Source organism: Impatiens glandulifera, chromosome 4 (genome assembly GCF_907164915.1).
Source record: "Impatiens glandulifera chromosome 4, dImpGla2.1, whole genome shotgun sequence".
NCBI classification, from domain to species: domain Eukaryota; kingdom Viridiplantae; phylum Streptophyta; class Magnoliopsida; order Ericales; family Balsaminaceae; genus Impatiens; species Impatiens glandulifera.
In genome coordinates, this window is record NC_061865.1 from 59,825,374 (window position 1) to 59,890,517 (window position 65,144).

The window sequence follows — 65,144 nt, forward strand, 5'->3', positions numbered from 1 at the left end:
AAATGAGCTCGACCACTTCAGGTATATGTTCATGTCCTTAGGCCTCTCAATTAGGGGTTTCAAAGCCTCTTGTCGTCCTGTATTGTGCGTTGATGTCAGTTTTCTTGAGCACAATGTGGGAGGTCAACCATTGGTGGTTATTGCATTGGATGCAAATGAGCAACTATATCATGTCGCATTCGGCGTTGTTGATTTAAAGAATAATAACTCCTGGACTTATTTCATGCAAAAACTAATTTTGAATAAAAATCTCAAACAAAAATAATATCAAACATGTTTTTATCGTCGATTATGACTAGCTTTTATTATTCCCATCTTAAAAAAATATTATATATTTATAGAATGATATTGTCCGAATTTTCATGCATTATATGTTCAACACCATTTGAATTTATCCGATTTATGACAAACTCGGAAAAAAATTGGTATCGATTGATTCAAATTGGATTGACTTGGTCATTATTATGGTGTTTTTAAATTGTGCTCGTTGATTTGATATTGAGCTTTAAAGAAAAAAAATATAAATAATATATTTCTTTATCAAATAATTAATGTACAAAAAGATCCCAATAAAAGTGTTTTGTATATTATTTTTTTTAACGATCATTTCTTTCTAAATGAATTTTCTTTTATATGGAAAGGCTGATTTCTAAAAATAAACATCGATCAATCTAAATTAATTTTAGGATGATGAATTATGCAAGAGAAGGGCTTGTTTGATATAGGATTATTTGGCTCAAATTAAATTATTTAACTTTATTTTAAAACGATCCATATATTGAAAATTAATCATTTCTTTAATTAATAATTTGATTTTGTAGGTAAGTCACCAAGACAGTTGTCATGTCTCCTCCAACAATACAATATATCTCCAAGCATATTTCCTAGGAACATATGATATTATGAATTCGACGAAACAAATAGCAGGCTTGTGGTGTACTTGACTTCGCCTTGTGAGGTGAAATTTAGTGACTCGTCTAATGTAAGATATGCAACGGGTAAAGACAACCTTGTTGAGAGGCAAGCTTAGTAATGTTGAAAGAACATAGACAAAGATTCTATTTTGGCTCTCAAAGTAACGTGCGTAAATTTTGATTGCTATAAATCAAATAAAGTATTATTCACTATGCACTGGATAAAGATCTCAAGACCCAAGATGTTTATGACATGCCTTGGTATGGCATGAGGGTTGATAAATTTTAATGTTCATGTTTGCATAAGCAAATCTAAGTGTATTGAATTTTAATTATCATGTTCTTTAATGAAATATTTTTCCTCTTTTACTTTTTAATCCATACTTTCTATCTTTTCTTCTTATTAATTTTATTTGCCACATTTCAATCTAAAAAAGAAGAAGTTAATATATAATGTCTTATACCTTGTTAAAAATGGAATAATTATATTCCAATTTACATTTCTAAGAATAATTTTAACAAAAAGAAAATGCAACTAATTATTTGGGGATATAATTGTGATATTCACATGAATATAAATGACTTTAATTATATAATTTTATTTTTTCAAGATGAATTATAAAAAGTTTAATTAATATATATGAGTGCTTCCTAACTGTCAAAAAAAAAAAATTGACTAATATTTTAGTTTTAGTGTAGCGTCAGAAAACATTATTTAACCAAATGTAAAAAAATAAATATTTTAAAGTAAAATTTCTTGTTAATAGTACTGATTCCCGATTCCCGTGAAACTCAAACATAAAAAATAAATAAGAAAAGATAAGGATTAGTATAATTTTTGTCATTTTAATTTGAACTTTTATTTTTAGAACGCTGGGTTTTTCCGACTAAATCTTGTGTGTTAAACACATCACCCACAAACACACTTAATCATTTAATCAGACGCAAAATTTGTCGCCTGACAGGTTCGAACTCAGAACCTCAGAGATGCTGAGGATATCCACTTTAAATCGTGTCATTTTATAAATTAAATTTTAACAATTTAAAACTTTTTTCTAATAAAAATCTGTCCACATACTTCACTATTTTTTTCACTTGGCATATATTTGATTAATTTTAAAAATAAATATAAATTCTTTATTTTTTTTCATCATTTGTGAACAGTCTATTTAAAGAAAATTTGTCTGTGATTAAAAAATTAAAAGTCAAGTCTCAAATAACGCAATATAATGTTTTGAGTCATGCTATGAAATTATATGTCTCAAATTCAAGTATAAAATAATAATTATCTTTTTTTCTTTTCAAAAGTTATTACTCAATAATTTACCTGGAAAAAAATTAAAGCTATTGATGATAAATTATTATAATGATGAGTGATGGCCATTTGCACGATGCTTAATGTTGAGCAAGAGCTACAAGCAATAATATCCAATAGATCCATGTTTTCATTCATTAATGCTATAATTAAATTACTTATTATTTTGTTTGAAAAAAGTTTTATCCAATCTAATATAAATGATAATTTAAACACAATGATAAAATAAATAAATAAATTAGAAGTGTTGAACTCGTCACCGAATACTATATAAACAGCACAAGATTAACCAATTAAAATAACAATAAATACATTAATATATATATATATATATATATATATATATATATATATATATATATATATATATATATATATATATATATATATTCACTAACCAATATAACACAATTAAGGTTAATATGCTCAAAAATTCCCAAAAAAGATTAATGAATTTACCAACTAAAATAAATTAGTTATTAAGTTGTAAATTCCCCTTTTGAAGCTTTTTATTCCATATAATCTAACCTAAGCAATATGTGTAACTTGTAAAGTCAGTGAAAAACTGATCATTTTGGCCAATACTTGCTGGCAAGTTACCGAGGTAGATAATACTACGAGAAGGAGGAGGAGTCCTCCAATTATTGAGTAACATCTTAAGCTGATTCTTGCTGCGATTTGTATGAAAAGTTTCAACTTAGCAAAGTTGTTCCACGATTGATTGGACAATTCACTTAAGCCTTCTCCTTTATTGCTTTTGTTTTAACTTAGTGTCCACTGAACAATTAATTTCTTACCAGATACTTAAAAAAGCAGAATCATGATGTGGGTTTTGGTATAAAATTCAATCCCACTTCCATTTCTTGTATTGGGTTTAAATCTCGATATGCTTTTTGGAAATCTCAGTACTTCCCGCCGGCGCCGGTGAAAACTCTTCATTTCTGACTTATTCAATAGAAAAGCTCAAAAAGTTAGGTTGTTAGCGACGATAACTCCTTTTCAAGTTCATGAGGAAGACACGGATCTGGAGATGCAGATTTATGTAATTGGAATATAATGCGATCGAGAAATCATTAGAAACATGCGTGATTTGGCAGTACAGAGAAATTTAGCCGATACAAGGAGAGAGCGATATACGTTAAGGACGGTAAGACGGTCCACGTTTGAGGATAAACGGAGGAAACAGCGTAGAATCATTCGCAGGCTCCGCGCAACAGTTCGGGAAATAATCAAGTCATACCAGTAGTCCACGTCGGCACCAGTGGAAGTTCTTCATTTCCGACTTGTTCAATAGAAAAGCTCAAAAAGTTAGGTTGTTAGCGACGATGTCTCCTTTTAAAATTCATGAGGAAGACACGGATTTAGAGATGCAGATTTATGCAAATAGGATAGAAGGCGATCGAGAAATCATTAGAAACATGCGTGATTTGACAGTATAGAAAAATTTAGCCGATACATGGAGAGAGCGGTATACGTTAAGGACGGTAAGACAGTCCACGTTTGAGGATAAACGGAGGAAACAACGCAAAATCATTCGCAGGCTCTGTGCAACAGTTCGAGAAATAATCAAGTCATATCAGTAGTCCCCGCCGGCGCCGGTGGAAGCTCTTCATTTCCGACTTGTTCAATAGAAAAGCTCAAAAAGTTAGGTTGTTAGCGACGATGGCTCCTTTTCAAGTTCATGAGGAAGACACGGATCTGGAGATGCAGATTTATGCAATTGGAATAAAAGGCGATCGAGAAATCATTAGAAACATGCGTGATTTAGCAGTACAGAGAAATTTAGCCGATACATGGAGAGAGCGGTATACGTTAAGGACGGTAAGACGGTCCACGTTTGAGGTAAACGGAGGAAACAACGCAGAATCATTCGTAGGCTCCGCACAACAATTCGGGAAATAATCAAGTCATATCAGTAGTCCCCGCCGGCGCCGGTGGAAGCTCTTCATTTCCGACTTGTTCAATAGAAAAGCTCAAAAAGTTAGGTTGTTAGCGACGATGGCTCCTTTTTAAGTTAATGAGAAAGACACGGATCTGGAGATGCAGATTTATGCAATTGGAATAAAAGGCGATCGAGAAATCATTAGAAACATGCGTGATTTAATAGTACAGAGAAATTTAGCCGATACATGGAGAGAGCGGTATACGTTAAGGACGGTAAAACGGTCCACGTTTGAGAATAAACGGAGGAAACAGCGCAAAATCATTCGCAGGCTCCGCGCAATAGTTCAAAAAATAATCAAGTCATATCAGTAGTTCCCGCCGGCGCCGGTGGAAACTCTTCATTTCTGACTTGTTCAATAAAAAACTCAAAAAGTTAGGTTGTTAGCGACGATGGCTCCTTTTCAAGTTCATGAAGAAGACACAGATCTGGAGATGCAGATTTATGCAATTGGAATAGAAGGCGATCGAGAAATCATTAGAAACATGCGTGATTTGGCAGTACAGAGAAATTTAGCCGATACAAGGAGAGAGCGATATACGTTAAGGACGGTAAGACGGTCCACGTTTGAGGATAAACGGAGGAAACAGCGTAGAATCATTCGCAGGCTCCGCGCAACAGTTTGGGAAATAATCAAGTCATACCAGTAGTCCACGTCGGCACCAGTGGAAGTTCTTCATTTCCGACTTGTTCAATAGAAAAGCTCAAAAAGTTAGGTTGTTAGCGACGATGTCTCCTTTTAAAATTCATGAGGAAGACACGGATTTAGAGATGCAGATTTATGCAAATAGGATAGAAGGCGATCGAGAAATCATTAGAAACATGCGTGATTTGGTAGTACAGAGAAATTTAGCCGATACATGGAGAGAGCGGTATACGTTAAGGACGGTAAGACGGTCCACGTTTGAGGATAAACGGAGGAAACAACGCAGAATCATTCGCAGACTCTGCGCAATAGTTCGGGAAATAATCAAGTCATATCAGTAGTCCCCGCCGGCGCTGGTGGAAGCTCTTCATTTCCGACTTGTTCAATAGAAAAACTCAAAAAGTTAGGTTGTTAGCGATGATGGCTCCTTTTCAAGTTCATGAGGAAGACACGGATCTGGAGATGCAGATTTATGCACTTAGAATAGAAGGCGATCGAGAAATCATTAGAAACATGCGTGATTTGGCAGTACATAAAAATTTAGCCGATAAATGGAGAGAGCGGTATACGTTAAGGAAGGTAAGACGGTCCACGTTTGAGGATAAACGGAGGAAACAACGCAGAATCATTCGTAGGCTCCGCGCAACAGTTCGAGAAATAATCAAGTCATATCAGTAGTTCCCGCCGGCGCCGGTGGAAGCTCTTCATTTCCGACTTGTTCAATAGAAAAGCTCAAAAAGTTAGGTTGTTAGCGACGATGACTCCTTTTCAAGTCATTGAGGAAGACACATATCTGGAGATGCAGATTTATACAATTGGAATAGAAGGCGATCGAGAAATCACTAGAAACATGTGTGATTTGGTAGTACAGAGAAAATTAGCCTATATAAGGAGAGAACGATATACGTTAAGGACGGTAAGACGGTCCACGTTTGAGGATAAACAAAGAAAACAACGCAGAATCATTCGTAGGCTTCGCGCAATAGTTCGGGAAATAATCAAGTCATATCAGTAGTCCCCGCTGGCGCCGGTGAAAGCTCTTCATTTCCGACTTGTTCAACAGAAAAGTTCAAAAAGTTAGGTTGTTAGCGACGATGGCTCCTTTTAAGTTCATGAGGAAGACACGGATCTGGAGATGCAGATTTATGCAATTAGAATAGAAGGCGATCGAGAAATCATTAGAAACATGCGTGATTTGGTAGTACAGAGAAATTTATCCGATACATGGAGAGCGGTATACGTTAGGACGGTAAGACGGTCCACGTTTGAGGATAAACGGAGGAAACAACGCAGAATCATTTGCAGGCTCCGCGCAACAGTTCAGGAAATAATCAAGTCATATCAGTAGTCCCCGCCGGCGCCGGTGGAAGCTCTTCATTTCCGACTTGTTCAATAGAAAAGCTCAAAAAGTTAGGTTGTTGGCGACGATGGCTCCTTTTCAAGTTCATGAGGAAGACACGGATCTGGAGATGCAGATTTATACAATTGGAATAGAAGGCGATCGAGTAATCACTAGAAACATGCGTGATTTGGCAGTACAGAGAAATTTAGTCGATACATGGAGAGAGCGGTATACGTTAAGGATGGTAACACGGTCCACATTTGAGGATAAACAGAGAAAACAACGCAGAATCATTTGTAGGCTTCACGCAGTAGTTCGGGAAATAATCAAGTCATATTAGTAGTCCCCGCTAGCGCCGGTGGAAGCTCTTCATTTCCGACTTCTTCATTAGAAAATCTCAAAAAGTTAGGTTGTTAGCGACGATGGCTCCTTTTAAAGTTCATGATAAAAACGCGGATCTGGAGATGCAGATTTATGCAATTAGATTAGAAGGTGATCGAGAAATCATTAGAAACATGCCGATTTAGCAGTACAGAGAAATTTAGCCGATACATGGAGAGAGCGGTATACGTTAAGGACGGTAAAACGGTCCACGTTTGAGGATAAATGGAGGAAACAACGCATAATCATTCGTAGGCTCCGCGCAACATTTCGGGAAATAATCAAGTCATATCAGTAGTCCCTGCCGGCGCCGGTGGAAACTCTTCATTTCCGACTTGTTCAATAGAAAAGTCAAAAAGTTAAGTTGTTAGCGACAATGGCTCCTTTTCAAGTTCATGGGGAAGACACGGATCTAGAGATGCAAATTTATACAATTGGAGTAGAAGGCGATCGAGAAATCATTAGAAACATGCGTGATTTGGTAGTATAGAGAAATTTAGCTGATACATGGAGAGAGCGGTATACGTTAAGGACGGTAAGATGGTCCACGTTTGAGGATAAATGGAGGAAACATCGCAGAATCATTCGTAGGCTCCGCGCAACAGTTCGGGAAATAATCAAATCATATCAGTAGTCCCCGTCGGTGCTGGTGGAAGCTCTTCATTACCGACTTTTTCAATAGAAAAGCTCAAAAAGCTAGGTTGTTAGCGACGATGGCTCCTTTTCAGGTTCATGAGGAAGACACAGATCTGAATATGCAGATTTATTCAATTAGAATAGAAGGAGGTCGAGAAATCATTAAAAACATGCATGATTTGGCAATACAGAGAAATTTAACCGATACATGGAGAGAGCGGTATACGTTAAGGACGGTAAGATGGTCCACGTTTGAGGATAAACGGAGAAAACATCGCAGAATTATTCACAGGCTCCGCGAAACAGTTTGGAAAATAATTAAGTCATACCAGTAGTCCACGTCGGCACCGGTGGAAGTTCTTCATTTCCGACTTGTTCAATAGAAAAGCTCAAAAAGTTAGTTTGTTAGCGACGATGTCTCCTTTTCAAGTTCATGAGAAAGATACGGATCTGGAGATGCAGATTTATGCAATTGGGATAGAAGGCGATCGAGAAATCATTAAAAACATGCGTGATTTAGCAGTATAGAGAAATTTAGCCGATACATGGAGAGAGCGGTATACGTTAAGGACGGTAAGACGGTCCACGTTTGAGGATAAACGGAGGAAACAACTCAGAATCATTCGCAGACTCTGCGCAATAGTTCGGGAAATAATCAAGTCATATCAGTAGTCCCCGCCGGCGCCGGTGGAAGCTCTTCATTTCCGACTTGTTCAATAGAAAACCTTAAAAAGTTAGGTTGTTAGCGACGCTGGCTCCTTTTCAAGTTCATAAGGAAGACACGGATCTAGAGATGCAGATTTATACAATTGGAATAGAAGGCGGTCGAGAAATCACTAGAAACATGCGTGATTTTGCAGTCCAGAGAAATTTAGTCGATACATGGAGAGAGCGGTATACGTTAAGGACGGTAAGACGGTCCACGTTTGAGGATAAACGGAGAAAACAACGCAGAATTATTCGTAGGCTTCGCGCAACAGTTCGGGAAATAATTAAGTCATATCAGTAGTCCTCGCCGGCGCCGGTGGAAGCTCTTCATTTCCGACTTGTTCAATAGAAAAGCTCAAAAAGTTAGATTGTTAGCGACGATGGCTCCTTTTCAAGTTCATGAGGAAGACACGGATCTGGAGATGCAGATTTATGCAATTAGAATAGAAGGCTACCGAGAAATCATTAGAAACATGCGTGATTTGGCAATACAGAGAAATTTAGCCGATACATGAAGAGAGCGGTATACGTTAAGGACGGTAAGACGGTCCACGTTTGAGGATAAACGGAGGAAATAACGCATAATCATTCGCAGGCTCCGCGCAATAGTTCGGGAAATAATCAAGTCATATCAGTAGTCCCCGCCGGCGCCGGTGGAAGCTCTTCATTTCCGACTTGTTCAATAGAAAAGCTCAAAAAGTTAGGTTGTTAGCGACGATGGCTCCTTTTCAAGTTCATGAGGAAGATACGGATCTGGAGATGCAGATTTATGCAATTAGAATAGAAGGCTACCAAGAAATCATTAGAAACATGCGTGATTTGGCAATACAGAGAAATTTAGCCGAGACATGAAGAGAGCGGTATACGTTAAGGACGGTAAGACGGTCCACGTTTGAGGATAAACAGAGAAAACAACGCAGAATCATTTGTAGGCTTCGCGCAATAGTTCGGGAAATAATCAAGTCATATCAGTAGTCTCCGCCGGCGCCGGTGGAAGCTCTTCATTTCCGACTTGTTCAACAGAAAAGCTCAAAAAGTTAGGTTGTTAGCGACGATGGCTCTTTTTTAAGTAATGAGGAAGACGCGGATCTGGAGATGCAGATTTATGCAAATAATATAGAAGGCGATCGAGAAATCATTAGAAACATGCGTGATTTGGCAGTATAGAGAAATTTAGCCGATACATGGAGAGAGCGGTATACGTTAAGGACGGTAAAACGGTCCACGTTTGAGGATAAACGGAGGAAACAACGCATAATCATTCGCAGGCTCCGCGCAATAGTTCGGGAAATAATCAAGTCATATCAATAGTCCCCGCCGGCGCCGGTGGATGCTCTTCATTTCCGACTTGTTCAATAGAAAAGCTCAAAAAGTTAGGTTGTTAGCGACGATGGCTCCTTTTCAAGTTCATGGGAAGACACGGATCTGGAGATGCAAATTTATACAATTGGAGTAGAAGGCGATCGATAAATCATTAGAAACATGCGTGATTTGGTAGTATAGAGAAATTTAGCCAATACATGGAGAGAGCGGTATACGTTAAAGACGGTAAGACGGTCCACGTTTGAGGATAAACGGAGGAAAACATCGCAGAATTATTCGTATGCTCCGTGCAACAGTTCGGGAAATAATCAAATCATATCAGTAGTCCCCGCCGGTGCCGGTGGAAGCTCTTCATTACCGACTTGTTCAATAGAAAAGCTCAAAAAGCTAGGTTGTTAGCGACGATGGCTCCTTTTCAAGTTCATGAGGAAGACACGGATCTAGAGATGCAGATTTATGCAATTAGAATAGAAGGCGATCGAGAAATCATTAGAAACATGTGTGATTTGGCAATACAGAGAAATTTAGCCGATACATGGAGAGAGCGGTATACGTTAAGGACGGTAAGACGGTCCACGTTTGAGGATAAACAGAGAAAACAACGCAGAATCATTCGTAGGCTTCGCGCAATAGTTCGGGAAATAATCAAGTCATATCAGTAGTCTCCGCCGGCGCCGGTGGAAGCTCTTCATTTCCGATTTGTTCAACAGAAAAGCTCAAAAAGTTAGGTTGTTAGCGACGATGGCTCCTTTTTAAGTTCATGAGGAAGACGCGGATCTGGAGATGCAGATTTATGCAATTAGAATAGAAGGCGATCGAAAAATCATTAGAAACATGCGTGATTTGGCAGTACAGAGAAATTTAGCCGATAAATGGAGAGAGAGGTATACGTTAAGGACGGTAAGACGGTCCACATTTGAGGATAAACGGAGGAAACAACGCAGAATCATTCGTAGGCTCTGCGCAACAGTTCGGGAAATAATCAAGTCATATCAGTAGTCCCCGTCGGCGCCAGTGGAAGCTTTTCATTTACGACTTGTTCAATAGAAAAGCTCAAAAAGTTAGGTTGTAAGCGACGATGGCTCCTTTTCAAGTTCATGAGGAAGACACGGATCTAGAGATGCAGATTTATACAATTGGAATAGAAGGCGATCGAGAAATCACTAAGAATATGCGTGATTTGGCAGTACAGAGAAATTTAGCCAATACACGGAGAGAGAGAGATATACGTTAAGGACGGTAAGACGGTCCACGTTTGAGGATAAACGGAGGAAACAACGCAGAATCATTCGCAGGCTCTGCGCAACAGTTCGGGAAATAATCAAGTCTTATCAGTAGTCCCCGTCGGCGCCGGTGGAAGCTATTCATTTCCGACTTGTTCAATAGAAAAGCTCAAAAATTTAGGTTGTTAGCGACGATGGCTCCTTTTCAAGTTCATGATGAAGACACGGATCTGGAGATGCATATTTATGCAATTAGAATAGAAGGCGATCGAGAAATCATTAGAAACATGCGTGATTTAGCAATACAGAGAAATTTAGCCGATACATGGAGAGAGCGGTATACGTTAAGGACGGTAAGACGGTCCACGTTTGAGGATAAATAGAGAAAACAACGCAGAATCATTCGTAGGCTCCACGCAATAGTTCGGGAAATAATCAAAACATATCAGTAATCCCCGCCGACGCCGGTGGAAGCTCTTCATTTCTGACTTGTTCAACTAAAAAGCTCAAAAAGTTAGGTTGTAGCGACGATGGCTCCATTTCAAGTTCATGAGGAAGACACGGATCTGGAGATGCAGATTTATTCAATTAGAATAGAAGGCGATCGAGAAATCATTAGAAACATGCGTGATTTGGTAGTACAGAGAAATTTAGCCGATACATGGAGAGAGAGGTATACGTTAAGGACGGTAAAACGGTCCACGTTTGAGCATAAATGGAGGAAACAGCGCAGAATCATTCGTAGGCTCCGCACAACAGTTCAGAAAATAATCAAGTCATATCAGTAGTCCCCGTCGGCGCTGGTGGAAGCTCTTCATTTCCGACTTTTCAATAGAAAAACTCAAAAAGTTAAGTTGTTAGCGACGATGACTCCTTTTCAAGTTCATGAGGAAGACGCGGATCTGGAGATGCAGATTTATGCAATTAGAATAGAATGCGATCGAGAAATCATTAGAAACATGCGTGATTTGGCAGTATAGAGAAATTTAGCCGATAAATGAAGAGAGCGGTATACGTTAAGGACGGTAAGACGGTCCACGTTTGAGGATAAACGGAGGAAACATCGTAGAATCATTCGCAGGCTCCGCGCAACAGTTCGGGAAATAATCAAGTCATATCAGTAGTCCCCGCCGGCGCTGGTGAAAGCTCTTCATTTTCGACTTGTTTAATAGAAAAGCTCAAAAAGTTAGGTTGTTAGCGACGATGGCTCCTTTTCAAGTTCATGAGAAGACACAGATCTGGAGATACAGATTTATGCAATTAGAATAGAAGGCGATCGAGAAATTATTAGAAACATGCGTGATTTGACAGTAAAGAGAAATTTAGTCGATACATGGAGAGAGCGGTATACGTTAAGGACGGTAAGATGGTCCACGTTTGAGGATAAATGGAGGAAACAACGCAGAATCATTCGCAGGCTCTGCGCAACAGTTCGGGAAATAATCAAGTCATATCAGTAGTCCTCGCCGGCGCCGGTGGAAGCTCTTCATTTCCGACTTGTTCAATAGAAAAGCTCAAAAAGTTAGATTGTTAGCGACGATGGCTCCTTTTCAAGTCATTGAGGAAGACACATATCTGGAGATGCATATTTATACAATTGGAATAGAAGGCGATTGAGAAATCACTAGAAACATGCGTGATTTGGCAGTATAGAGAAATTTAGCCGATACATGGAGAGAGCGGTATACGTTAAGGAAGGTAAGACGGTCCACGTTTGAGGATAAACGGAGAAAACAACGCAGAATCATTCGTAGACTTCGCGCAATAGTTCGGGAAATAATCAAGTCATATCAGTAGTCCCCGCCGGCGCCGGAGGAAGCTCTTCATTTCCGACTTGTTCAACAGAAAAGCTCAAAAAGTTAGGTTGTTAGCGACGATGGCTCCTTTTTAAGTTCATGAGGAAGACACGGATCAGGAGATGCAGATTTATGCAATTAGAATAGAAGGCGATCGAGAAATCATTAAAACATGCGTGATTTGGCAGTACACAGAAATTTAGCCGATACATGGAGAGAGCGGTATACGTTAAAGAAGGTAAAACGGTCCACGTTTGAGGATAAACATAGGAAATAGCGCATAATCATTCGCAGGCTCCGCGCAACAGTTAGGGAAATATTAAAGTCATATCAGTAGTCCCCGCCGGCGCCGGTGGAAGTTCTTCATTTCCGACTTGTTCAATAGAAAAGTTCAAAAAGTGAGGTTGTTAGCGACGATGGCTCATTTTCAAGTTCATGGGAAGACACGGATCTGGAGATGGAAATTTATACAATTGGAGTAGAAGGCGATCGAGAAATCATTAGAAACATGCGTGATTTGGTAGTATAGAGAAATTTAGCCGATACATGGAGAGAGAGGTATACGTTAAGGACGGTAAGACGGTCCACGTTTGAGGATAAACGGAGGAAACATCGCAGAATCATTCGTAGGCTCCGCGCAACAGTTCGGGAAATAATCAAATCATATCAGTAGTCCTCGCTGGTGCCGGTGGAAGCTCTTCATTACCGATTTGTTCAATAGAAAAGCTCAAAAAGCTAGGTTGTTAGCGACGATGGCTCCTTTTCAAGTTCATGAGGAAGACACGGATCTGGAGATGCAGATTTATGCAATTAGAATAGAAGGCGATCGAGAAATTATTAGAAACATGCGTGATTTGGCAATTTAGAGAAATTTAGCCGATACATGGAGAGAGCGGTATACGTGAAGGACGGTAAGACGGTCCACATTTGAGGATAAACGAAGAAAACAACGCAGAATCATTCGTAGGCTCTGCACAACAGTTTGGGAAATAATCAAGTCATATCAGTAGTCCCCGCCGGCGCCGGTGGAAGCTCTTCATTTCCGACTTGTTCAATAGAATAGTTCAAAAAGTTAGGTTGTTAGCGACGATGGCTCCTTTTCAAGTTCATGAGGAAGACACGGATCTGGAGATGCAGATTTATGCAATTGGAATAGAAGGCGATCGAGAAATCATTAGAAACATGCGTGATTTGGTAGTAAAGAGAAATTTAGCCGATACATGGAGAGAGCAGTATACGTTAAGGACGGTAAGATGGTCCACGTTTGTGGATAAACGGAGGAAATAGCGCAAAATCATTCGCAGGCTCCGCGCAACAGTTCGGGAAATAATCATGTCATATCAGTAGTCCCCGCTGGCGTTGGTGGAAGCTCTTCATTTCCGACTTGTTCATAGGTCGTTCGGTGTTCGGTGAGTTTACTTTTTTAACTTGGCCTTCAATTCGTACATACTAATTACTTTTGGTGATCAACTGATCATCTAGTTCTTTTCCTCCCACATACATAGTAACTGCCCTTTCCTTTCGTATGTTTCATGCAATTAGTTTCACTTTTAGTTTGTTAAGATACATTCTTAACATTGTTCTGTTAGTATATGTTTGGTGATGCCTTGAATTTGGAAATCTAAGCGATATTTTGTCTTAATAAATAAATAAAATATCTATATCACTAATTATCGAATTTCAACCAATCGTAGGTTTTGACTATCGGTTTTCAAATTAAATAGTTAAATTGGTAATATGAATTTTTAATTAATTTATTTATGTATAAATGTAACGTCGATGATAAGTTAACAGAATTTGAAATCGTTAAGACGTAATATCGTTAGGCATAATTTTAATAATAAAAACTTCAAAATTGTGAGGTTTAAAAGAAATTGTCCGAAATTTCAATTGACCCAAGTTAGGTTTATTACCCATTTCATTTATTGACTAATTCGCGGGGTTTTCCATTCGTAACAAAGGGTGCTTTTTGAGTTAACGAGCATCAACCCACTAATCAACAACATCTGAAGGATTTTAGACCCTCTTAACTTAGACAAAAGATGTCAAATACAACCAGGTTCTCGATCTCTTGTGAAAAACAAGGCGACTCATCCCACTTGCTTACTACTCTATCATTCCTAGTAAAACGCGGCGTGCTTGAATTCTGATCGTTTTTACGCGAGAAGGGGGACCACCCGAGCCTCAATTGTTTAATGGAAAAAAAAGTTGATAGGATCGGTTTTATCGATAGAGACGGGTGTCTGGCTATTGTTGAAGGCTTATGAAAAACGGTTTGAAAGAAATCTTTTTAGGGATTTAATTCGCTTTCTATTCTATGCAAACCTTTGTAAACACTTGAAACAAATTCAAGACGGAATTGTTTACTTGGGTTTGAAGCTCAAGACGAAGAATGAAAAGATGACAGAAATGAAAGAACACAGCAGTTTGTTTATGGATGTTCGGAGAAACTCTCCTACGTCACCCTTTTTTTATTGTCATTAGAATTTGAAAAGTTTGAGTAAGAGTTAGAGTTGATCTTCTTCATGAAGTCGTCAAACTTCTTCACAAAGAGAGACATGGCGTCGCTGCTCAGCTGCTGAGCTGCCATCTTCACATCCGGAGCGGTTGGTGGCTCTTCAGCAGTCACCAGCGCCTTGGCAATGATGACGGATGTGGGTTGATCTTCTTCCATCCTACAGTTCAGCTCGAACTCATAGGCCTTGAGATCATCAAAGAGATCAAAGAGAGAGATCTTGTTAAGATCTTTGGATTCTCTCATCGCAATCGTCTTTATGTCCCATTCCCTTGGAAGAGCACGCATGACCTTGATAGCAAGCTCCCGGTTGCTATAGGTCTTACCTAGGATGAAGAGCACGCATGACCTTGATAGGATCGGCTTTATCGATAGAGACGGGGGTCTGGCTATTGATGAGGGCTTATGAAAAACGGTTTGAAAGAAATCTTGTTAGGGATTTAATTCGTTTTCTATTCTACGCAAACCTTTATAAACACTTGAAACAAATTCAAGGCGGAATTGTTTACTTGGGTTTGAAGTTCAAGATGAAGAATGAAAAGATGATAGAAATGAAAGAACACAGTAGTTTGTTTATGGATGTTCGGAGAAACTCTCCTACGTCACCCCTTCTTCCAACCACCGGAAGGATTCACTATAATATGATTATAATCAAATACAGTTTGCACACACTTAACTCACTATTGAACAGAACACACTCTGTTCAATTTACAAGATGAAGAATATCACTCAGTTAAAGGTGTTTTTGATTCTAGTTCTCTCTTGATTCACACACAGTACAATTAGGAAAGTAGCTTCACAGTATCAGTATTCAAAGGCTATATTTCTCTCTCTGAAATATCAGAAAGCAAGATTGTGGATTTTTTCTAAGTAAAATCTGGCAGTTCGTCCGTTGTCCTTAGGATTTGATAAATACTGGGCAGAGACTAACGGTCGAATCTTTTAGAATGATACGTGACACTCTTCCATTGGAAAGCCTCCATTGTACACAGCAGGTTCTGAGCACAAGGATCGTGGGTGTACACCATTGGTAGTGCGCCGAATATTCCATCAGGGATGTACCTGCAAAACAAGTAATATGAGGAAAATTCTCTTACATGGAATTCGTTGGTTGGTTGCATTTAGCTGTTGTACTAATCTTCACTAGAAAGTGGAGTAGGAGTAGGGTGCAGCTATAACACGTGGGTAGGCGGGTGCTAGCTTCAAGCATACTGCTTAAGCTTAGCATTAGACGTATTTCAGTTAGACGACCTCGTCTAATGAAATCAAACATCCCCGTCTAAGAGCAGAATCCATTAGACCGCCTGGTCTAATGGGATTAGACTTACGTCTAATTACAATCACTTCAGATTAATCTGAAAGAGTTAGACTTACATCTAACTTTCACCAATTAGACTACACGTCTAATTGATACAAACCATTAGACTACATGTCTAACTCCACTGAGTTAGACTGCACGTCTAATTCCGGTTCTACTTCAGACTAATCTGAAGGAGTTAGACTTACGTCTAACTTTCACCAATTAGACTACACGTCTAATTATTACAAACCATTAGACTGCACGTCTAATTCCGATTCTACCTTAGACTAATCTGAAGGAGTTACACTTACGTCTAACTCTCACCAATTAGACTACACGTCTAATTGTTACAAACCATTAGACTGCATGTCTAACTCTGTTGAGTTAGACTGCACGTCTAATTCCGGTTGTACCTCAGACTTGTCTAAAGGAGTTAGACTTACGTCTAACTTTCACCATCTATTAGACTGTACGTCTAACTCCACTGAGTTAGACTGTACGTCTAATTCCGTATACATTAGACTGTACGTCTAACTCCGCTGAGTTAGACTGCACGTCTAATTTCATATACATTAGACTGCACGTCTAACTCCGCTGAGTTAGACTGCACATCTAATTCCGAGATCTATTAGACTACACGTCTAACTCCATTGAGTTAAACTACACGTCTAATTCTGTGCATTCATTAGACTGCACGTCTGACTCCGCTGAATTAGACTGCACGTCTAATTATGTGCATCTAATGCCAAAATCGGTCTAATGAGCTTCATTAGAGCCAAATCTCATTGAAATATGATTTCGATACACATGCATCAAAACGCATAAATCATTTCATCATCAAAATCCCAATGGTTAAATTATTTCAACACTTAGTCAAAATAATTTGACCCAACAAAAGTATATATTACTTGCTTCTTTACAAGGTTGAGGGACTTATTTGAGCCTTACACAGAATTTCAAAGGCCTCTTAAGACATTTTTCAAAAATGAAAAATCCCACCAATATTACTTCAAAGTTTGAAAGGTAAAAGTAGTCGTAAAATAAGAGAGGGGTGAAATCACGACGACGACAAAGCGATACAGAGAAGTGTAAAGACACATCAATGGAATCGCCGTTTATAAAATAAACACATCAATCACAAGTGGTTCAATGGTAAAATGATTAACATTTCAAACTCGAGACTAGGTTTCGAGTCTCATTTGATGCAAATTTATATTAAAATGATAATGATATTGGTGTATATGCTGGTGCATATTTGAGAGGTGGTGTTAATAATGAGAATTCAAATTAGAAGGATTGAAGGAATGTTAGTGCAAATTTGAGAATAAAAGAATGGTGATTCGAATGCTAATTTGAGGATGAAAAAAGATAATAGAATCTTTGAGGGTGGTGTTAATAATGAGAATTCAAATTATAAAGATTGAGAGAGAATGATGGTGTGAATTTGAGAATAAAAACACCAAATCTTTGAGGGTGTGTTAATAATTCAAATTCAAATTCAAATTAGAAAGATTGAGGTAGGGGTGTTCATCGGTTCGGTTTTCGGGTTATTCGAGTTTTCGGTTCGAGTTTTTCGAATTTTTATTTTTTTTAAGCAAATTCGAAAACCGAACCGATTTGAATAAATTTGAATTCGGTGAATTCAAATTCGGTTCGATTTCGGTCGGATATTCGGTTTAGACCAAATATACATCACCTACCCATAAAGTTTTTTTTTAAAAGTGTTAAAAAAAAAATAAGTTGTTAAAGAGATCTTATCTACTTAAATTATAAAAAATATAAATAACGCAAACTTAGCTTAGTGACTAATGTCAATATATATTCGACAATTGAACGAAAAAAGTAAAATAGTGTCGACGACGACAATATATGGCGGTTGAGAGGTGTGAACAGCTAGAGAAATGAGAAAATGAATGAGGGATTATGGATTTAATGTAGGGATCTAGTAGGAGTCTCATGATAATTTATTATATAATATGTAATCAGTTATATAATATATAATAAAAATAAATTCGGTTTTTGGTTTGGTTTTCGAGTTGAAATTTAAACTCGAAAACCAACCCGAAAACCATATTTGAATTCGAATCGGTTTAAAATTCGATTCGATAACCGAAAATGTAATTCGAATTCGGTTTATTCGAATTCGGTGAATTCGAATTCGGTGAATTCGAATTCGGTCGGATATTCGATTCAGACCAAATATTGAATACCCCTAGATTGAGGGATGGAATGGTGGTGCGAATTTAAAAAAGAAAGATCATAATAGAATCTTTGAAGGATAAGGTATGATGTAATATGTGAATTCGAATTTAGATGAGATGGATTGAGAAAATGTACCGCGAATTTGAGAATGAAAGAATGGTAGATAATGAGATTAGTGATTCGAGTGCCATTAATAATAGAAATCTTTAAAGGATAAGATATGTTAGGAAAAATTCATATTAAATTTATTTAAAGGATGGTAGATAATGGGATTAGTGGTTGGAAAAATTCGTCTTAAATTTTAACTACATTTTATAATATGTCATTTTATTTATTAGTTTGACAAATGTGTATAATAATTTTAAAAAATATAATTAAAAGATTTAATAAAAAAATGATAAAACATTTAAAATAAATGTTTATCAATTTTAAAATTTGACATCTTAATTTGTTTAAAAGAACAATATTATATAAGTTTAATGTGACTATTTTTTAATGTTCATTTAATTTATTATTTTTTGTTTTTTTTTTATTATTTTTGTATGTTAATTTTAAATGATTAATTAAAATATTAAAATTTAATATTATAAATTCTTCCAAAATGAAAAAATATTTATTTATATACTATAATTGAATAATAATGTGTTTATTTTTGTATTTTATTTATTATCATTTTTTATCATATAATATATACACGTAATTTTGATTATTAATTTTAAATCGAAGAAATATGTTTTAAATTATAATACAATGTATCAATGTTTTTATAATTTATTTGATAAATTTTAGCAACGCAAAATGTATATATAATGTTGCTTAATTTTTAAAGTATTCAGATTGACGGGTCGAGAGATTTTGTTAATTTGGATATATATTTAAGAGTAATGGATATTTGGATCGAATGGTAGGATGACCGTTCATAAATTTAACACGATTAAAAATAAAATAAAAAATGCATTTTATTAAAATAAATTAAATATTAAATACTTAAAACTGAAATGTAAAAAATATGAAGAAATAAGTATATTCCATTATTAACCCACCAACCAAAAATACCCAATATGTCAAAATATCTAAATATAGTTATAGACTAAGAGTTGGTTTGATATAGGATTTTTAGATCATTTTTTAAAAAAAATATCAATTGTTTTTAAAGTCATTTTACTAAAAATACTCATAATTTTAAATAAACTAACTTACTAGTTAAAAAAACTTATGAGTTTATTTTTTAAAAATCTAAAAATTCAATTTGATGTTATATTTTTTTTAATATTATTACTAAAATCTCCCTAATATATTTTTATTTATTATTTAAAATTATTTAATTTATTAGTTAAATTATTAAAATTATTTTAGTTTTATAAAATTTAAATTTAAATTATTAATAATTTATTTTTTATCACCAAACAAATTGTTTTTTCAAAAAAAACAATAAAAATTTCAAACAAGCTCTTAGAGAGTTGGTTTAGACCAAATTTCAGGGACAACAATAGCATTGCTTAATGTTATTAGGCTCGCCTCTGTTTCCAGTTAATCGGAATCGGAAAAGTTGCCGGGATCTGAACTGAGGATTGCTTCAAGAATTTGGTACTTCATCTCTCTCTCTCTTTTCTCGATTCAAAGTCTCTTTCTTTAGCCTGTGTAGTTTGAGATTTTCATTTTTCGATTTGTCATGAAAGGAGAAATCTAAAGTTTTCTTAGGTTTCTGCTCGATGCAATGCTTGACGCTTGAGAAATGACCCATTCTTGATTTCGATCTGCACTTATACAATTTGGGTCATTTTCTAAAAGGGTGTTTGCTTTTCCATCACTATTTTGTTGGTGCAGATAGATAGTTTATTGATGGAATCACTGATGAATTCAAAGTTGATCTCACCTCATTTCTTCACTGTGAAGAATCAACATAGTTATTTCATTCCTAGATTCTCTTCACAGCTCGTCAATCAAAATAGAATTAGTCTTCCTGGTTTGAAAAAACACCCAAAACATTTCAGCAGTCTGGTTTACGCTTCAACTCACCCTATTCAAACCTCGTCTATGGAACACCTCAACAACGCAGTACCATCCAAAGGTTATTACAATTTTTTCACTTCATTTTTATCGTTCTTATTTGAAAATGTTGCTTTGTTTGAAATCAGAGGTGCTGGAGCTTTGGAAAAGTGCAGAAGCTGTATGCTTTGATGTTGATAGTACAGTTTGTATAGATGAGGGTATTGATGAGTTAGCAGAATATTGTGGAGCTGGAAAGGCTGTTGCAGAATGGACTGCTAGGTTTTTCACAATTTTATCTCTTCTTTTGTAGTTTGGTTTTACAATGTTTCGTGTTTTTATCTTTTCTTTTACTTACTCGTAGGGCTATGGGTGGTTCAGTTCCATTTGAAGAAGCCTTGGCTGCCAGACTATCTCTGTTTAAACCTTCCCTCTCCCAGGTCCAAGATTTTCTCCACCAGAAACCGCCAAGGTATATATATTTATATATAATATGAAAACACCAATTCCACTAGTATCTGGAAAAAGAGCAGTAGTTCATAGTATCTCCTTTTATTTCATGTTTAGACTTTCTCCGGGCATAGATGAAATGATCAAGAGCTTGAAGGCCAAGAATATTGCTGTTTATCTGATTTCTGGTGGCTTTCGTCAAATGATTAATGTAGGTTGCTCTTACTACCCAGCAGGAATTGCTATTTCTTGCTAGAATTATTATTATTATCATCTAGAATCTGCTGGTGAATTTATTTGTTGGTTTTGTTTGATTTATTAGCCTGTTGCAAGTATTCTTGGTATTCCAACTGAGAATATATTTGCCAACCAACTACTATTCAGCAATTCGGGTGAGTTTGTTGGGTTTGATGTGAATGAACCCACATCGAGAAGTGGTGGAAAAGCCAAAGCAGTTCAACAGTTAAAGGAAGTAAGGACAATAGGCTTCATTTTTTTTTTTGTTATGTTTGTTATTACTGGCATGTTAAAAAATGGTTTTTTCAGGCTCATGGTTACAAGAAACTAGTCATGATTGGTGATGGTGCAACTGACCTTGAGGTTTGTACAAGGAAATCTTTCAACCCTTCAGTTTCCTTATCTCTTATTACTTGTTATATATCTTTTTTTTTACCTTTCTTATCATAGGCTCGGAAACCTGGTGGTGCTGATCTATTTATCTGCTATGGTGGAGTTGTACTTAGAGAGACTGTTGCAGCCAAAGCCGATTGGCTAGTTCTCAATTTTACTGATTTGATCAACAATTTGAATTAACTAAGTTTATTCTTCTATTGTTGGTCCCATTCTATTGTTGGTCCCATGCTAGTATTTTGATCGTTCTTCATAATGATTTATGATTTGTGTAAAACACCAAATTCAATTTTTATTGTTTTTCAGTTAAATGAAGAATGAGTTTTCTTTGTTTTTGCTCATATTCAGGCATATTTATCTGTCTTGTCTTATCAGTTGAGGGTTTTAATTTAGATAGGTTTAAGACTATGCTGAATATTATGAACAAATATTGTATCTTCAACTCTATTAATCTTTTTTCTACTATTATTTAGTCTCAGTCTGTAAGTGTAAATCTCAATCGATTTGAAATTAATTTCAAATAAACTCATTTTCAAATTAAGAATCTATAACTTATAGTAAGTTTATTTGAAAATAACAAGACTTTGTAAATTGCTAAAAAAAACAATTGTCACATTGAACCAAATTTTAAGATAATCCAACAATTGAATCATCATCCACTTAAACCAGTGAAAAAGATACAACATAAACAAGTGTATTATTAATCACCTTAAACAGTTACCTTTCTAGGCAAACTTAGAACATCAAAAGATGCAAAGAACATTGAACAACGAAAACTTCCAACAAAAACCGAGTCAGAAGGTAAAACAAAACACCTAACATTACAGACACGGGTAAAGCAGGCAAAGCTTTCTGATAAACCGCAAGCAACATAAGTGTAACACCAAGACCAGCCACAATCGCAAGATAACAAGCATAAACCGTCATATAATCATACATAGCAGCTCTCCCAACCAAAACGCTGTAAAAGATAAAATCACCCAATCCCAGCTTAATAGCACCAGAAGAACCCAACCCAATTCCTTCTATACCCAATTCATCTGTTCTTTCTTCCATTAAAGCAACAGACAGCTCTGGCGAAGAATTTGAACTATCCACAGTTGCTGTATCTCTCCAAACTCTCCTCCTAACCGCAATTTCTTCTTCTGGAATCCTATCATCGCGAGTAACAGGCCTGGCCTCGTAAACTAATGCAGGGATTTCTTCATCTCTTGAAATGGCTAACTCAACTAACAGCCTTAAAGGACCAACAGGGAGTAAAACAGCAGCTAGATCATATAATGACATGGCAATCAAAAGAACCCATGTTGTCCATTCAGGTAACATAGTAAACATATAAGCAACCACCATTCCAATTACTACTAAATAAGCTTGTGTCAAAAAGATTGCCATTTTTGACATGTAAACAGCTAGAACACCGACAATAGTGAAATTAAACAGAATGATCAGAAAAGTAAAGGAATCGATTGGAATGCTGAAATCCTCGATTAGTAATAGAGCGATTTCTCCACCCATGAATCCTAAAACGAGGAAAGAAGAGAAACCCATGTAGTATTTTAAGAAATTAGTGAATCCAAGGTAGAAAAGGAAGACTAAGGCGAAAGTAACAATTGTTACTACTGCGATGAATACCAGAGAGTTTAGAACTGCGCCCTGAAATTTGTCCCAAATGGAATCTGAGATGTTTTCTGTATAAGCTATAGTGGCTATGGTGTTGATTGATGTTGAAGACGAACCGTTGTTGAGGATGGAGACGAGGAGGACTACTAAGAGCATACAAATCGAGACTGGTGTGATGATTCTTACTATTTCTTCTCCGATTGAATCGATAATGCTTATGGGTTTTTGTCTTTGGTCCATTTTGGGTTTCAAAAACCTCAATTTAAGATGGAAATTTGCGAAATTTAGGGTGAATTGACTGAAGTGAATAGGATCAGATCTTGAAGACGAGATGGGTATTGGAGAATTTGGGTTTTGAGATTGATAGAGCAATCGAAACAACTGTATGAACTCTGATGAAGACGAGAATGGTGTCTTCTTATGAAGCTTCACGTTTTCAATCTCACACTTATTGTCTTGAAATTAAAGCTATTTGTTCTTGATCTCTTATTATCTTCCATTTTTTTTTAATATCTTTTTAAAACAAAATTGAAATATAATACAATGTTCAAATTATTAAAAATTAGTAAAAAAATCATTTTTGTAAGAATAGAAATAATTTGTTTTCTTTAAACTTGAAATAAAATTTGTCAAAAATCATTTCTTTCCTCTAGTTTTCACCTACAAATTTTTTATTTAATTCAATCAAATTCATTATTCTAATCAAGAATGGTAACAAAATACTAGTTTTCAAATAACTTCATTTAAAAAAAAAATCTAAAATAAAATTGTGTCTTTATTGCATCACCTAATCAAACTCAACCTACCATACCTTATAATTTTATTCAAATCATAATTTTAATAAAAAAAATCAATCAAAATTTGCCCAAACATTTTCTTTATTGGTGACATTCAAGTTATATTTGAGATTTCCCGCATAACGAGAAGAGAGTATTGAATTGTAAACGCAATACCAACGCATTTTTTTCAAAAGTTACAAGAATATGCACATATAACAACAACAAAATATTTATGTTGTTGAGTCAAATAGGAAATGAAGAGTTTGCTTGCACATAAATAATTGATGACAAAGCTAACAAATGAAATAAAGAAATGATCTTCTTTTCTCTCATTTCCTTGTGTAATTGGCAATCATAATAGCAATTTTATGCAGTAATTCTGAAGCATCATTTTTTTGGGAAGAAGATTGGGAAGTCATCTCCTGAAATTTATGAAGGCTGCCAGTGAAATCTGTGAAGAGACCATCCACTCCAATTGTGTTTATCCAGAAATCATATTCTTGATATGGATCTTGATGGAAGTTATAGTGCAGATAATGATTCTCATTCCTGTATGTGTATGGATGAACCTGAATCACATCAATCAAAAAAGGATAAATGATTTAACCCAAGTGCACTGACATTTTCTGAGTGAAAATCGCTCTTACGAAAAAAACTCTTTCGAATGTTAACTTCGTCGGGTGTTCTAAGTAAAATTCGAACTTAAGACATTTGGTCAATTATATAATGGAGTGTAGAAACAATTATATAATCGGGGATGAACCTGAAGATTGTGGGCATGAGCTCTAGCAACAAGATCTGTTGATGGTTCCAAATAATTATTATTTGAGACAGGAACAATAGTATCCTTCCAAGGTCCAATCCCCACTACATAATCCTTTATATAATCCAAATAACTGTCTGAAGTGATTTCCTCATATGTCTGCACAGTAAAAAAAGAAAAAAACTAAGAATGTCGATTTCAAACCAAATCTAAATCTAGTTCAATGATAAAAGACAAACCTGATTTGTGTCTTGTGTCGGTATGGTTACATCGTCGATTAAGAACAGTTTAGGAAGATCCGTATGGTTTGATATATGGATAAGAGAAGTTGGAGCAAATGATTGGATGAATGCAGGTTGCTTCTTCCAATCATCCGATAAATAAGAACCTTTATAACCGTATTTCTTTAGTGTCTCTACAAATTTGTCCTCGAATATCTTACCTCCATGCCATTTGACCTGTTGAATAAATTATTTGGAAACAGCCAATAAATTAATTTTTTACAAGAGGATGTTGTCAACAAAATCTTCTTAAAATTTTATCGAAAGTGATTGTGATTCACTCACATGCTGGTTAATAAGAACTGGGTTTTTAATCTCGGGATATATTCCCACGATTCTCGACGCATCTAAAGCAATGGAAATAAACTCTTCGAATGTAATTATCTGAAACACTCCTGAAATTTACCAACAAACAAATTAATCGATAAATGGTTATTGTTGTTTAATCGAATCTAAAGACACTAACCATTATATTTCTGATCTCGAAAAGGAAACCTCTGTTTTACCCGCAATGACTTGAGTTCTTCGAGTGTAAAATCAACTACATACAACACATAAGTAATGGTTATTATTATAAATTCTGCCATACTTTTTCTTTGTATAGAACAAAAAACTTGCAAAAAATGAACCTGTGAAGAATCCAGTTACGTTTAATCCTTGAACTTCATAAGTCCTTTTACGTTTAGCAAACTTCTTATGTTTTGTTACATCGGTTGTTTCGTCGAGTGTTACATCGTGGAAACAAATAAGAACACCATCCTTAGATGACAATATGTCTGTTTCTATGAAATCAGCACCTTCCTCAATAGCTCTCTGCAAGAACAAGGAAACATAAAAAAAAACAATTTTACCAAAACTAATAAAAGGAAAGATTATGAATTCATTGAATCCCTTATCATAGCATCATCTATCATTTCAACAATCAAGTCAATCAAAGATTATGAATTCACAATCTTGATATCAGAGATTATTGATAAACTTGACAGAATTCAAAAAGGTCAAATCTTTGATGATCCCATCATCTATGATTGAGTTGCCAAAACTTCTGTTGGAAAACCAGTTAATAACAATTGCGGAATAATTATTCTAAATTTGTATGACACAATGAGATAATAAAAAAATCAAACAAAAAAGCAAGCAATAAAAACAAAAAAAAAATACGGACCTTAGGGGCATCTTAAGACACCTTCACTCTATTGGATTGAATTACACCAAAATCTTCTATAGCACACTAAGATTCATTAATACAAAGTTTTCACCTTTTAACGGTGGATTACAAGAATAAGAACAATACCAAAACAAATCTCACCAAAGTGGAATATTCAAACGAGTATATGAGATTAGTCCAACCAAAGATCTAGACTGGTCAAATTATAGAGAACACCTCGAGGATTCACCAACGTGATTCAAAGCAAAACCGAAACTGATCATCTAGCCAAAACTCTGAATATCTCACTCTACTTTTATTCATTTTCTCTATAACTTTCTCCTTTTTCTTATTATATTTATAACTGTCCTACTTTTGGTTACTTTTGCTTAAGAATTTAATAGATTTAACCAAAAATTGGCAGAATGAAAGCAATTTGAACTAAATACATGCTTAGGAATCAATCTAAGTTCCAATATAGTTCCAGCTAAGAACAAGTAAAAAAGAAAAATCCAGATTTTGCTTACCAAATAAGCTTCAGCAGTTTCTTCAGGAATCTCCCCATTTGAACCTCTATGTGCAATATTGTAAGGACGAAATGTCTGAAGAGGTTTACGATTCCTATTGCCGGCACGGCTAGGAAGAGGATACAATGGCCTAGCAGAAGATTCAAGAACAAAAAATAGAACCAGAATGAAAGTGACAACACCACCTGAAATCAAAATGAAACCCAAAAACCTAATTACTCAAATTTTCAAGGGTTTTACTGAATCAAATCAGTCCTAAACATCATAATCATCGTGAATCTCAAAATCTATTAATGGGTAATCAACAAAAACGGCCAAAGACCATAAGAAACAAAACCCATAAAAAACATGAATAGATCGAGTAAGGGAATGATGGGTTTTTGGAATTACCAGATGAAAGCATGGTGTGTTATTGGCTCTATCTTTTTTCTCTCTTTGAATAATAAAATCAATCTTAATAATTTATTCAGTAACAAACAGTAAGTAATCTTGGAAGAGAGAGAAGTGATTCCTGACCTGTCTATTTATTAATTATTATAGATGATGAGGTCCCGTTATACTAGCCGTGGATAATGATGATAATTCTAAGCATATTCTTTTTTATTTTTTATTAATTTTCTTTTCCTATAATTGTTCATGGATATATCCGTTGACTTGGATATATACATTGAAGCGTGTTTGATCTTGGACTTAAATTAAAAATAAAATTTTGAGTTGTTTTTATTTTATTTTATTTAAAAATATATATATATATATATTTATATTAAATTTTAATATAATATTTTAATAATTTTAACTTAAAAAATTGTATTATTTGAGATTATAAAAATGTGATATTTAAAATTATTTTAATAAAAAGATTTTATATATTAATAATTTATAATCGTAACGTTTTTTTCTCGTTACTTTTTTTAATATTTTTATTTTTTCGCTTTCATTACTTTGTTTAATATTTTATTTATTATTTTTTCCACTTTTAACTAACAAAAACATTTATCTAAAAACACAAATTTAAACGTATATATCTATTCATTTTAATTATATTTATTATTTAAAATATTATAATATTATTTTTCTAAATAATTAATTATAATTTTTAATATGAAATATCAGAAAATATTAACAATAAAAATAAAATATATAAATGAGTTTAGAGTTTCACATATAACAAAAAAAAATATATATATATATATATATACATTGTAGCATGTTTGATCTTGGACTTAAATTAACAATAAAATTTGAGTTGTTTTTATTTTATTTTTAAAAAATATACATATATTAAATTTTAATATAATATTTTAATAATTTTAACTTAAATAATTGTATTATTTGAGATTATAAAAATGTGATATTAAAATTATTTTAATAAAAGATTTTATATATTAATAATTTATAATCGTAACGTTTTTTCTCTCGTTACTTTTTATTTTATGTATTATTTTTTTCCACTTTTTATTATTTATTTTCTTCTTATTTTATTTAATTATTATAATAATAAAATATAAATTTAAACATTTTTTAGCCAACAAAAACATTTATCTAAAAACACAAATTTAAATGTATATATTTATTCACTTTAATTATATTTATTATTTGAAATATTATAATATTATTTTTCTAAATAATTAATTATAATTTTTAATATAAAATATTAAAAATAAAAATAAAATATATAAATGAGTTTAGAGTCTTCACATATAATCAACAAAATTAATAATATTATATATTTGCTTAGTTTTATAATAGTTAAAAAAGATTAATAATTAAACTTTAAAATTTTATAAGAAATAAATTAAACAACAAATGAAAATTATAAAATAATATAAAATTTTATAGAAATATTCAAATTATTTTAAATAAAAAACATAAAATTTATAAATATATAACTAAATAGTAAATAATAAATTTTATATTGTTGATAGTTTGTAAAAAATATACAAGAACTTGTTTGTAAAATATTGTAAAAAATTATATATATTTATTAAATATTATTCAAATTAAAAAATAAATAAGTTAAACTATAAGTTGAAAATAAACTGAATTTAATTAAGGTTAATTATTAAAATAAGTTGAGTATAATCAAAACTTATATAAGGTTAATAGTAGGATTATGTTAGACATTGTGTTATTTGTGAAATATTATATTATGATTTAAAAATTTTGTTGTATGAAAATTTGATTATTTGAGTTATATTATTAGTTATAATTAATATTTAAAATCTATACAAAATAAAGTAATAATAATTCAAATATATGAAAAAAATCATATAATCTATATTAAACGAGACATTATTATCAAAAAAAATATTATTATTTGTCTGATTGGTGTCACAATGCCAAAATCACTTCTTTCTCTTAATTTTTCTTCTTCATTGATTGATGGACTCAGATATTTAATAATTATTTTTTTTAAATATAACATTAATAAAGAAAACTATTAATTTATTTCTTTTTTATTCGGTTAAATAACTAAAAACTCTATATACTTAAAATATTGTTATTTTTTTAATTTTTCAAAAAAAAATCAATAAAATAGTTTTTATAATATCTAAAATCTATATCATATGCATGATTATTTATTTGTTATTTTTTAAATGAAATTTTGAATTGTAACTATCAAAATTATTTGAAATTGTTAATTATATTTTAGGTTATTTAAAATTTTATATAAATTATCAGAGGTCTCAATTTGATACTACATTAAAAATGTTTTGATTTTGATTTAAGTGAAGCTAATAAAAAAATGTTACAAATTGAGTGAAATGATCAAATAATTTAATATAAATATAAATAAAATGGAAAAAAAATCAAAATATTAGTAAATATTATCAATAAGAATATGGAAGAAAATTCAAATAAAACAATAATGCTATATAATATTAATAAATTAATATATTTCAAAAAACATTGATGACCCAACATGAGACTTTTTTAGTTTTTTTATTAGTATTTTAATTCCATACTTCAACTTGAAAAAGTTTGAGAGAAAATCGTTGAAAATTGGCCCTATCCTTTAGTTAAAATCTGTACCACTTAAATTGCATAGATATTTTTTAAAGTAATTTAATAATTTTAAAATTTTAATCCAAATATAATTTAATTTTTGGTATGATCTCTAATGTTTAAAAACACTTCAATTTAAAGTTCAGTTTGAACAATGATAAACACACGTTTTATTAAAAACAATTTTTGTAAGTATATAAATATTTTCTGAATATATAGATAATTTTCAGTATTAAGAATTATCAGTATATTTTTTTTTTCATAATCTTGAACAAATTGTATAATAATTGGTATTTGAATAACTTCACCAATATATTAATACATGAATACAGGTGGCATGAGTACTCCTAAATATCATGTATGTATTTATTAATATCGACGGTAAATTACTGTCGTTATTGATTATTTCTCGTCGCTAAAAGGCACTAATGAGAGTGAACTTAGTTTATTTTGTTTGTTTATTTGATATTATTATAAAATTAGTCCTGATAAAAAATTTTTTATAAAAAATTAATCCGGGTAGGTTTCAAATTATGTCTCACCTGCATGAATAATAGCAGTGGATAATGATTCTAAGCATATTATTTTTAATTTTTGCGTTAAAAAATTTGAATTCTTCTTCATTTATTTTAAAATAATATTTTTATTAAATTTAATATAATATTTTAGTAATTTAAACTTAAATTTAAATAATTGTATTATTTGAGATTATAAAAATTTGATATTTAAAATAATTTGAATAAAAATATTTCAAAGATTATTAAACTAATTATTTATAATTTTAACATTTTTTTATCTTGTTACCTTTTTAAATATTTTTTGTTTATTATTTTCACTCTCATTACTTTTTATAATATTTTATTTATTATTTTTTTCACTTTTAATTATTTGTTTTTATTTTATTTTATTTAATTATAATAATAAAAAAATATTCATTATATTTGTTATTTAAAATATTATAATATTATATTATTTTTCTAAATAAATCATTAAAATTTTTAATACGAAATATTAAAAAATATTAACAATAAAAATAAAATATATAAATGAGTTTATAGTTTTCACATATAACCAAGAATAAAAAAAAGTTAATAATATTATATATTTATTTAGTTTTATAATAGCTAAAAAAAATTAATAAATTAAATTTTAAAATTTTGATAAGAAATAATTTAAACTATTAAAAAAATTAGACAATAAAAAAATAATATAAAATTTATAGAAACTAATATATTGATATAATTTATTTTAAAATTCATTAGTTTTTAATTTAAGTAATTTATTATTATTTATAATTAAGTTAATAAAATATTCAAATTGTTTAAATAAAAAACATTAAATTTATAAATATGTAATTAAATAGTGAATTTTATATTATTAATAATTTATAAAAAAATATTAAAATAATTAATAAAAAAATATATATAATATTAATTATTAAATATTATTCAAATTTAAAAAATAAATAAGTTAAAAATAAACTGAATCAAACTTAAATAATGTTAATTATTATAAGAGGAGTGATAGAGTGAGGGAATTTGGTAAGAGAATGACGTGACATCACTTTCATTATAATAAGCTGATTACAATGTTAACTATTATTAATAATAGTATTATGTTTTATGACGGATTATTTGTGAAAAATTATATTATGATTTTAAAATCTTGTTGTATGAAAAATTGATTATTTGAGTTATATTATTAATTATAATTAATATATAAATTTTATACAAAACAAAGTAACAATAATTCTAATATATGAAAAATATCATATAATTTATATCAAACAAGCTTATCAAAAATATTATTATTTGTTTGATTGGTGTTAGAATGACACAAATGACTTGTCTCTCTTAAATATTTGTTCTTAATAATTGGTAAATAATTATTCAACTTATATTAAATATAAATATTTTTTTTAAATATATAAAATTAATAAAGAAAAACTATAAATTTCTTTCTTCTTTATATTGCTAAATAACTAAAATCTCTATTTACTCAAAATATTGTTATTTTTTTAATATTTCAAAAATATAAAATCAACAAAATATCTAAAATCTATATCATATATAGGCATGATTATTGGAAATGTTGAATTGTTAACTATATTTTAGGATATTTAAAAAATTGATATAAATTATAGAGGTCTCAATTTTGATACTAAACTAAAAATGCTTTGATTAAATCGAGCCTAATAGAAATGTTACAAATTGAGTGCAATGATCAAATAATTTAATATATAAATTTAATTATAATATAAATAAAAATGAAAAAAAAAACTATTACAAATTGTAGTATTAGTGAAATATTGTCAATAAGAATGTGAAAGATATTCAAATCAAAATTTAATACCAAATAATATTAATAAAAGAATATATTAAAAAAAACGTGGATGACCCTCAGCATAAGACTTTTTTTAGTTTTTTTTTATTATTATTTTATTTCCATACTTCAACTTGAGAATGTTTGAGAAAAAATCGTTGAAAAAAATGTTTGAGAAAAAAGAGTTGAAAATTGGTCGATCCTTATACCACTTAAATTGCATACTATAGATATTTTCTAGCATACTATAGATATTTTCTATAGTAATTTAATAATTTTAAATTTTTAATCTAAATTATAATATTATTCTTTAGATTATTATCTAAACTATGATCTCTATGTTTAAAAACACTTCAATTTAAACTTCAGTTTGAACCATTGATAAAAACACATTTTATTAAAAATTATTTTTTTAGGTATATAAATATTTTCAAACAGAGCACATTTATTATCTAAATCAATACAAATTGTTTTCTGAATTATAATTATTAACCTTGATCATTATTATTTTCTCATTCATTCTGATTTTTTATAAATATAACAAACAATTCCATTTATATATAGATAATCATCAGTATATACTTATTTTTTCATAATCTTGAATAAATTGTATAATAATTGGTTGGAATGACTTCACCAATACATTCTCATCTTTGAATTCTTTTGTGCTCATATAATTTAGTTTGGTAACTAACACAGCAACTAAAATAGAATTGAATCTGATAACATAAAATGGGAGAAACATCCACACCCACAAACTGTGGATTGTCAACTCTTTTAAGGAAACGGCGACCTAATTTTCTACATAGCACCAAAATGACAAATTTCTGAACCGATAATCGTCGTGTCAAAATTAGTAAGTAGAGTACCAAATCCTAACTACTATTACCATTAGAAAGCAAAAATATAGACTTTTTTTCTCTTCCAAAAAATAATGCAATCACAAGAATAGAGAGGATTACTTGTCGAAACAAAAAAACATCAAGCCGAAACTGCAGCAGCAGCAACGCTCTTATTATCTGCCCCATCGCCGCCACCGCCACCACCACCAGTTGTTTCGTTTTTCTGTTCAACCCTTTGGTAACCGCCACCTTCTACATTCCTTCTTGTACCACCACCACCACCTCTCGATCCTTGGTTTCTATAATCATTCCTACCTCCAAATCCTCTACGCCCCCCACCAAAGTTTCCACGAGTACCTCTGAATCCACCTCTGGCCGAAAGGTACCTTCCTCTCGGACTGCTATTAACTGTCCAAGCAAGATCAACACAATTTTCCAATTATTTTTTAATTTAGTTTTAGAAAAATAATAATAGTTTGCAACTTGCCTCGTGTAGTAGTCTTCTTCTCCTCAACAACTGATTTGCGGTTGCCAATTGTCAGAGGTGAAGCCTGTAATGAATTTTTAAGTTACAGTTCTCGATTATATGGAAAATCGCAAAACACCAGAGAGCAAGATAAAAGCCTTCAGAATTGTTCCTCATGAATATCATTGGAAAAACTCAATCAATTGCATAACTGTCATACCTCAACCGCCACTTGGCCGCAAGTTACAAATGCAAAACCAAATATAACATATCAGATGCAATTCTAGCTTGGCTTTTAAAAGAAGGAAGTCCCTAAAATGTTCAATGACTACTATATATAATCATTACAACTATACAGTAATAAAATTGTTTAGATCTTGTTTGATGAAAAGCCCTTATCCCATCATCAATCAAAATACTAAAATTTTCTTTTCATTTAATTTGCAACCCTTAAAAACATAGATTTACAAGAAAGCTTTTGGAAGAAAAAAAAATAGTATCAAGAATGCCATCATGCAAAGCTACCAGCAAGCTAAAGAACAAAGAAACAAACTGTACTTGTCTGGAGGCAAGATAAATCACCTGGCAAAGACTACTAGCACCCAGAGGGGGATAAAATAGAGCAGAAGATGAACCCTATTTATTACCTACTGAAAAAAGGTGAAAATCTTGATATGTGTTTTTAACGAAAGAAAAGTTACTAGCCCCAGCTGTACCCAAACAAGATGTTTACCCAATGTGAGTTTAACTTAATATGTTAAGAAGAAGTTCTAGAACCAAATCAAGTCCATCCCTACCTTCAATTTATTTAATGTTGGGATGTGCTATTATCAGAGTAACAGTAATAAACTGACTCTGGTCAATGACAATTCATTGAAAATTATCAATGTTCAAATTGAAAGTGAATTTTTTCGTTTGGTATAAGCTTTTTTTTATAAATCATGATCCATATTATAGTGTTATTTTTTTCACCTTTGTGACAATGTGTAATAATGAAATTGTTACCTCCTTTCAAAAATAAATTATATCAAGATTCAGATTATAGTCAAGTTGATCTGCTTCATTTGGTATAGAGACTTTTTTGGATCATTATCCAAATGATTTTTTAAAATCATTGTAATTTTTGGAAAACATAACAAATGTAGATTTTTTTTTTAAGATGGGATAAAAGTGTAGACCAAAAAAGCCCATTAATAAAAGTCTTATCGGTACTATTTTGTTGTGCATATGAGGAGGGGGAGTGTTAGATGGATATTAGTATTAGGGCCTTCTTCTGACATCTTAAGATTTTAAAGGAGTTGTTAGCATAACAGTTTCACAAAAAGATAAAGCTCTATAGTTCATCTAAAGAGTGGGAACAGGTTTGTGTAACCTTTATGGCATTTTGCATGGATTCCAATGCTTCAAATTCAACAAAGCCAAAGCAGAATCCCTGAACCTGGTTAAAGCAAATAAGAATTAAGAGTTGACAAAATGCTCAAAGTAGTGAAATCCATTGCACATCTGAATCATACCTGGTTACTTCGGACTTGAATACCGCCACGTTTGATAGGACCAAATTGTTTGAACTCCTCGTCAAGCATTGGAACGGTTGCATTTAGAGGCAAATTCCGTACGTATATAGAGTGCCCTTCAACTACAAAGCATGTTATACCAGCATTAAGAACATTTTGCAAAACTAAATAAGTAAAATAATTAACAAGTATGAGACAAGCACCATCACTAACTCTTCTATTGTCTCCAATTTTTTTTTACTGGATAACAGTATCAAAGAAAACCAATAAGGAAACAAGTAGGACTTTTTAGTAATGTAAGAGGTAAAAATTTCAAATGCTTCTCTTCATCATGTACAATTCAAGAGGCTGTCACAAGCTATTCCGGTACTTACTCTACATAGTCATAAACAAGAAATCATATGGATGAAGGACTAAAGAAAATATTTTCACTTAAGGAGAGGGAGAGAGTGCTGTTACCTTCCTCCTCTTGAGAAGTAATGTTTTCTGGAACTTTGTCATCAATGGGAGCAACTGATTCTGGATCAGGAGAAGCTTTGACAGGACTAAGAGACCGTTGATTTGTATTTGAAGGCACCGCCCTCACTTTATTGGTCGGTTTATAAACTGGTGCTGGTGCTTTATGAACTTTAGTTACCTTGACCTACATGGAATTCAGTCAAAAGTTTGAATAACAAAAGCTTTTGCAAGAAATTCATTTTAGTCTTAACTCACAATTGATGCATATGACTTTTTTTCTTCTTGTGCCAAGAGATCTGAACTGTTCACTAAATCACTTTCATTCTGATCAAATTGTGTTGAAGGCTCAACAATAACTTCATCATCAATAACTGATCCTTCGTCATGATCTGAAGGATGATAAACTTCTGTATCATTATTAATTTCCTGAACCTCAAGGTTGGTTGCATGTTCATCTCCTGTATGGTCTGCCACAGGTATGATTTCTAACAAAGACGAGCAATAAGAAAACAGTTATTGCAGAGGGAGAAATTTAATTAAGCGTGTAAAGAAGAAGAAAGAAAATGAACCTTGATCAGGAGTTACAGGAGGCACTTCAACACTGTTGTCAATAGCCCTACCCGATGTAGAACCAGCTTCCAACTCTTCGGTTTCATCAACATACCTAAAAACGTCATTAAGAACAAAGTAGCCCTTTTCTTGTGGGGCTAGGAAGAAACTCTGAGCAAACTTCCGTTTCCCATTCTCCTTCCCAGTCAAGTAACCTGTAACCAGAACAATAACTCCGCTTTGATGAGAATCTTGGGAATCTGCATTTTTAATCTCTGCCGTATAGTTTCCATAGTTCAAGGACAGAATCTTCTCATTGATTGCCTGTACATAGAAGAAAGAAGACACGAACAATTCAATGATCAATGGGTGTAATATTTGTGAATATTGTGTTTAATATATCAAGGTACAATACTGTATAAAGCTTCCATTGCCTTGTGTGATCTAGGGTTATTTGAAAGTAAAAAAAAAAAAAACTAGTTTCTTGTAACAAAATCTTGTTTGATGTTAGTTTATTTAGGCCTTTTTACCAAATTATCCTTAGATTTTAAAAAATATTAATAATTAAAGTAATGGTGTTTTTATATTTTAGTTGATGATTTAATAGAAAGAATTTATGGATAATGAGATAGTGGTTTATTTGAAAAAACATTCCAAATAAACCACACCACACAAGCTCCATGATAGCTACATCTTTACCAAGACATCATAAACTAGCACAGTTTTTCTTGGATTTGAGCATGAACTCGTGGACAACGACGTCCTAGTAATTATAAGTTCAAAATACTCTAGAAATTTAGATAACAAAAGAAATCCTAGGGATCTTGTTAATTAATCATATGATTAACCTTCTCTTGTAAAGTACATTGCAAAATATCAATTTGAGTCAAGAGGAAGACACGTCTACAAGTAGCTTATAAACAACAAATGACAAGGGAAATAAGTTTTATGACCCTTCCCCTATTTTCAAGAAAAAATCTTCAATTTGCAAAAGGGAGACAAAATCAGTTGGGAGAGAGTATGATCCACATAACAGGGGGTAATAACTTATGATATGCAATGAAGCTCACAATATCATTCTTAACTTGAAGTTGCTTTCTTCAGCAAGATTTGCTGATATAAAGTAGTTCCAGCATAAAAAAACACACTGTTGCAAATATGTACCAGAAACTACGAAAAAGTAAATAAGCCAGATGTGGATTAACTTACTTTTACTGTTGTCACTGTAGTCATTCCGCCATTAGCATCTGGTCTGCTCAAAATGCTAGAATCTTGATAAAACTTAAAAACAAGTTCTGGAGATTGGTGAAGAATATGATAGTACTGGTCAACAAAGGCGTTACCCACAACTTGGGCACTCGGAATAGCAGAAGCAGCAGGACTAGCTTCCTGCATTGTCATCTGTAAAGACAATGAATTAGCAGAAACGAAATAGCCCTAAAATTTCAAAAACCATTTATTTTTATTTTTTTATATTAGGGATAAATGACTATGCAGCTTGCACAGACATAAAATAAAATGCTTAGTTAAATGACTAATACTCTAATAGATTCTATACATTTACATTGGCATCATTTGTGCCCATCACAATTAAGATATGTGATGTCCTCTTATTCTTTCTTTTTTAATTTAAGTTAGCACGATCCCCACACATTCACAAGCCCCAAACTTCAACTTAAGGCGTTCTTAGTGGGAATCAAACCAAAGACCTTTAATCTCTTATGCAAGATCTTACCACTTGGACTACCCTAGTGATGTTCTCTTACCCTAGTTTAGTGCTTAGATGTAAATTACCACAAAAAAAGGTAAAATACCGGACTTCATCACTTGAACTAGATCACTTCCTAAACGATACATTATGGTAAACAATGAGTTGAGAAATAGAGACTTCCACAAAAGATTGTTCAACAAGCATGAGATTCATATCAAAATTCCTATAAAACCGTGAATCATATAGGACAGTGATTAAGCATAAAAGTATACACAATCGAACAATAGAAACAATAACAAAGTTTTTATCATGCTACGAAAAATCCTGACATCCAATTGAAACAAATCTTTGGATATACGCATCAAAATAATCAAGAACAAACAAATTGCAAATAAATAAATAAAATCTCACTGACCTAGCTAACAAATCCACCAAATTAATACACATATTTCCGATCCGAGCTCTCTCTCTCTCTCACATCAAAAAAGAATAAATCAATGTTGAAAATCATTTCACATTACTAATCATTTCACATTATAGAGAAACAACATGAACTGACACTGTTTGATCTAGTAGAAAATCCACAGAATCTATACAAGAAATCAGCAAGGATTGAAAGAATCGAGTAATGTTAACATTTACCTGATGCGAATAGAGATGATAAATCGATAAAGAGAGATCCGTGAAGTTGATTTTGATCGATCGCGAAGAAGGAACCTTGAAAGAGAGAGAAAACAGAACAAAACAAATAGCACGCCAAGAAAGAAATGGAAAATATATTAGAAGAGAAATACAGGGTTTTTACTTTTTATGAATTGATATTATTAGTTTAAATTTATATATATGTCCTCAAACTATTATTTCTTGTGCGATCTTCATATTTAAACTTTAAATTTGCAATATTTCACAATTCAATTTCATTTTTAACTAAAAAATGTCAATTATTTGTTTTAATCCTTTTAGAAAAACATTAATAGGAATGTAATAGAATAATATAGGTATTATTTTTAAAATTTTATTAAATTTATAGAAGAATAACTTTTAAGTAAACTTTTACAATTTTAAATTTATGATAATAAAATTTTACTAATTTGTAAATATTTTTTTACAATATTACTTAATCATTCAAAAATTCAGAATATGATATATTATTTTTAATTAATTTTATATATAAATATGTAATTTTAAAAAACTGTTAAAAACATATAAAATATTTAATTATATACATAAATAATAATAATATATAATTAATATTTTTTCAGTTTAAACTCTTACAATTTTAAGAATACATTTTATGATTTATAACTAACTAATGATTTTGAGTAACTTTCAATTTTAACTGCATTGATAACTACCTATATTTTGTTATTTATATTGAATTTTAATGAAAAAAAAAATCTTCATCTTGTACATATTGCTAGTAATTTATTAACAAGTTTAATAACTTAAAAAAAATAAAGAAACTGTACTTAATAATAATTGAATTAGTAAAATTCACAATAATATATTTATAACTATCAACTAAAAACATATAATTATAATAGTTATCTAAAACTTAATTAAAAAAAAAAACTTATAATCTTCCTCTTAACTTAAAAATAAATCATTCAAAACACATTTAAAACCATATAATATTTTATCTAAAGAGTCAATATAGTGTAAATGTTCTTTAAAAAAGAAAGTAAGTGTTGAATAGTTAAATGAAAATATATATTTTATTTTGAACAAGTTAGGTGTAAAATAATATAGTGCAGGTAATGATAGTTTGAGGACAAATTTAAACTTTATTTCACTTGATATTGATAAGATTAAAAAAAGTGTTTTTAATTATTGGGTTAAGAGTGTTATTAACAAATTATTGGGAGATCTAAAGTTAAAAATATAATATAAGAAATATAGTTTTATATTGGGACTGGTAATAGAGCTTGATTTTTTATTTTGATTAGTTAGTTAAAAGTAAAATTTATTTTCATACAATGATTAAAATATCTTTAATATTAATATTTTAAAGTGTTAAGAAATAAAAAAAATAATATTTTAATTAATAATTTGCAATTAATTTAATGAGATGATCTTCAAAAAAGTACTTCAATTATTTTGAAATAATCATATGAATATTTAATGTAAAAAATGATTTTAATTGTTTAAAATAATTGTACTTTTCACTTATATTTTTTACCAATACATATTTTACTTTTTCTTAACTGTTATCTCTAATAATAGCATCTAATACATTTTTAGAACAAAATAAATATTTTAAATTATGAGTTGAGATGAAAGAGTTACATAAATTGCCTAAAAACTATTTAAAACTTAAGCAAAGTTGACAAAAAAAGTCATTTTATTTTAAAATATACTAAACAAAATCCATTAATAATTTAAAAACTATTTAAAACTTAAGCAAAGTTAAAAAATAGTCATTTTTTTAAATATACTAAACAAAATCCATCATTTTTAAAGATTATAATTTAACCTTTAATAAAAAAAAAATACCCAATAAAAATCCTAAATAACCCTTGATATTAATATTTTAGTGTAAACTATTACGATCTGTTTATTTACCAAAGCTTTAACATTTCCATTCATGAAAAATACAAATGCTTAAACTAAATAATGAATCTTAATAGATTCAAAATTGGTAAAAATAATGATGGTTCAAAGTTCAAACAAACATTGTGAAAATTCAATAGATGAAATAAATCTAGTTTAAACATTCAAAGCTAATCTTTGGCAGTAATCTACAACATTAAATTGTCATATTACCAACTAACCAAAATCTGATGCATCATCTTTTCTCATGGCCTAACAAATTGAACAAAAATGACAACAATAAACTAAATTTGCGGTTAGGCTCCATTGATGACAGGCTTTTCGGATGAGGCTGCATTGATGACAGGCTCTTCGGATGAGGCTCCATTGATGACAGGCTCTTCGGATGAGGCTCCATTGATGACAGGCTTTTCGGATGAGGCTCCATTGATGACAGGCTCTTCGGATGAGGCTCCATTGATGATAGGCTTTTTGGATGAGGCTTCATTGATGACAGGCTCTTCGGATGAGGCTCCATTGATGACAGGCTCTTCGGATGAGGCTCCATTGATGACAGGCTTTTCGGATGAGGCTCCATTGATGACAGGCTCTTCGGATGAGGCTCCATTGATGACAGGCTTTTCGGATGAGGCATTGTTGTTGTTGCCTGATATCTTGAGATAAAATTCCCAGGATGGATTCGTCTCAGTGATGGGAGCCTGACCAAACGGATTCTCCTTAACAAAATTTTGAACATTATCGGCAGATGCTAGTCTCTCCAGATAAAGCCTAAGATCCCCACCAGGTCCTGTAATAAATATGCAGAACATTGATTTTGTCACAACCTTAATCACACCGATACATTATTTACTTCATTTGGTATAAATATTAATTTCTATATCAATGTGATCTTTGTTGAACATAAAAAGTTTATATGTTTATAGGTGTTTGATCTTGGGTTCAAATATCCTTTCAATTATCAAATCATTTAGTTCATCAACTAGAATACCATTTACTTTATTAACCCAAATAATTCTAAAAATTGACGACTAATATCAAACAAGATTTTGATAACATAATCTAGATTGGAATTATTTAATTTATAAGTTTCTTAGAGTCCAATGCTTATAATAAAGAAACTTACCCAATGAACGGTCGTTTTCATCATTGAAATCATACGACTGAGGGAATATTGCTGTGTGAGGCTGAAAATTGATAGAGGGAAGAAACAAGTTACCATTGTGAAAATCATAATGCAGCATAAGAAGAAGTAAAAACTAGTGCATAATGCAGCATAAAGAGAGATAAATAAGATACCGGATTTCGTAACGCTTTGTAGGGTGAATCATCAATTAACAATGTGTTTGATTCATTGAACCACCCATCAGTCCATGGCAGAGTAATAATATTCCCTTCCAATAGACTTTTTAGTTCCTTCAGAAATAGGGGTTTCTTCTTATTTTCTAGTGTATAGATACCTGTGTTGGTACAGTGGGACTGATCCTGCATATAACAAATTCTCCAAACAATAAGAGGGCGGTCACAATGATAGTCCTAAATACTCTAATCATATATGTTGTTAGGACTTTTTTTTTTTTAAATATTAAAGTTTGTATTAACAGGGTTGTTCTGAAAATTTTAAGTTAAATAATATCATTATATATTATATCTGAAGGTTGGCTACCAACTAAGGCTAAATGAAAGTATCATTATACCTTTCAGGTATAATGATAGTATGTGTATCTATAATAATTTATAACTTTTCTGAACAGAGTTGTTCAGAAAATTTTAAATTACACACTATCATTATAGGTGAAAGTTTGTATAGCTCAGTTGGTAGAGCACATGGCTTATGACCACAATATTGTGGGTTTGATCATTCATTACCACTTCCCAAAAAAATAATTTCAGTATACCTATTCCCAAAGGAATTTCAAGGATTTACAAAATAAAAGGAAACAACAGATCCAGTATATTTTCTATGTTAGCATCCAAACCTAATCTGCTGAAAGAATTTTAGGCAAGCAAAATTATAGGGCTAAGCCTAGTTCATAGTGGTGTTACGATACACTGGTGAGGAAACTACTGATTAAATTGGCAATTCAGGAGTTAAAGTATCACTTTAAAGAACTTGAATGACTTACACAAATAAAAAGAAAGTTTGGTGATGAGTCCCCAAAGAGATACTTAATGACTGCATCCAGGTTTTTCCTGCAGAAGCAAACAACAAATTGTAATGCATGAAGAGATCATTAATTGCACAATAAGAAACATCTGGTAAAATGTGGAACAAGAAAGTAAAGGTATCTCAGGTGAGATAGAGGTACTTGTTTCTTGATGACCAGACGGCAACATGGAATTTATTGAAACAATATTGCAGAAAACCATTATAGAATGGTCTTGTATGAACTGATAAAAAAAACAAGTTAGTCCTATGTTGTATGTGGATGGTTAATAAGTTTGCAATACAATATTCTCAAGGAAAAGAAATTACACCTTGTTTTTGTGGAATTACGCGCTGTGAGCTAACTCCAATTGGTACAATGTCAACGAGTATTCCATTGATGTCTAAGATGAGAAGCTTTTTTGTCGTAGTCAGTGTATGTAACATCCCTGGGTCAATATGAACATCCAAATGTTGACACATATTCTCAAAGAGATCAGCCTCACTTTTATACTTCATCTCAATTTTTCGTCTTTTTTTCATCCGTTTCACATTTACAAGATCAATGTGAACATTTGCATGTTCACCAATCTTCTCAACACCGGAATTTGCATTGACCTGCAAACCAGAGAGATGACCCGCAGGACTAATTGTTACGTCCATGTTGTGTAAACTACCATTCCCTGAAATTTCATCACCCTGATTTTTACGTCTTTCCGCTTTCCTTTGTCTGGCTTGTTGTCTTCTCAACCTTAAATGGTTTTTTCTCACATCAGAGTCATTAGGAACATTTACATGTTTAGATTCTGACATCTTCTTCGTTATACTTTTCTTCTTTGGCTTAATCTCTCCATGGTTCCTACTTTTCTTGGTTGCCTTTGAAACCAAGCCTTTACCTTTCTCCAAATTTTTTTTTACCATCCTACACATTAATCAATGACAATCAGTTCCAAATATTTTGTATTTTAGAGATCAAGAGTTAGTGCATCAAAAGCTTCTATTCCAGAAACAAACTGAACATATTTTAGTAAGGCATGAAATCTGACTGATTTGAATGATAGAGAAAGTTTCAGATTTTCCAGGAACCTTAGCAGCATTTATTGGACAAAACTCATCATCCTGCTCAGTAATATATCTATAATGGAATGACACTATAACTTCATTATTTCTTATATATGATTAACATCAATTCAAGCTGTGAAAAAAGGCAACAATTTGAAACATAAGAATCAGTCTATTGAAAGATACCAGAATGACGTCACTCTGGCAGTGTAACATCTTTTAGGTGCTAATAACCCTACTAGAAAATATAATGGTTAATGAGAGAAAGAGTTTGTAGTTGCGTACCTATGGATTGGATTTGTTTATAGCGCTCGTGTAGAAGGAGACTGCAGTCCTGATCAGACGGGAATTGAGGAACGCTTGGCTGTGATGCACTTTCAAACTTTCAAACTGCAACTACTCCATTAGAAACTACTAACCTGCATAGAGTTATATAAGAAAATTAGTGCAAAAGATAAAAATACTTAACTAAGAATCAACATCATCATAGAAGACAGATTAACTGAATATACCAATGAATTATTGTTATTTTACGAACTTCCAATGAATATTGTTAATCTCTCATTTTAAATACTCATCAAGAGGGAGAATGTCATTCAGAAATGTTCCAGGTGTTCAAAGGAGAAATCTGTTACAGAGGGGGGCTAAGAAGATTCCATGGGAATTAAGTTCATATGGATGGCATAGGAGTTGCGGTCAGCTGTAGAAAAAGACTTACGGGGAATCAGGTATGTTAGGTTAGAACTTAGAAGAGTTATGTTAATGTAAGGGATTGTTTGTGGAATAAAGTTCATTTTTCCTTGAACTATCATCGCTTAGAAGAGTTATGTTACAGTGTTTGTGACTGAACTTATTAGGGAAATGATGGAATTAGGAGAAGAAATAGCACAAATGACTAAAATCTTACATCAATATATTCATTTTGAAAAAAATTCAAAACATAGTAAATGCGAAAGTCACATACTCACATTGACTGTGGTAAGATAATTTAGAACTAATTAATCGTTTCCTTAAAATACACAATAGAATTTAAAAACAAGAGGCAGACCTTGCAGAACAGTTTCAACATAACATAATAAACAAATGAATTTCCAAATTTTGAAATTCAATAATGACTGATAATGTGTATCGACCGAAAGCAACAGAGATCCAGTAGGGAAATGAGTAAATCAGGATGGAGTGTTCAAATCAAACATGAATCATTGCAAGGCTATAGAAACCTATCATAATTCTGCTTGAATGACATCTATTTACATGATAACTATTGAGATTAAAACTCATATTCAAATAACCATAATAGAACAGCAAAGAATATGAATTACATCAGTATTGATATATCAGATGTCATCCTCAAAACGAATTGTACAGACACTAATTCGTAACCTAAACTCCTATTTCATTAACTATGACTATCAACTAAATGAACATGAATCTGACAATAACAATTCAATACATATAGTAGTTCGATGCATCGCCTATTGAACAATAGAAAACCACATAGAACACACAAATTCAAGCAATAACCAATCTAAGCCTACGGAAGTAGTTCATAATACGAAATGTAGAAGTTGTTCAACGTGGATACCTTCCCGTGCGAGATAGAATACATACAGAATGATATCGGCGGGCGCGCCGGAGTAGGATGCAGAACCTGTGGTCGAGACCGGAGACGGCGAGAAAAGGAGAAGGTTACGTAAGGAAGAGAACCAAATAAGGGCGGCGGCTTCGCAATCTGGGCCGAAAGCGATGGGCCTGTTTAAAAGAGGTCCAGAGTTCAGACCTAATTGAGAGAATTATGGTTAGTTTTAATTTAATATATTATGCTAACATGAACTCGGCCCGCCCAGAATTAGGTGCCCTTAATAATTATTCTTATTTTTTTTAATAATTATATTTTATGTTTTATTAAATAAATATAAAAATTTTGTATCATTTTTAATAGAGATTAATTGGTACGTAACTTTGTTAATTATATTATTTTTTATTTTTTTAATTTTGGATACCCGTTTTGGAACGGATAGTAGATGCATGTAGTTACTCTTAGGGACGGATTCAAGATTCGAAGCTAGGTTGGATTTGAAATATTTTTGAAAAAATTATGAATGAAATCGTATAAATTAACGTAAATTTTTGCATGTTTTAAAAAATAAATAAATAAATAGTGAATTAAAATTAAAAAAAAAAAATTATGGGTTATGTCACCTTTTTTTTAACGTAAAATAAATAAAATAATTTTGGAATGGGCTTGACCCTAATGTATATCCGTCATTGACTGACCTTATTCCACAACCGACAATAATTATAACAATCATTTAAACTTAACTTATTTTTAAGTGATTAATGATATTTGCTTTTCTTCAAATTTATTTAACATAAGTGTCTCTTTAAAATTTAACATTCTTTTAGTATATTTTACTTACAAATAGTCAGAATTTGAGAATTAGGGGCATTAAAAAGAAAACGTGGCCCATAAAGTTAAAAAAAAATAGCCGGAAATTGAGAATTATGGTCATAAAAAAGAAATCGTGACCCATAAAGTTAAAAAATATATATATATACTAATCATAATTTTAACCAAATTGAAAAATATATAAATATATATATTATTTAAATAATTAATAATACTATATTTTTTAAAATTTTTTTGATAAATTTGGAACCCTCCACTCAAAGCCCCAATAATATAATTTTAATTAAATTATAACAATTCAGAATTGGAATATTCATCAGGGCTATAACTATTAAACATATAAATGTGAACCAATTTCTTCTTTTGTCTATATTTTGCTGAAACTTGAACATACTGAAGACTGAACAATTGCACATTGTAAGTTGTCTACACATCTCATGTTCCTACTTTAAACATAACTTTGTATATTTTTTTTATTCATTTTAAATACATGTGAATTCAGACAATAAAGATGATCATATTGGGATATTGATTTTAAATTTTCATTTTTTCTATTTTTTTAAAAGTAACAATTTTATGTATAACTTATAACATTTATAAAAAAAAAGTTGGTATATACATTCTAACTAATCAAATTGAATCTATCAATATACAACATCTTAGTTAGATTTAGCAACCTGGTAAAAATACATGATAAGTTAAAATCAAAAGAACTCTTTACCTAAGAGGGTAGGGGTTTAAATTTAATTGAATTGAGATTAATTAGAATGTGTATTTTTGTTGTTAATGATAGGTAAAAACGGAGTGTTTTTGTTTTAAAAAATCTAAAATATTAATATATAATAATGAAAAATTAATTTAAATTAAAAATATTTTAATTAATAAATTAAGTAATTTAATTAATAATTAAAAATTAAAATATTATAAATCTTTTAAAGTTCATTTAAATAAATTGAACTAAATAAGGTGTTAGATATTGGGATAATTGGTTTTCTCAGCATCAATCCTTCAACCATCCAATAGGTTAGGGTGACCTACATGAGTTTTGATCGGGATCTAAGCTTAGGCTCATGATATAATAAAATAATATAAAATAAAATTTTAATTATTTGATATTTGACCTATTAGGCCTAATTATGTGACTATAAATATATAGTTTTAGTTAGAGTTTTATTTATATTATTCACGTACAGAATGTTTGTCATTATTCTTCTATAATCTTCTACTTTAACCATAATGATCTATTTTTTCTTTGACAGTGGTTTTTCCCGTTTTGAGTTTTTACGTAAATCTTGTGTTATTTATCGTGTTTTCTTTGTTGATACTCCATCTCTTCTTTATCTTATTAGTCTCAAATTCATATCATATTTTTCAATAATTAGTATTAAAGACTTGAGCTTTTTTTTATTATGAGACTATATCTATTTTTGGAGATGTCAAGTATGAGTACGATGATATTTCGTTATTGGATCACAACACCAGACTTTTTTTATGGCAGATAAAGATGCGAGGTTTTGCTCACTCAGATGGATTTGGATGAAACTCTATTATAGTTTGATAAGATGCACAGTTCGTGGACAATACAAGAGAAAAAGAGGAAGAATCGCAAGGTTATGTCTCATCTACATCTACATCTATCTAACAATATTTTACAAGATGTTCTGAAGGAGACGAGTGCTAATGGATTATGGTTGAAGCTAAAAAATCTATGTTTGACAAAAAGTCTTACTAGTAAGTTGCATCTGAAGTAAAATTTATATCTTCATCGTATGTCTGAAGGTACGGCTTTATAAGAGCATTTATCAGTATTTAAAGAAACTGTTGATGATTTGGAGGTCTTGGAAGTCAAGTATAACGATGAATATATAACTTTAATTTTGATGTGTTCGGTGTCTTCATCATATATCATGTTTCATGATACTATGTTATTTAGTCATGATATTATTACGACTAATGATGTTTATAATGCAATATTCTCTATGGAGAAAATGAACCATCTTGTTGATTATTCTGATGGTCCGACAGAGAGCTTTATTGCTCAAGAGAGAACCCAAGAAAATAGTTCAACATGTTATCAAACTAATTGATCAAATTAAAAAAAAATGGATGACATGCAATTATTTAAAAAAAAAAAAGAGGCCACATAAAATCTAAGTGTTGAAGCTACAAAATAAAGTTAAGAAAGAGAATGTTATTCTAATTGAAAAAGTTGACAAAAACTTGCGGCGAAACTAGTATTGCTTACGCCGAAGACAATGAACTCCTCATGACTTCTGTTTGTGATGTAAGATTGCAAGATGATTTGATACTCGATTCTGGTTATACGTATTTGTGTCCAATCGGGACAGATTTTCAACATATAATACAATTTCTAAAGATGTTGTGTTAATGAGAGACAATTCATCAAGGTTGTGGGCATAAGAACAATACAAATTAAGATGTTTGATAGAGTTGTTCGAACACTTGATGATGTGAGACATGTTCCTGATTTGAAGAAAAGTCTTATTTCTCTTAGTACCCTCGATTCAAAATGTTACAAGTACATTGTTGAAGATGGAGTTATTAAGGTTAGTAGAGGTATTCTTGTCGTGATGAAAGTTGAAAGAAAATTTGATATGTTATATATTCTCAAAAACTCCACAGTTGTAGGCGATGTTGCTATCGCTATTTTCTCATTATCTGATGATGATGTCACAAAATTGTGACATATGCGACTTGGTCATATAAGTGAGAATGGAATGACCAAGTTGAGAAAACGAGGACTTCTTAATGGATAGAGTATTAGTGAATTGAAGTTTTGTGAGCATTGTGTCATCAACAATCAAAAAAGAGTTAGATTCTCTAAAGTAATCCACAACACTAAAGAACATTTGATTATATCCATTCTGATCTTTGGGGACCGTTTAGGGTGCCTTCTATGGGAGGTGCTTATTATATGTTGACGATTATTGATGATTTCTCCAGAAAAGTTTGGACTTTTTTTGAAGCAAAAAAGTGATGTGTTTATAAGTTTAAAGAATGAATGACTATGATTGAGAAACAGACGGGGAAACTAATAAAATGTTTGCGTACTGATAATGGTTTGGAGTTTTGTTCTTAAGAATTTAATTCTTTATGCATAACTGAAGGAATCGTAATGCACCACACAATATCCAATAATCCCAACAAAATGGTGTGGTAGAGAGGATGAATAGAACTTTGATGGAGAATGTGCGTTATATGCTCTTTATTGTTGATTTATCAAAGTTTTTTTGGGTAGAAGCTGTAGCTTTAACATGTTTTCTCGTCAACCATTCTCCGTCAATTGTAATTAATAAACCGACTCCGCAAAAAGTATGGTATGGTATGGTATTCTTTCTAGTTATTTTGATTTGAGAATTTTTAGTTGTTCGGCGTATGCTCATATTGATAAAGGAAAATTTAAGATTCGATCTATGAAGTGTATTTTCATCGGCTACAAGTCCGATGTAAATGAGTATAAGTTATGTTGTCATGAAACTAGAAAGATTATAATTAGTCAAAATGTTGTTTTTGATGAGATATGAATGTTACATTATACACCTCTTATATCTTCTTGTGACCAAATTGAAAAAAAAATAACACTTTTCGAGATAAAATTCAGTAAGAATTTAACAAGCTTGTGGAGTTTGAGAGCAGATCATAATTTAAACCTGCAACACTACCATCAACTACACCAAACTTGTTAGATACTTCACCGCTTACACCACAATATCATATTGATGTAGATAAGCCCGTATTTAAAATTAGACCTCCTCAAAGACTCGATGAGAAATGTTATAGTCAAATTCTAGATTTTGATTTTACTGACGTGTTTTTCTTTAGTTGTGAAACATATTTTGATTCGAGTATTACTTGGTATTGTGTCAATGCATATTTTGGAGCTTTAGCAGCTAGATGTGAAGACTGTGTTTCTACATGAACCTAAAGGATTTACAAGTCTTAAAAGAAGATGATTGTATTTGTTATTTGAAGAAATTTATTTATGGTTTAAAGCAATCACCAATGTAGTGGTATATAAATTTCAACTCTTTTATGATCACTCATGACTTCAAGAGAAATGATTTTGATAGTTGCGTCTACATCAAATTCCTTCGTCGGTTTAATATGAATAATGCTAGTCACATGAGTTCTCCATTAACAACTCAATTTAAATTATCTTCAACTATGTCACCTCAGTCTAATGAAAATATCGAGTATTTGTTACGAGCTCCATATTTCATTGCAAATGGTTCACTTATGTATGCAATTATTTGTATTCGATTAGATTTGATATATTAAGTAAATACAATTAGCACTAAAAGAAACCTGATAAATTCAGGTAAAGAGCATTGGAGAGCAGTTTGGTGGATCTTACGTTATTTAAGAAGTTCAACTGATGTTCACATACAGTTTGGGAGGACCAGAGATGAAGTTGTTGGTTATGTCGACTCTAATTATGTTGACGATCTCGATAGAAGAAGATCGCTCACATGTTTTGTTTTTTGTATTGGCAGTTTTGCGATTAGTTGGAAAGCTACTCTACAAAGTGCAATCGCGTTGTCTATTACTGATGTAGAATACATGATTAATATAGTTTGTAAAACTGATTTTTGGATGAAATGTCTATTCGGGGAATTCAAAAAGGATTTACAGATGACGACAATCTTTTGTGATAATCAAAATGATATTTTTCCAACGAAGCATAATGATGTGCAATATCATTTTGTATGCGATGTTATTGCTCGTGATTAGGGATGGCAATGGGGCGGTTTAGGGCGGAGAATGCATTACCTTCCCTGCCCCGTTTTAATTTCGTGGATTTTTTTAATACCATCCCTGCATCGTTCTGTTTTTTTCAGTTTCGGGGAATCCCGCGAACACCGTTAATAATAATTTTTTTTAAAATAAATAAAAATGATACAATAAATTATATAAACATATTTTTTTAATATAATATATTGTAATATATTAAAATTTTATATTATTATAAAGAAATAACATTACTACTCTTATAAAATATAGTGAATAAATAAATATATTGGTGATTTAATATATTTAATTATGTTTATGGTGTTCGGTACAAAATCGGGGTAAAATCGGGGCGGGGGACACAAATACTATCCCCGCCCCATCCCCGTTTAGTTTCGGGGAAAAACCGTCCCAAATGGGGCAATTCGGTTCGGTTTTTGCGGGGCGGTTTCAAATTGTTATCCTTACTCGTGATAATACAGATATGAGAAAAAATAGTATTATTGATAATCATGCTAATATTATGATGAAGACACTCTTTTGCTAAATTTGAGCATTGGTTGAACTTAGTTGATCTTGGTTGTTGAAGTCCAAAGGGCTTTTGGAAGAGGTGGAGATGGTTATGGTTATTGTCTATATTTTGAATATCAAATTTTCTTTTGACATACTGGATTCGTATCAAGGTGAAGATTGTTAGATTATGGTGACCTATATGTGTTTTGATCGGGACCTAGGTCTAGGCTCACGATATAATAAAATAATATAAAATAAAATTAATTTATAACTATTTGATATTGGGTCTAGATATTGAGCTCACTAGACTCAATCATGTGACTATAAATATATGATCTTTGATATTGAGCCCACTAGACTCAATTATGTAATTATGTAACTATAAATATATGGTCTTAGTTAGAGTTTTATTTACAACATTCACACAATGAATAATTGACATTATTCTTTTATCTCTTTAAGTTGTAATCTTATACTTAAACTATAATAAATTTTTCTCATTTTTGTCTGTGGTTTTTCCTGTTTTGGGTTTTCACGTAAATTTTGTGTTATTTATCGTGTTTTTTTTGTTGATACTTTATCTCTTTTTTATCTTCTTAGTCTCAGTTTCATATCTTATTTTTCAACAATATATTTTTCAAACAATTTATTTTAAATAAAATTTAATAAAAAAATTAAATAAATCAACATCAAACAAACTCACGGACGGACTAACATTGTTTGTTCCATTTCTTAATATTTATAGAGAAATGATTAAGGAATAGAATTTGTGCAAGGGAACGACTTTGTGCAATAACTTACAAATAAATAAAAAATCATATATTAATAACCTCTATACAAAAAATGAAATATATGTAAAAAACTCAGGATAAGGAGGGCACAACAATATTAATTTAGTGTGTTTGATTTGACTTATAGGTTTGATTATGAGGTTTAACTACAATAATAATTATGAGATTTTAGTCACGGTTTTTGAGTTTATATGGGACTATAGATGTTGGGATGTAAAGCTAGTTCTTTTTTATTAAAAAGAAATTAAAAATAAAAATGATAAGGTTTTGAAAATAATCCTCTTTTACTTCTTTCATTCTAGCATTTAAGTTTATAATATAAGAGTTTTTTTTCCTCATTATTTTTTAATATTTTTATTATTTCATTCTCATATTTTCTATTTATTATTATTATTTTAAATTTATCTTTCTATTTTTTATATTTATATAAAATTATTATAATAATAAAACATAAATTTAAACATTATTAATATTTTAAATTATTGTTTTGAATATTGGTCAATTTAAATAACTTATTAATATTTAAAATTAAGTAAATAATAAATATATATAATATTATACATAATATTAATTATTAAATATTATTCCAAATATAAATAAGTTATAAACTTGGGGTAAATTATTGGCTTCAGATTATTAGTTAGAGGAGGTAAATGGCGTGAAATTAAGACTAAACCTAAAATGTGTTTAAGTATAATTTTTGCGTTAGTTAGTTTATTACGCAAACATTCATACACTAAACCTATAAACTGAATCAAACGAACTCTTAATAAAAAATAATCAAGATTAACGTTAACCATTAAAATAAATTAAAATATACATATACTTAGAATAAGGGGAACAAAGTGAACAAATAAATTAAGTATCAGCTTAATAAACTTACCCCCATTAGACAGTCTGGCCGGTGGTCTCAGCCAAAATAATAATGAAATATTTTTAGAGATGAAAAATGATAAGAAATTGACTTTATTGTATGTGGGTATGGGAAAAGAAATGAAAAAAAATATGTACGATAAGACAATGAAATCTATACAAGAAAATAGTTGTATGATTAGCTGTTTGGTTTTTTGTTCTTGTCCAAACTTTGGTCAAACTGCAATCCCACACCCAAAGTGTTGTCCCATCGTACTTAAAAGAGACATCCTTTGTTTTTTAGCTCTCTAGTCCTCGTTTGATTATTTCAATAATACATCGTCGTAAATAAGTTGTTATAGTAATTTTTGTCTAACGAATTATAAATTATTTCAAATAAACTGAAATAAATACCGCAAACAAGTTTGTCTTATAAACTTGGAAAACATGTAAATAATTAAGTTAAAACGGTTAAGTTTGTAACATATTTTAAACTTACACAACTATAAAAATATAAATAGGTTTAATCAAACCAACCATTATTAGTTGTTGTTATGTCTCATCAAAATTTACACCGTTGCCTATGGTGCTGACACTCTTGAAATCTTGTACCTATACAATGACTTGGTCGGATTGGGTTATTAATGCTTAATAAAATATTTTAATTATTATCAAAAACAAGGTAAATATAAAAATAACATATAAGTCTTGTTTGGATTGGGGTTTTTAAAAAAACCTAAAGAGAGAAAAATGTAATGATTGATGATGATTTTGAGGAGGTGATGATTATTTTTGGTAAAAAGACTTAAAGGGTATTGATATATGAATAAAATAAAAAATAATAATTTAAAATAGAGGGTATTTTAGTATTTTGGTTAATGAAATGAGTGATGTGATTATTGAGAAGTGATTGATTAGAAAATTGATTTGGGATGAGTTTTTTAAAAACCTAAAAGAGAACAATGCCATAATATTGAAGTTGGTTAGTAAAAGTTTATTTAAGAAAATATGGATGGATAATGATTTTGAGAGGAGTAAATGTTTTTGGTAATAAAATGTTTATATATTTTTATAAAATTATATGATATTTTAGTAATTTGGTTAATGAATTAAGTGATATAATTAATGAAATAGTTGATAAAATGATGTTTGATTATGATTATATTTTTTTTAAAAACTCAACCAAATAAGACTTTATGATAACTTTTATTATTCCAATATTGTGTCTCCTTGTATCACAACCAAATGCAACCTAAAAAAACTAGACATGTTTATTGGACTTATAATATATGATCACCTTTATTTGTATAAATTGGATGAATGTTATATGTTTACTTTCCAATAAATACTCCAAAATTATTAGGATTTTAAAATCTAGTAAAGATTATGTTTCAATACTAAATTATTTAATTATTTCTAATCTCAATTTAGATACAAACACATAAATTTTAAATACAATAATTTTCAAATTGAGTCAATGTAAATTTTAACCCATTTATTTAAAATTAATTTTCAATAACTTAACATAAAATTATATATATATATATATTAATTATATTATTTAAATATTTAATTAAAAATATTTTTCACTAAATATTAAACTCTTAATAACTCATATTAGCAAGTCTTTAGAACTAGGGGCGTTCAATATTTGGTCTGAACCGAATATCCGACCGAATTCGAATAAACCGAATTCGAATTTCATTTTTGGTTTTCGAATCGAATTTCAAACCAATTCGAATTCAAATACGGTTTTCGAATTGGTTTTCGAGTTTGAGTTTTAACTCGAAAACCAAACCGAAAACCGAATTCATTTTTTATTATTTATTATTCCAAACTTAACTTAAGAATAAGTTCAAAATAATCAAACTAGAATGTTTTGAATTAAGATTTATAATAAAAGAAAAAACAGAAACAAAAACACTAGTGATCTAGTGGTAGAATAGTACCCTACCATGGTATAGACCTCGAGTTCAATTCTTAGTTGGTACATTTTATTTTGAGTTTAAAATAAAAGAAAATTGAATTCGGTTTGAATTCGAATTATTCGAAGTTCAAACCGAATATAAAATTCGAATTCGGTTCGGTTTAATTAGAATTTATTCGAATTCGGTTCGGTTTTCGAATTGACGAAAAAAAACAAAAAATTCGAAGAAACCGAATTGAGGAACTCGAATAACCCGAAACCGAACCGATGAACACCCCTATTTAAAACTTGTTTGATTTGAGGTTATTCGGACAAATATGAGTTATAACTTATAAATCTTATAAATTATTATAATATTTTATTTTATATATTTTTTTAATACAATATATGAATATATAATTTAAATTTTCAATCAATTGAGTAATTGTGCTAGTTTGATTCAGAATCAAGTTTATTTTTATTTTTGAGTAAGTTTGATATATTATAGTAGTTTTAGCAATTAAGATGTTGTGAATAAGCTTAATTAAACAAATTTAACAAAAACAAGTATTTTTTTATATGATCATAATTATAAACTGGACATTATTATTAACATAGCTTAATAAGATGAATTTAACTGACCAAATTTTTGACAATAAATTATGAATAATTTAATTTATTTTTAGATCAAAATTGTACAATTATGCAAAAAAATAAATAAATATTATTTGAAAGTCCTAATAGAAATTATTGCGACTAAAGAATCCGACAGCTGGTCAACTTATTTCCACATCGCTCAGGCGAACGAACTGCGGAAGAAACTGACACCCATATTGGCCAAGTGAGATATTTAGGCCTTGTTTGAATTCACATTTACATCTATTTTATTATTAATTTAAAACCTTTATTTTATTATCTAGTTATTTAATTCAAAATATCTAAATATATAACTTTTTCAGGAAAAAATATGTATTTTATAACTTAACTCAAGAAGCTCAAATGACACGAATTTTTGTTTTGTATACAAAAGCTTTAAATAAAAGAAAAGGAGGTTAGAAAGAAAAAAATGTTTTAGAAGCCTTTTGTTTTCAAATAATATGGTTTGTTTTTAGTTATTGAAAATTGTTTGATGTTTGAACAAAAAATACATTAAGTTTGTTTGTTCTGTGTTTTTTAGTTTTATCTAGATTTTGGATTATGTTTTTTTTAATTGGGTTGTTACATATAAAAACTTAATTAATAAATTAGTACAAACAATTGATATTCTTAGATATTAAATTGTAAGAACAAATTACAATATTAAAATTCTCAATAAAAAAAAAGAAATTAACAATCATTTAATTTGGTGAGGATCTAAAAAAAAATGAACTCGATTCCTTAATGATGAGGGTTGAAATAGAAGAAGTTGACGAACAATGAAACGGTGTGAGAAATATTTCTAACAAATATTTTGAACGGTAGTTGTAATTATCTTTAGTTGAAAGGTGGTAAAGAACGTCGGAAAATATATCGTCAAATGATAATTGATCATTTACATATATGTCTTAAATAATAAAAAACTCGTACATATCAGGAGAGAATAAATGTAAGAGAGCTTTCATATTAAATATCAAATCACATGAAAAACAACTACATATGAGGATTATATATGTTAAAAAAGACGGACATGAACTCGATAAAGCATTACAAATACAATTGTAGGGTATGAGTAGCAAAAACGATCCATTAAAAATTAAAAATATTGTTCGGATCTCAAAAGTTTGGGATGAAAAATTTGATCCGACTAAATAAAATATCGCACCGAACAAAATAAAAGACCAACTCAAATTTAAGTGATAGAAAGAGAAACAGTACACTCAAACTAACATAAATCATCGAGAAAGGGTCGATAATGAATGTATTTTTAAATTCTCTATAACTTTTTTTTAAAGAGAAGAAAAATATATCAAACAAGCTCTAAAGGCATAATATTTAAGACATAGGATGAAAACTTATTTTCCTTGCACCTTCTTTGCTTTCTTTGTATTTTTCTATTTGTTTTGTTCAATGTCTCTTTGTTCTTGGGCTAGGTCATAGATGGGCCTCTAGCTCAATATTAAAATGTTTATTTTATTTTAAATAATATTTTAAAATATTTATAAAGTTAGTACTATTTTTTATAAAAGAAATAAAAAAGAAATAGGATTAAAAGAAGTGAATTGATATGGCAATAAAATAAATTATAAATCACCATTAATCCCTAACACTCAAATCGGATAAAGAAATTCCACTCAACCATCATTCATCCCCAATTTTAACCTTAAGATAAATAAGTTTTAATTTTTTTAATATGTTCAAAAAGTACTTATCTATTAAACTTATTTTAATTATCAAATTATTTACTTTACTAATTAAAATGTTATTACTTAACTTTATTAAATTTTAATTTGAAATAAATATATATTATAATAAATCATCATAAAATTCCAATCCAAATAAATATTAAAATAATGTGTAAATAAATTAGTAGAAAAGTGAGTGTGAAAGAGGGGATTTGAGGGATGGAATTAAAGAGGGGCATATCTAAGTGGGACCAACTTGGCGGCTTGGCAGTGTGGGGTTGTCCCTATTACACAAAGTAGAGAAAAATAAAACTCTATGAAATCTTAGATCAAATATTTTAATTATTGACATATTAGATCTACAAACACATTTCAACATTATTTGTTAATCAATATATCTTATAGGTTAGTTTGATATTATTATAAAGAAGTTGTTACAATAAGTTGAATTAGAGAGGCTTCAATTATTTTAACAAATAAGGCAAGAAAACTATAAAATGATATAGAGTATACTCTATTCAACATCAATGTTATATATTCATATCTATATAATAAATTTTGTGATTTTTTTGGATACTTATAATCTTAAGAATTGTAGACCTACAAATTCAAAATTAATGTGCATTTGAACTAACTCCATCTACAAAGTTAAAATAATAATTTTAAATAATGTTAAATTAACAAATTTGGTTTGCTATAAAATACCAACAAAATCAGATTTTTAACAAATATATATATATATAATAATTATTTATAAAATAATTTTAAAATGACATGAACTAATATATATAATAACCTACCGACAATAAAAATTTAATATTAAACAAAAATAATTTAAATGTTGAACAAATTGCAACAATATTTAAGAAGTCAGGGATAATTTTCTCAAGAACATGATTATTTTCATATCTAAAAAAAGTAAATATTTAAATATTAATATCATTATAGTATTTAAATCACATAATTCAATTTTTTTTACTTTTATTAAAATTAAATACAAAACAATATTTTAATAATTTATTATAAAAAATTCTTAAAATTCTTATTTTTCACCTTATATATCAAAATTACTTACCACATCACATATTATTTTAATAATTAAATTACTTAATTCATGAATTAAATATCTTTATTTTATTTTCATAAATTATGAATATAAAAATACTAATAATTTAACCCTAATAATTCATCAATAAATTTGAATTTATAAACTAAATATTATACAAATCATCCAAAATCAATAAAGCTCTAACCTCCCTAAATTATATAAGTTGAAACTTATTCATTGAAAATCTAACATTATTCCAAATCGGAATCCTTCATGATTTTGCATTAAATTGATGCAATTTATGCATTAGCTTAATATAAAAAATCATGTAAAAAAATATTTAATCAAATAAATGAAATTAAATTTTAAAGTATGAACTCTTTTTTATATTACTAAATGGATAAAAAGGAATAATTAATTAATTAAATTAAATTACTTTTATTATTTTAATATTAAAAAAAAAACTTACATGTCTTCCAAATGTAATTCATTTTAGAATGAAATTATACATAAACCAACAAAACTTTGTTATTGATTTCTTTGATTTTATCTTAGATTATGTTTCATTTATATTTTTTTTAGTGGATAATATAATTACAATTTTTTTTATCATCTTTAATATCCAATTATATATATTTTTATAACACATCTTAAAACAAAAGGATAATTTGAATTTATTTATATTAAATTATCAAACTTTTACTTTATAAATAGTATAATGAATAAAATAAAATATTTTAATTGATAATTTATTAAAAAATGAATGATTATATATATATTTTTTATTTAAATTAATCAAACTAGGCCTAAGAAAGGCTGATAAATGGGGTCCACGTAAAGAGCGTGCTCATGTTGCAGTGAGGTTAACGAGCGCACAAAACAGTGCAAAAGATGTAAGGCGGCGGACACCGTAACTTATTTTGATTCATTAAGATTATTTTCAAATAATCAAATAATTTTCTCCAATAATATGAGATTAATAAGAAAATATCATTTTTAGAAGATATTAATTTTAATAAACAATTAACAAAATATACATAAAATCCTAATTGTTTTGGATTATAAATGTCCTATCAAACACAACACAGTGATCCGATCGATCCGCTCATGAAACTTTATATAAATTTTTAATTAAATATCTTAATTTTTATTGATACATATTTTTATTCAAATAATTCACATTTTTAATCACATTATTATAAGATTTCAGTGTTTTATATTAAAAGAATAATTTAATGAAAAAATAGATTATTTAAAATTTTAATTAGTCGAAGTAATATTATATTTTTATTTTTATGGGTAATACACTTTTTATAAATGAAAATAAACATTGATAACTATTTATATATATATATATATATATATATATATATATATATATATATATATATATATATATATATATATATATATTTTCTAAACTTTTTTTATTAGGTTTTATCATTTAAAATATATATTTAATATTTAAAAAAAATACATTTTCAAAGAATATTAGAGTATTTTGAAAAGATAATTTTTAATTTATTAATTATTACTAAATATTTATTTAAAAAAATATATTTTTTTTATAACTTTAACTCTTATTTTTATTGGACAAAATTTATATTATATTTTTACGAAAAATAAGTATAAATCCTGGTTTATCATTTCAAATATATATATATATATATATATATATATATATATATATATATATATATATATATATATATATTAATATTTTTAGAAATAATTTTGTTATTTAAATAATTTTAAAATCTGTTTTTATATAAAATATTTATTGATTTAAAAAAAAATTAAAATTAAAAATTTTAATTTTTTTTTGATAAATTAAGAGATATGATTGATAAAAAATTAAATAGAATTATAATAATTTTATAAAATCATTTAAAACATGCTTAATAACAAGTTCAAATTTGAAAAATAAATTTATAAAATACATCACATAGTAAATTATAGGATGATTACACAGCCGTAACTCGTTTAAAATTAAATTAAATTATATATTGATTTTCTTAAAAAAATTAAAAAAATAAACCTTTTTATGAGGGTATACATTTTAATTCCTTAATTAAAATATATTCATTTTATTAATATATATATATATATATATATATTTTCAATTAACTCACATTTTCAATCACACTCTTAAATAATTGATTATTCAAAATTTGATTAAAGCCAATTTTTTATAAATAGTTAGATGAATATTCAAATAAATCTATATCAAATTTAGTTTATTTGGTTATTAACAAATTAAACTTTTAAACATGTTAAGGACTTTAAAATAAAAAATTTAGAGTAAATGGTTAAATAATTTTATATTAAATAATAAAATAAATTATTTAAAAATAAATTAATATCAAACAAGCCCCTGGTATTATGAGTAGTAGTAAACTACAGGGTATTGGAACAGAGATTCTAAGTAGGGTCGTACTAGTAGTACTGCTACTACATTATTGTATTATTATTATTATTATAATTATATGCTCCCATAATGAAATATTTAATTAAAAAAAAATAGTACATGCAAGGGTGATTCCTGAGTCGCCACGTGTCAGACAATTAACGTAACAAATCGTCTTCTAACTGGCATAGTCACCAACCAACTATTGGCCCAACTACACTCCTTCCTCTTTATTCCAAGTCATTTCTCTTTTATTTTCAGCAAAATAATAATATATATATTATCTTTTTCTTTTTCTAAATTGAATTCATTTCATGAAAATATCATATAAAGATAAATATTGTTTTAGGTTAAAATGAAATTCAATATGAAAGCTAAACTTATAAAATGATGATTAGTTAATTTAAAAATAATTTATGAAGTTAAATTTAAGTTTGGACTAAAAAATGTTAAATATTTAAGTTATATTCATAAAATTATATTTGGGCTATAGTATTGATAATGCAATATTTTTTAAGTAAATTTATCGAAAGTAATATTATTTAGACTCAAATTCATAAAGTATTTTTGCAATTGCCGATTTGATTTGATAAGTTGTCATGTCGATAACTTTTAAGGATCTAAATAACGTCACTGACTTCCGAGCAAATAAAAATGGTAGGTAACTCTGAAAAATGGCAAGTAACTCTCTTGTTGTTCAACTAGAAATTGTGTCTCAACTGAGCTTAGCTTCAAGCATCACATAAGAGGAAACTCCCAATTAGGTGCACTCAAATTAGGAATTGGTTGAACAAATGTATGGGGAGAAGAAAACGGCGACGATGAAATACTTCATTGGCTTTATGGGAAACTTCAGATGCCGAGAGAAATCACAAGTTGAAAAGACCGTTTTAAGTACATATTTTATCTAGTCTTGGAGGACGATGAAGAAGATTTTGAAGACGTTAGGAGAAGAGAATCGAGAACCAAATAAATTAGAACTTCAAATATGTATTCAAATTGACAAGTTAACTATGAGATACTTAATAAATGTGATTGGGTCAATGACATTGATTAAAACTTTTTTTATTTGGTGTATGCTTGTGGCTTTGAGTTTTTTTAGGGTTTCATGTTGTAACTATTAATACTCTAGTTAGAACATGAATTGCATTGGTTTGATCTTTTCCTTATGGTTATGAACTTTACGACTTTGGAGATCAATGAAAAAGTATAAAATTTTAAAAAAATTATAATCTCAATTACACAATCAAACATAGTCTGTCGGTTTAAAGATGATTAGTGTTAACAATGATGATTAACTAATGATTAGCTTGTGAGGGTGGGGACAAACTCTTGATTAAGATCAATGATTTTCTAGTGCCCACATGCGGTTTGTTTGACAATTACAACTTATAGCGTTAATGCTCAAATTTAATTGTGGTGTTTGGAAACAATGGTTTAAAATTAATTGTAACATTTTGATTAAATATAAACATATTAGTTGTTGTTGTTGACAATTAAAAATGTAATGTTTTTTATTGGTAGTTTATTTCATTAATAACTTATTACAATTGGATGAATTATTTGTAATTGACAAATGCCAGTGTTAATAATTTAAAGCCTATCAAATTTATGTTCCATAATGACCACATTGTCAAAATTATTAGAGAGCTAAATTAAGAGTTCTTTTATAGCTTTAATTTGATGTGTCAATTTTAAGTCATTTCCCTATTTTAGTTCAAACCATAACTATATTTTTTATTTAATATTAAATTAGTAATATATTTGTTGTTATTATTATGAGCAAACAAGGAAAGAAAATATCTATCTTCAAACCCTAAAATTACTAAGGGCCGCAGTTTATCAAATTAATAAAAAACTTATTATAATTGGACAATTTAATTGTAAAATTATGACATTATTGATGACCTCATTCCCAAACAAAATTCTATATCAGTGGGATAAATATACTAGCTAGATTGAGGTTGGTGTTACACATATTCTTAATAAACATAGCTCTTATTACATTAATTAAACTATTGGTAAAGAAAAAAAGTTATTAAACTATTGTTTGATTGTTAGTTTTAGTTTAATTAGAAACAACTTATCATAATTGGACGATTTAAATATCGACACATATCATGTTAACAATTTGAACCCTATCAAATCCATGTTCTATTACCTCGTTCACCACGATCATTCGAACACTAAAATGTTAGTTTTTTATGCTTTATTTTGATTTTTCGTTTATGGAATTTGACAATTATAATTTAAAACATAACCTTTTGATTTAATATTAAAATAACAATATATTTAATGTTATTATTGATGAACAAACTAGACCAGAAATATTTCTCTCCAATCACTAAAAGGAATAAAAACTTATTATAATTGACCAATTAAGTTTAGGTGCCATGTTAATGGCTATAAACCCTATCAAATCCATATTTCATGAACTCCTACCTACAAACGTTTTATCGGCGGAGATAAATCTACTAGTAGTACAAACAATATATTTATATCATTTCAATGACGATGAGATTAGTAGGTCACAAATGTCGTTTTATCGGAGGAGATACATATGTTGATAGTACAAGACAATATACTTATATCATTTCAATGACGATGATATGAGTATGTGACAGACGTTCTATCAGTGTGGACAAAATATGATGCTAGTACAAGACAATATACTTGTATCATTTTAATGACGATGGAATGTGTATGTGACGAACGTTCTATCGGTGGGAATAAATATACTAGTAGTACGGACAATATACTTGTATCATTTCATTGACGATGAGATCAGTATTTGACAAGTTTTATCGATATGAATAAATCTACTAATGAAAACAATATACTTGTATCATTCCAATGACGATAAGATGAGTAGATGAGAAGCATTATATCATGGGAATAAATCTATTGCTAGTACAATCAATATACTTGTATCATTACAATGACAATGAAATGGGTAAGTGACAAATTGTTCTATCGGTGAGGATAATATACTAATAATACAAATAATATACTACAAATAATATACTTGTATTATTCCAATGAGGATAAGATGTGCAGTACAAACAATATGCAATAAAATGAATATGTGACAAAACGTTATATTGGTGGAGATAAATCTATGCCTAAGTAGAAATAATATTTATGTTTAATCTAATGACAAATTAAGAAATGGACAGGTTCTCGCTTATCCCATTTCTTATCTTTGAAAATATTTTACTCATGTCGGTTAATTTAATGTATTAATTTAAGTACATGTTATATTAAGATAAATATAATATTTAAATTATAATATACAATAAAAAATAAATTATCGTAATCGTATAGCAATAGTAGTATGTGGATTAATTGAAACCTGTATAATAAATAATAAAAATATATGAATTGAGACAATAGTACTTTCTAAGAGATCAAAATTTGTGTTAATACATATTAAATGAGAGTGTAAGTTATAATTGTGGATATTATCCTAACTTCCTATATTATAAATATATTTTTTTTAAATTTATTTGAGGTTGATTGAACCCATGGTGTTGACCATTTGACCATATCAAATCATGGTTCATGATGAACATATTCTAGACAATCATTCAAACACTAAGATGAGTTTTTTTTTTTAAAGTTTTAATTTGATTTTTGTTTCAAGGCATTTACAAAAGCATAGCCATTTGATTTATGTATATTAGTTGTTGTTTTTATTATTAATGATTAAACTATACATAAAACATTTTTTTAGATTTTTCAATAAGAGTACTTGTTCCACAATAAATCAAATTATTAGAAATTTTTATAATTGGACAATTTAATGGAGTGGTGATACAAATATTATACTTGTATTACGTACTAGGATTAGATTGATAGATTCTTTTTAATTCTAAAGAAAATAATCGTTATCAACTCTAGAAATATCTAATATAGATAAATAAGAAAAAAACTTAAAAATTCATAAAACACTATAATAAAACTAATATTACAAACTATTTAGATAATAAAATACATCTAAATCAGATTTTTATGCTCTTTATTTACTGTAGGAAGATAATTAAATCTCGAATTATGTTTTCTTTCTTTAATGGTAGGAAGATAAAAGAAACTATTGAAACTAGCATTTAGCCGTGCATTTGCACGAGTAATAATATAAAAAACCGTGAAAAAAATTACGGATAACATTTTTAATTTTATTTTTAACCGTTTTAAATTTATGGGTGGGTCAACCCATAATCCGACCCAAGTATCAATTTACTCAACATCATTATATATTAGTTAGTTAAAAAGTTAAACTTATATTAATGTTAAAACGTCCCGCGTTTATCAAATTTGGTGTTGAATTTAAAATATAAAGTATTTGTAGCCTAGTTGGTTAAAGAGATGTACTTGTTTTGTTAGGTTGCAAGTTCGAAACATACCTCTAGCATTTTTAATTTTATTTTTAACCGTTTTAAATTTAAAAACGGGTCAACCCACAATCCGACCCAAGTATCCAAATTAACCACAGCTCTCGACCCGGCAATCCGGACAATTTAAAAATTAAGCATCATTATATATATATAGATTAGTTAGTTAAAAAATTGAACTTATATTAATGTTAAAACGTCCCACGTTTATCAAATTTGGTGTTGAATTTAAAATATAAAGTCTTTGTAACATAGTTGGTTAAAGAGTTGTACTTGTTTTGTTAGGTTGCAAATTCGAAACATACCTCTAGCATTTTTAATTTTATTTTTAACCGTTTTAAATTTAAAAACGGGTAAACCCACAATCCGACCCAAGTATCCAAATTAACCACAACTCTCGACCCGGCAATCCGGACACTTTAAAAATTAAGCATCATTATATATATATATATTAGTTAGTTAAAAAGTTGAACTTATATTAATGTTAAAACGTCCCGCGTTTATCAAATTTGGTGTTTAATTTAAAATATAAAGTCTTTGTTAAAACGTCCCGCGTTTATCAAATTTGGTGTTGAATTTAAAATATAAAGTCTTTGTAGCCTAGTTGGTTAAAGAGTTGTACTTCTTTTGTTAGGTTGCAAGTTCGAAACATACCTCTAGCATTTTTAATTTTATTTTTAACCGTTTTAAATTTAAAAACGGG

The 65,144-nt window shown here is 30.0% G+C and overlaps 5 protein-coding genes across 8 annotated transcripts; 1 reads left to right on the plus strand and 4 right to left on the minus strand.

Annotated features, from left to right (window-relative positions):
- Positions 1 to 19,712: 19,712 nt before the first annotated feature.
- Positions 19,713 to 21,635, plus strand: LOC124935813 (phosphoserine phosphatase, chloroplastic). Of its 2 annotated transcripts, none has more exons than XM_047476241.1 (8): positions 19,713 to 19,830; positions 20,071 to 20,314; positions 20,382 to 20,514; positions 20,597 to 20,704; positions 20,800 to 20,893; positions 21,005 to 21,154; positions 21,229 to 21,282; positions 21,370 to 21,635. In XM_047476241.1, exons 2-8 carry the CDS (start codon positions 20,086 to 20,088, stop codon positions 21,493 to 21,495), a joined length of 894 nt encoding a protein of 297 aa, XP_047332197.1. In that variant the 5' UTR covers positions 19,713 to 19,830; positions 20,071 to 20,085; the 3' UTR covers positions 21,496 to 21,635. The 2 variants fall into 2 exon arrangements, with proteins under 2 accessions (XP_047332197.1, XP_047332196.1); XM_047476240.1 differs by having other exon boundaries at positions 19,758 to 19,830; positions 20,075 to 20,314; positions 21,370 to 21,634.
- Positions 21,636 to 21,988: 353 nt separating this feature from the next.
- On the minus strand, positions 21,989 to 23,382 carry LOC124934039 (presenilin-like protein At2g29900). Its single transcript, XM_047474500.1, has one exon. The coding sequence runs from the start codon at positions 23,170 to 23,172 to the stop codon at positions 22,048 to 22,050; it is 1,125 nt and encodes a 374-aa protein (XP_047330456.1). The 5' UTR covers positions 23,173 to 23,382; the 3' UTR covers positions 21,989 to 22,047.
- A 534-nt stretch (positions 23,383 to 23,916) lies between these two features.
- Positions 23,917 to 26,941, minus strand: LOC124934075 (glycerophosphodiester phosphodiesterase GDPD6-like). The gene is made up of 8 exons (XM_047474544.1): positions 26,820 to 26,941; positions 26,430 to 26,614; positions 25,385 to 25,568; positions 25,222 to 25,296; positions 25,041 to 25,150; positions 24,714 to 24,932; positions 24,475 to 24,633; positions 23,917 to 24,280 (listed from the first exon to the last, which is right to left on the minus strand). The coding sequence occupies exons 1-8, from the start codon at positions 26,830 to 26,832 to the stop codon at positions 24,041 to 24,043; spliced, it is 1,185 nt and encodes a 394-aa protein (XP_047330500.1). The 5' UTR covers positions 26,833 to 26,941; the 3' UTR covers positions 23,917 to 24,040.
- A 5,519-nt stretch (positions 26,942 to 32,460) lies between these two features.
- On the minus strand, positions 32,461 to 38,089 carry LOC124936348 (nuclear transport factor 2-like). Of its 2 annotated transcripts, none has more exons than XM_047476842.1 (9): positions 37,941 to 38,089; positions 36,797 to 36,988; positions 35,608 to 35,911; positions 35,294 to 35,523; positions 35,039 to 35,222; positions 34,580 to 34,701; positions 34,438 to 34,497; positions 33,087 to 33,150; positions 32,461 to 33,007 (listed from the first exon to the last, which is right to left on the minus strand). In XM_047476842.1, exons 2-9 carry the CDS (start codon positions 36,986 to 36,988, stop codon positions 32,739 to 32,741), a joined length of 1,425 nt encoding a protein of 474 aa, XP_047332798.1. In that variant the 5' UTR covers positions 37,941 to 38,089; the 3' UTR covers positions 32,461 to 32,738. The 2 variants fall into 2 exon arrangements, with proteins under 2 accessions (XP_047332798.1, XP_047332797.1); XM_047476841.1 differs by having other exon boundaries at positions 34,438 to 34,503.
- A 1,882-nt stretch (positions 38,090 to 39,971) lies between these two features.
- On the minus strand, positions 39,972 to 44,787 carry LOC124936082. 2 transcript variants are annotated; one of them, XM_047476539.1, is made up of 8 exons: positions 44,639 to 44,787; positions 43,339 to 43,472; positions 42,324 to 42,913; positions 42,155 to 42,236; positions 41,972 to 42,038; positions 41,145 to 41,330; positions 40,972 to 41,032; positions 39,972 to 40,635 (listed from the first exon to the last, which is right to left on the minus strand). In XM_047476539.1, the coding sequence occupies exons 3-8, from the start codon at positions 42,910 to 42,912 to the stop codon at positions 40,145 to 40,147; spliced, it is 1,476 nt and encodes a 491-aa protein (XP_047332495.1). In that variant the 5' UTR covers position 42,913; positions 43,339 to 43,472; positions 44,639 to 44,787; the 3' UTR covers positions 39,972 to 40,144. The 2 variants fall into 2 exon arrangements, with proteins under 2 accessions (XP_047332495.1, XP_047332497.1); XM_047476541.1 differs by having other exon boundaries at positions 44,665 to 44,723.
- Positions 44,788 to 65,144: the final 20,357 nt, after the last annotated feature.

What these genes read in the sequence shown, in the direction of transcription:
- LOC124934039 (XM_047474500.1), bottom strand. Translation starts at nt 23,172, where the DNA reads ATGGACCAAAGACAAAAACCCATAAGCATTATCGATTCAATCGGAGAA.
- LOC124935813 (XM_047476241.1), top strand. Translation starts at nt 20,086, where the DNA reads ATGGAATCACTGATGAATTCAAAGTTGATCTCACCTCATTTCTTCACT. An exon ending in GTTGCAGAATGGACTGCTAG is followed by an intron (nt 20,515 to 20,596) that starts GTTTTTCACAAT and finishes ACTTACTCGTAG; the next exon opens with GGCTATGGGTGGTTCAGTTC. An exon ending in GCTTTCGTCAAATGATTAAT is followed by an intron (nt 20,894 to 21,004) that starts GTAGGTTGCTCT and finishes TTGATTTATTAG; the next exon opens with CCTGTTGCAAGTATTCTTGG.
- LOC124936348 (XM_047476841.1), bottom strand. Translation starts at nt 36,988, where the DNA reads ATGACAATGCAGGAAGCTAGTCCTGCTGCTTCTGCTATTCCGAGTGCC. An exon ending in TTCAAGTCCGAAGTAACCAG is followed by an intron (nt 34,504 to 34,579) that starts GTATGATTCAGA and finishes TGCTTTAACCAG; the next exon opens with GTTCAGGGATTCTGCTTTGG. An exon ending in CCATGCAAAATGCCATAAAG is followed by an intron (nt 33,151 to 34,437) that starts GTTACACAAACC and finishes AATTCATTACAG; the next exon opens with GCTTCACCTCTGACAATTGG.
- LOC124934075 (XM_047474544.1), bottom strand. An exon ending in CGTAACTGGATTCTTCACAG is followed by an intron (nt 25,297 to 25,384) that starts GTTCATTTTTTG and finishes TGTTGTATGTAG; the next exon opens with TTGATTTTACACTCGAAGAA. An exon ending in TCGAGATCAGAAATATAATG is followed by an intron (nt 25,151 to 25,221) that starts GTTAGTGTCTTT and finishes GGTAAATTTCAG; the next exon opens with GAGTGTTTCAGATAATTACA.
- LOC124936082 (XM_047476539.1), bottom strand. Translation starts at nt 42,912, where the DNA reads ATGGTAAAAAAAAATTTGGAGAAAGGTAAAGGCTTGGTTTCAAAGGCA. An exon ending in CGTAATTCCACAAAAACAAG is followed by an intron (nt 42,237 to 42,323) that starts GTGTAATTTCTT and finishes TTTTTTTATCAG; the next exon opens with TTCATACAAGACCATTCTAT. An exon ending in GTCTGGTCATCAAGAAACAA is followed by an intron (nt 42,039 to 42,154) that starts GTACCTCTATCT and finishes TTGCTTCTGCAG; the next exon opens with GAAAAACCTGGATGCAGTCA.